The sequence below is a fragment of the Benincasa hispida genome, chromosome 2, assembly GCF_027475165.1.
Source record: "Benincasa hispida cultivar pf3 chromosome 2, pf3_genome.v1.1, whole genome shotgun sequence".
In the NCBI taxonomy this organism is placed as follows: Eukaryota; Viridiplantae; Streptophyta; class Magnoliopsida; order Cucurbitales; family Cucurbitaceae; genus Benincasa; species Benincasa hispida.
In genome coordinates, this window is record NC_143479.1 from 24,770,560 (window position 1) to 24,842,648 (window position 72,089).

At 34.2% G+C, this 72,089-nt stretch overlaps 1 protein-coding gene, 1 non-coding gene and 2 pseudogenes across 6 annotated transcripts; all 4 read right to left on the reverse strand.

Annotated features, from left to right (window-relative positions):
• Positions 1-13,536: 13,536 nt before the first annotated feature.
• On the reverse strand, positions 13,537-15,720 carry LOC150037758 (uncharacterized). The gene is made up of 5 exons (XM_090311335.1): positions 15,423-15,720; positions 15,229-15,349; positions 15,022-15,125; positions 13,820-13,951; positions 13,537-13,732 (listed from the first exon to the last, which is right to left on the reverse strand). The coding sequence occupies exons 1-5, from the start codon at positions 15,423-15,425 to the stop codon at positions 13,706-13,708; spliced, it is 387 nt and encodes a 128-aa protein (XP_090167461.1). The 5' UTR covers positions 15,426-15,720; the 3' UTR covers positions 13,537-13,705.
• On the reverse strand, positions 14,781-14,866 carry LOC150037759 (small nucleolar RNA snoR109). Its single transcript, XR_016528056.1, has one exon. It is a non-coding gene; the product is annotated as a small nucleolar RNA snoR109 (small nucleolar RNA).
• An 8,775-nt stretch (positions 15,721-24,495) lies between the features above and the next one.
• On the reverse strand, positions 24,496-27,060 carry LOC150037760 (chaperone protein dnaJ 49 pseudogene; annotated as a pseudogene). Of its 3 annotated transcripts, none has more exons than XR_016527767.1 (3): positions 26,825-27,060; positions 25,549-26,677; positions 24,496-24,803 (listed from the first exon to the last, which is right to left on the reverse strand). The product of XR_016527767.1 is annotated as a chaperone protein dnaJ 49 pseudogene, transcript variant X1 (transcript). The 3 variants fall into 3 exon arrangements; XR_016527769.1 differs by having other exon boundaries at positions 25,549-26,663; positions 26,825-27,014; XR_016527768.1 differs by having other exon boundaries at positions 25,549-26,710; positions 26,825-27,011.
• Positions 27,061-38,601: 11,541 nt separating this feature from the next.
• Positions 38,602-40,099, reverse strand: LOC120070788 (chaperone protein dnaJ 49-like; annotated as a pseudogene). Its single transcript, XR_016527994.1, has 2 exons — positions 39,960-40,099; positions 38,602-39,757 (listed from the first exon to the last, which is right to left on the reverse strand). The product of XR_016527994.1 is annotated as a chaperone protein dnaJ 49-like (transcript).
• Positions 40,100-72,089: the final 31,990 nt, after the last annotated feature.

Genomic DNA, 72,089 nt, shown 5'->3' on the forward strand with positions numbered 1-72,089 from the left:
CCACGAGTGTCCTTTATGAGATTCACTAAGTCTATTACCTTCAAATTATCCAGGGTCTTCATTTTCTCCCTTTTATTGAATCCATTATCCAACCCGTTTTACCTCTGATTACTCTCTTAATTAGAAGTTTATGTTGGGATTGGTGTCTTAATTCTCCCGGAGTCTCGTTGTTTGTAATGATATACATTGTTTTATAAATAAAATAACTGTTATTTCATTCTGGCATTTACTCATATCCAATAAACAAAGCTCCATGGTTATCTTATGTAAACTTAAGCATGTACATGAGATATACAAGTGGATCATACCTTAAGTGATAACCTAAATAGGTTTGTAGTATAAGGATTAAGGTGCGATACCTGATCCTGGTGACACTACGGATACGGCTCGCTTTGTAGAGGTTTGCACGTGTTGTAAACTACTACAGATAGTAGATCCTAACCATTCATATGGAGACATGCAAGCAGGGTGTCCTTTACAAAGAGTTTGTATAAGACCGGACCACGGGATGACTAGACTCTGTATATAACGTCATTGATATTGGAGACTTACATCTCACCTAAATGACCATGGGTGACACGATCTCAATCCTGAATGTTTTAGGAACTCCTACCTTTAAGGGTGCGCAGTCCTTTGATTAGTATGGGTAAGAGTGGTCATATTGCCAACTCAACATGCCTACCTTTTTGGGGACTTGTCTGATTTGGGAGCTGGGAACTCAATACACAAGATGGAATTCACTCCTTCCTCAAAGCAGGGGTAAGTAGAGAGATTGCTCCCTTAAGGGCTGATTTTAGGGCTTGAACATAGTGGCCACAGCTTCTCTTTAGAAAAGAGGACTCGGTTATAATAGAACTATGACTTATGCTCATTAGAAAATTTAATGGTACTTAAGGAGTTAGATGTAACTATAGGGGCATAATGGTTATTGGTCGAGTTGTACTTACGAGCGATCTGTGAAGAATTGTAGCACTGTTGATTGGTTAAGATGGACACATAATATATCTGCGGTAAGGAGAGTTCAGTTGTCAATCTTTAGTGGAGTGCCTGGTAGTTAACGGATAGTGGATCCTATGACTAAAGAGTTTAGTCAGTTATTTACGTACTGTTGGATCTTCAAGCTACAAGTCCATAAGATCCCCTTAGTAGCTCAATGAATTCAATTTGAGGATCAGTTCTTGGTGTTGATTTAAAATATTCAAATTGACAAGAGGTAATTCGATTATATATCATATAATCAGTATGGTGTATGACATACATCAAATGAAGGATTAATGTAAATGAGATTTATATTAAGTACTATTGAATAGAAAAAGAGCTATGGTTTATATGTTTCATGAAATGAAATATTAAAACTATAGATTATAAATATAGTATGATAAGTTGGTTATCATTTATATTTATAATAATATTAATTATTAGATAATTATATTTTTTCTCTAATAACCAATTGAGTGGGAGGTTATTGGTGTTTTCATGGTAACCGTGAGTTAAAAGGAAAAATGATTTCCTAATTTTAGTAAGATTTGTAAAAATGTGGTTTTGAGATTTCCAATCTCAGAAAATTCTCACAGGAAGTTGTCAAGTAAATAAGATTTACTAAGCGACAGCTTGAATGAGCTAAACGATCATGGAATGTTCTTAGGCGATGGACACTCAGCTAAGCGATGAGCTAAACAATCGCATAGCTTTTGCTAGGTGATCGCATAGCTTTTCCTAAACGATTGGGCATCGACCTATACGATATGTTTTTCCATCTCCCACTTGCTCAATCATTTACACGATTGTAGTTCCTCCATTTTCTGCCTCAATCCAAGTCCACACAAAGTCCACCCTCTGGATTCTCACACCGAGAATACCAAGGTAACATTCTTGGTGGTGTCATACTTAACTCGACACTGTCGAGGTTCTGTGGAGGTCGTTCATGGTGTTCGGGGTGTTCGTGACCAAGGCGATCGCTTAGTTCAAGTGTGCGGTGTTCGTGTTGTGTAGCAGTCATGTTGGACAAGCGTTCGGGTGTTGCTGTGTTGCTGTAATCGAGCGTTCGTGATCAATGAACTCGGAGATGAGTCTACAAAAGTGTATTGCTCTTGTCCTTGATCTTTTGTATAGAATGTTGTAATTTTTGTATTTTAGCATAACCGTATGTTTCCATTTGTGATTGTAATTGTAAAGTTCATATACGATTGTAATTTGGAATGATCCTTCTGCTGCTCATTGAAATCCTTGTGTTTGATTTCCTTCAATTGGTATCAGAGTTAGGATGTTCTGATATTCCAAATTTCAATTTTGTTTTGAACTTCTTTTACAGTCATGGTGAGTTTTCTGCATTTGTGTTTAATTGTTAAGTGTATTTATGGATAGAGTTGATGAATGTTTTCATGTTTAATTGTCTTTGTTTAAAGCTTTCTTCAATTACAAAGTGTTAATTTGTAAGGCCCCCTATGTTTTGGGCATAATTAACATGCTATCAAGTCTGTAATTCAAAGAGTTTGAGTTAGTCGAGTCGTTCGTGATGAAGTTTCGAAGCATGAAAATGCGGTTCTCAACAAGGAAGAAAACCAAGAGTTGGTAGCATCGTGTAGCCTAAGGTAAACGATCGTTGGGATTTATCTAAGCAATCATGTAGATTTTTCTATACGATCTTGTAGTATTTACTAAACCATGCTAAACGATGGGGTAAACCATTTACTTTATCGTGTAGCATTGGTTGCCTGATCGCAAAGGTGCTGGAGGTAGACGATTGTAGTGGGAGCATATGATGCTCATCATTTAGTAAAAGGTGTGCGCTAGACGATCGTTAGTTAGCTTGCTTCATCGCTTAGTTACTACCTACACGATCGCGCGGTATACGATACGAAGGCGCTCACTAAATGATCGTTTAAGCGATGGTGCTTTGTCGCATCGTAGTCGTTTAGACGATCGCGTAAGGCTGGCGTTGTGCGGAACGCGTTAGGCGATTGCGTACCTCGGGCTTCATCACTTAGTAAAAGGTACACGATCGTTTAGCTCTGGGAGCGTTGTTAAGCATTAGAGCGAAGTGTTTGTTCTTTCGTCTAGTTGGAGACGCGTTACTTCGCCCGAGCAATTCAAGACCCGGTTCGCCTATTTGAACCGGAGACTCCTTGTTTTTTTAATAGTTAGCTTTAATTTTGTGGTTTTAAGGCAATTTTACCCGGTTCATCAACATTTGTTTATTATACATGTGATGTATGGTGTTTATATGGCAAAGTGTTTGACATATAGTTTAAAACCCACCTTAGGTTGTGAAATTGTTCATGCATCATGTATTATAAATGTAATAATATTGCATGAAGAAATTACATGAAAGCATGTGCATGCATCATAAAATATAATAGTTATATTTTGCATGCAGTGAGCATATTCATGCATCATCCTTTTATTATAAGTGTTATAGTCTAAGTGTGAATGGAAGCATATTATGCTTGTTTCATTGCTTTTTTGTATAAGTGTTATATAAAAGAAGTAGCAATGAATGACCAATGCATTGAGCATGACACTTAGACTGTTTATAATCGTTATGAATGCTTTGCATGTCTTATCTTTGCATTGTGGTTTTGGTTGTTTCTGTTTATAAGTGTTATAAAGGAAATTAGAACTAAAATCAATAAGAAAGAAATTCATGCGGACTTAAGGTGAACTCAAGTTTTATAAAAGGGTTTTGAAATTGAATTGAGATAGACCTAAGTTCAAATGGTTATAAAGAGTTTAGTAACCTAGATTTAACTTTTAAAATTTGTTTAATAGGATTAAATTGATTGGTATAAAAGATTAAATTTGTTTTAAATCTATCAATAAGGGACTTTTTATCTAAGATGGGTTCTGACTAGGCTGGGATTCTTAAGCGGATGGAAACGGAACACCCCTACCTGAGAACCTATCTGGAAAGGTGGTCAAAGACTCCGTTAAAGAGTTTAATGGATGATGATTAAAAGTTGTTTAACTATCCAAGGTAAAAGTTACTCTTGGACAAACTAAAAGTCACTTCGTTAAAATCCTTAGCCATGCTTTTTCTAAGTAAACTAAACCCTAGGTTATAAAATACTCAGTAGGAGGAAGAGATGTATCTTATATGTTTATGATTCCACTCACGTTTATCTCTGAATGTTCACACTGTGAGATTCATGCTTGGCCTCGTGGTGCCCTGGGAGCATCCTCCTTCGGATGGTGTTTGCATGAGTCAATATCAAGGTGGATGGAGAGAGTGTTTATAGTAAGTGGGTGAAGGGTGTGTGTCAACACGTCCAATGGTCTCTGTCATTGGTTCACACCGTGAGATCATTCTATACTCCTTCGTGGCGCCCTGAGAGCGTCCCCCTTCGGATGGGTTTTGTACAGTCGTTCAAGATCAAGGTGAACTCCATAAATGGATAGGGTCGGTTTAGGTTTTGCCCCAATCGGATTTTTTCCCTTCGGATTGGCTGCTTGGGGCGGATCTCTAGGGCCTAAAATGGTAGGTCACACTTACGAAAGATTGTTAAGTAAGTTAATGATCTCCTGGCCAAATCAATGATGGTTAGTCGTTATAGGAGCAAAAGTTGTTTTGGTATTAATGACTGGTTGAGAACTTCTCAATTCAAAGGAAGGATAATTGGCCTCCCTTCGGCGGCTTTTGCCCTAAACCTTTGAAGCGTCATTGCGAAACTCAATGTCACATGGGATTCATATTAGTTTTGCTAAAACCTAATTTGATGTTTTTTGTTTTACAATGGGTATTTTCTTAAAACCTAATGTAGGTCAATGTGTTTTCTTTTCAGCAACTCGTTAGTATTTTTGTTTAATGCTTTTAATATGATCGTATACATACAGTGGAAAGAATCGTCTGAAACATATTTCGTGGTAAACGACCTCGAATTTTTCATGGTTGAGGAATGTCCTTAAGTCTCGATCCTTGATGCACCGCGAAGTGTTCATAATGCATATGAAATGTGGTTGGCTCGACTTCATATTTTGGCTAACATACCTGATATTTTGGCCAAAAGGGTTGAGAACATGGTCATTGCATGCGAGATCATGGACTCGTTGCAAGATTTGTTTGAACATCAGTTCTTAGTTTTCGAACATAAAGGGATGGATGACAAAACCAGTAGTGTCCGTTGTTCTGACACCTATCCCACTACTCTCTAAAAGAGGGGGAAAGACAGTAAATCTGATTTATTAATCTTGGAGACGTATTTGGTAGAGAATGATGATTCTGTCTGGATCTTAGATTCGGGTGCTACTAATCATGTCAGTTCCTCTTACCAAGGATTCAGTTCCTGGAAAACGTTGCCACAAGGAGAGATGACTTTATGAATCGGTACTGGTGAGGTTGTTTCAGCTGTTGCTGTAGGGAGGCTGAAGTTATTTGTTGACAAGAAACGTTATCTGTTACTGGATAATGTTTCTGTAGTTCTTCATATTAAGAGGAACTTAATCTCAATTTCTTGTCTCATTGAACAAGGGTACACCATCTCCTTTTTTTAGAATAAAGTGTTTATTTTCAAGAATGGAACAAAGATTGATTATGGTTCAATGGAAAGTAACTTATATATACTAAGGTCGTTAGTCATAAAAGCCTTGTTTAACACTAAAATGTTCAGTACGGCAACAACAGCTAAAAAACCAAAGGTTTCTCCTAAGGAAAACGTCCATCATTGGCATCTATAGTTAGGTCACATCAACTTCAATAGGATTGAGAAGTTGGTGAAAAGTGGACTTCTAAAGAGTTTAGAAGAAAACTCCTTGTCGGTATGTGAATCATGCCTCAAAGGCAAGATGACCAAACAACCTTTTACTGGAAAAGGTTACAAAGCCAAGGAAACCTTGGAGCTTGTACATTCAAACCTCTGTGGTCTGATGAATGTTAGGGCTTAGGGTGGGTATGAATATTTCATCTCTTTCATAGATGATTATTCAAGATACAGGTATCTCTACCTAATGCAACGTAAGTCTGAAGCCCTTGACAAGTTCAAGGAGTATAAGGCTGAAGTTGAAAACTTGTTGGGTAAGAAGATAAAAACACTACGATCTGATCGTGGTAGAGAGTGTATGGACCTCCAATTCCAGAACTATATTATAGAACATGGGATTGCGTCCCAACTCTCGGCCCCTGGTACACCTCAACAGAATGGTGTATTAGAAAGGAAAAACAGAACCTTGTTGGACATGGTTCGGTCTATGATGAGTTATGCTCATCTTCCAGACTCGTTTTGGGGTTTTGAATTGGAGATTGCATGCTATATTCTGAACAACGTTTCCTCGAAAAGTGTTTCTGAAACACCTTTGAGTTGTGAAGAGGCCAAAAAGGTAGTTTACGCCACTTCAAGATTTAGGACTGTCTAGCACATGTGGTCGTGACTAGCCCAAAGAAGTTAGAACCGGGTTCGAAGGTTTGCCTCTTTGTAGGCCACTCCAAGGAAACTAGAGGCTATGATCCAAGTAAGAACAAACTGTTTGTTTCTACAAATGCTATCTTCTTGGAAGAAGGCCACATTCGGGATCATAAGCCACGAAGTAAGCTCGTTTTGCGTGAGATTTCTAGTGGGATTGAGACTGCTAAGGGTTCAACAAGAGTTGTTGAACAGGCCGACAGATCAACAAGACTTGTTGAGGTCGGTACATCTAGCCAACCAACTCAAGAGTTGAGACTGTCTCGACGTAGTGGGAGGGTTATGAACCCACCAGATCGCTACATGGGTTTGACTGAAGCCCAAAACGTCATTTCGAATGATAGGGTTGAGGATCCGTTGTCTTTTAAGAAAGCAATGGAGGATGTTGACAAGGATGAATGGATTAAAGCCATGAACCAAGAAATGGAGTCTATGTACTTCAATAACGTCTGGGAGCTTGTTGATCCACCTGATGGGGTAAGACCTATTGGGTGTAAGCAGATCTATAAGTGAAAGAGAGGTGTGGATGGAAAGGTGCAAATCTTTAAGGCTCGACTCGTGGCAAAGGGTTATACCGAGGTTGATTGAGTTGACTATGAGGAAACTTTCTCACTTGTTGTCATGCTCAAGTCTATTAGGATTTTCCTATCCATAGCCACATTTTATGATTATGAAATATGGCAAATGGACGTCAAGACTGCCTTTCTTAATGGTAATCTTGAGAATACCATTTGTATGACTCAATCAGAGGGGTTCATAGTTCCAAATCAAGAGCAAAAATTTTGCAAGCTTAATAGGTCCATTTATGGGCTGAAATAAGCATCTAGATCTTGGAACATCATATTTGACACTACGGTCAAGTCGTTTGGCTTTGATCAAAACGTTGATGAGCCTTGTGTTTACAAGAAGATCATCAACAGCTTAGTAGCTTTCCTAGTACTGTATGTGGATGATATCTTACTCATTGGGAATGATGTAGGGTATCTGACTGACATTAAGAAATTGCTAGCTGCCTAATTTCAAATGAAAGATTTGGGTGAGGCACAGTATGTTCTAGAGATCCAAATCATTCAGGATCAAGAACAAACGGTTAGCCCTGTCTCAAGCATCATACATCGATCAAATGTTGATCAGGTATAGGATGCAAGATCCCAAGAAAGGTTTGTTACCCTTCAGGCATGGAATCGTTTTGTCTAAGGATCAATGTCCTAAGACACCTCAAGAAGTTGAGGAGATGAGACGGATTCCCTATGCTTCAGTTGTAGGAAGCTTGATGTATGCAATGTTGTGTACCATACCCGACATTTGTTATGCAGTAGGCATTGTCAGTCGATATCAGTTCAATCCAGGATTTGATGAGCCTTGTGTTTACAAGAAGATCATCAACAGCTTAGTAGCTTTCCTAGTACTGTATGTGGATGATATCTTACTCATTGGGAATGATGTAGGGTATCTGACTGACATTAAGAAATTGCTAGCTGCCTAATTTCAAATGAAAGATTTGGGTGAGGCACAGTATGTTCTAGAGATCCAAATCATTCAGGATCAAGAACAAACGGTTAGCCCTGTCTCAAGCATCATACATCGATCAAATGTTGATCAGGTATAGGATGCAAGATCCCAAGAAAGGTTTGTTACCCTTCAGGCATGGAATCGTTTTGTCTAAGGATCAATGTCCTAAGACACCTCAAGAAGTTGAGGAGATGAGACGGATTCCCTATGCTTCAGTTGTAGGAAGCTTGATGTATGCAATGTTGTGTACCATACCCGACATTTGTTATGCAGTAGGCATTGTCAGTCGATATCAGTTCAATCCAGGATTTGATCACTGGACGGCAGTCAAGACGATCCTCAAGTATCTTTGGAGCACGAGGGACTACATGCTCGTGTATGGAGATAAGGATCTGATGCTTATAGGATACACGAACTCTAACCTTTAGACCGATAGAGATTCTCGCAAATCGACATCGGGGTCAGTTTTCACTCTGAATGAAGAGGCTATAGTGTGGCAAAGCATCAAGCAAAGATGCATCGCAGACTCCACTATGGAAGTCGAATACGTAGCCACTTGTGAAGTAGCTAAGAAGGCTGTTTGGCTGACGAAATTCCTTTCAGATTTGGAAGTTGTTCCAAATATGGATTTGCCTATCACTCTTTATTGTGATAACAGCAGGGCTGTGGAAAATTTAAAAGAGCCTCAAAGTCATCGTCGGGGTAAGCATATAGAGCGAAAATACCACTTAATCAGGGAGATTGTGCATCACGGTGATGTGATAGTTACGAAGATCGCATCGAAGCACAACGTTGTTGATCCCTTTCCAAAGATTCTCACAGCTAAAGTGTTCGAGGGTCACCTGGAGAGTCTGGGTCTACGAGACATGTGGCACCTTGTCTAGGGCAAGTGGGACATGATACTGGGTAGGTCCTAGTTTATTGTATATTGTACATATTTATATTGTATTGTACATTAGTCTCCCGAGGCATTAGGACAAGTGGGAGATTGTTGAGATTGGTGTCCTAATTCTCCCGGAGTCTCGTTGCTTATAATGATACACATTGTTTTATGAATAAAATAACTGTTATGTCATTTTGGCATTTACTCATATCCAATAAACAAAGCTCCATGATTATCTTATGTAAACTTAATTAAGCATGTATATGAGATATACAAGTGGATCATGCCTTAAATGATAACCTAAATAGGTTTATAGTATAAGGATTAAGGTGGGATATCTGATCCTTTAACACTACGGATACAGCCCGCCTTGTAGAGGTTTGCAAGTGTTGTAAACGTCTACAGATGGTAGATCCTGACCATTTATGTGGAGATATGCGAACGGGAATGTCCTATACAAAGAGTTTGTATAAGACCGAACCACGAGATAACTAGACTCTATATATAACACCGTTGATACTAGAGACTTACATCTCACCTAAACAACCATAGGTGACACGATCTCAATCCTGAGTGTTTTGGGAACTCTTACTTTTGAGGGCGCGCGGTCCTTTGATTAGTATGAGTGAGAGTGGCCAGATTGTCAACTCAACATGCCTACCTTTTTGGGAACTTATCTGATTTGGGAGCTGGGAACTCAATACACTAGATGAAATTCACTTCTTCCCCAAAGCAGGGGTAAGTAGAGAGATTGCTCCTTTAAGGGCTGATTCTGAGGCTTGAACATAGTGGCCACAGCTTCTCCTTAGAAGAGAGAACTCAGTTATAGTAGGACTATGACTTATGTTCATTAGAGGATTCAATGGTACTTAAGGAGTTAGATGTAACTATAGGGGCATAACGGTTATTGGCCAAGCTATACTTACGAGCGATCTGTGAAGGGTTGTCGCACTGTTGATTGGTTAAGATGAACACATACTATATCTGTGGTAAGAAGAGTTCAATTGTCGATCTTTAGTGGAGTGCCTGGCAATTAACGGATGGTGGATCCCGTGACTAAAGAGTTTAGTCAGTTATTCACGTACCATTGGAGCTTCAAGCTATAGGTTCATAAGGTCCCCTTAGTAGTTCAATGGATTCAATTTGAGGATCAGTTCTTGGTGTTGATTTGAAATGTTCAAATTGACAAGAGGTAATTCGATTATATATGATATGATCAGTATGGTGTATGAGATACATGAAGTGAAGGATTAATGTAAATGAGATTTACATTAAGTACCATGGAATAAAAAAAGAACTATGGTTTATATGTTTCATGAGATGAAATATTAAAACTATAGGTTATAAATATAGTATGATAAGTTGGTTATCATCTATATTCATAATATTATTAATAATTGGATAATTATCTCTTTTTCTCTAATAACCAATTGAGTGGGAGGTTATTGGTATTTTCATGGTAACCGTGAGTTAAAAAAAAAATGTTTTCCTAATTTTAGTAAGATTTGTAAAAATGTGGTTTTGAGATTTCCAATCTCAGAAAATTCTCACGGGAAGTTGTCAAGTAAATAAGATTTACTAAGCGACAACGATCATTAAGTGTTATTAGGTGATAGATACTCAACTAAGCGATGAGCTAAACGATCGCATAGCTTTTGCTAGGCGATCGCATAGCTTTTCCTAAATGATTAGGCATCGACCTATACGATAGGTTTTTCCATCTCCCACTTGTTCAATCGTTTACACGATTGTAGTTCCTCCATTTTTTGCCTCAATCCAAGTCCACATAGAACCCACCCTCTGGATTCTCATACTGAGAATTCCAAGGTAACCTTCTTGGTGGTGTCATACTCAACTCGACATTATCGAGGTTCTATGGACGCCGTTCATGGTGTTCGGGGCATTCGTGACCTAGGTGATCTCTTTGTTCGAGTGCGCGGTGTTCGTGCTGTGTAGCGGTCATGTTGGACGAGCATTCGGGTGGATCTGTATTGCTGTGATCGAGCATTCGTGATCAAGGAACTCGAAGATGAGTCTACAAAAGTGTGTTACTCTTGTTCTTGATCTTTTGTATAGTATGTTGTAATTTCTGTATTTTAGCATAACCATATGTTTCCATTTGTGATTGTAATTGTAAAGTTCATATACGATTGTAATTTGGAATGATCCTTCCGCTGCTCATGGAAATCCTCGTGTTCAATTTCCTTCAGTTTAGACTTAGTCTAGAGTCTTTGAACACATTCTCAACTTGTGAATTTCCTTGATACACCCCCGAAAGGGAGTAAACTTAGGGAGCATAAACGAAATTCTGTAAAACAGTATTAGTTGTAACAAACAATTATTTTCCACTAATTGTTATGTCTATATAAAATTGCTCAATATGAAAGGTTGAATGGCTATTAGGCATCACAAAAGAGTGGTATCTGTTATTTTCATGCCATCTTTCGGGTGAATGAGGAAAAGTTCGGAAGGGGATGTGACACGAAAGCTAGTAGGGAATAAATTTTAAAAAACGGTGAAAATGAACATGTGATTAAGAAAGTAATTCCAACGAATTATTAATAATCAATTTTATCAAATACTTAAAAGTAGTTAAAGTAGATGGGTGGTGAACACAAAGGGGGCGTTTGGATTGAGGGAGTTGAGATGGGAATAAAGGTGGGAATGGGTAAGAAATACACATTTTTTGTTTGGTACAACTTTTGATGATTTGGGCATGGAAATAAGTTATTCTCATGTATTCCTTATACCCATGGATAATACCCATCAAAAAGTGTGGTTTTTTTAGTGCCCCTCATGAATTTATCCTTTTATTTTATATTATTAAAATTAATTAATATATGGATTTTATAATTTAGAAAATTATATTAAATTTTAAATTATAATATTTGAATTTAACTACTCCAGATTCATAAATTAATTAATTAATTATATAATAAACTGTAAAGAACCGATGCATTAATACTATTAATTCATTAGTAAATTATATGTATAGTTAATTATCATTATGATTAATATTTTATGAGATTATTTTTTAATAATTATAATTAGTTTATCATTGATTAATTATAATTCATTATTTTTTAATCACAAAATGTTATATTTATTTTTTAAACTGATTTTGATTGTTTAATTAATTAATACATCATATTTATATAAATTCACCAAATCGATACATCAAATTATGTAATCAAGTAACTTTAATTATAAATTACTCATTTTAAAAATATTTGTAATTAATAATTTTAATTAATATTATTATTTCATAGTTAAATAATTATTTTTTGCTCAAAATTTTGAATTGAATTTATTGTTAATCAATTAAATCTATCAAAAATTTATGGAGGTGTCCGTGATTAATTTTATAAATAAAATACAAAGTTAATTTGTTACCATAAAATATTTATAACATTCTCATGTACATCCAAACACAATCATCCTTATTTTCATATATACTTAATTCTTGGACATCTTTAAAATCTTAAACCAAACAATCTCAAAAGGATTCTCAGGGATGGACTAGAATTCTTCTACACTGGCTGTTTAATCTTGTCCTTGACAAGGATAATTTGTGTCCTTCAAGGTTTGTTGTTTGTTTTCCTTGAAAAACAAAATCATTAATGCTTATAGTTTCTTTAACCTCCCATTCACTTAGATTACATTAATTTCTAGATATTTCATCTTTCTACTATTAGATCAAATGGGAATCTTTAAAATATATCAAACAAATAAATGAAAATGATACATCGTCGGTTGCAATCATAGATTAAAATATCAAATATATCGTTCATGAACATAATTTAATTACCATAAAATATGTAATATCAAGTTGTTTTTACTTCTAAATTAAATTACAAATATTATTAATATTTATATACATTATTTTTTTATTTACAAATAATTCAAACTATAAATATTTTGATTGTTAACACATGACTATATAAATTTTATTTATATTCATATTAGAACTCATAGTTTTTTGTCTTACATGTATTTATTAAAAAATATATATATTAAAAATAATAATTAATCCTTAATATTGATATCGAATCCTCCCTTTTAAAGAATACACTGATTTGTCGACAAATATTTTAATTCTTAGTTGCAATGTCATGTCACGATATTGGAGTTTTCTTTTTTACTAATCCTCTTAGGAGGAGACATTCTTTCTATTCAAGAGTAGTGAGCTATTTTCAAATATAGAAAATAAATCAAAATATTTACAAAATATAAGAAAAGTTTAGAATATATCAATGATAGATATTAATAGATTCTGAAATTTTCTTATAATTTGTAAATATTTTTGGCCATGTGAAATAATTTTCCATTAAATTAAAAGAGTTAATTAGTATAGTGTTCCAAAAATATGTAGTATGTAATGTATACTAAACTATATGAAAATAATAAATATACATAAAAAAATCATAAATTAATTAATAATAACTTATATTCAACTTAATAATTAGTAAATCAACTAGTTTTATGCACATTTCAAACCGTCGTTTCATATCTAAAAATATGAAAATCAACACTCTTTTCAAGTTTCTATTTTCAAATTGTTTACCAAAACGACTTTTAGTGTCTATCCTTAACAAATCCACACCAAAGCAGATTGCGATAATGATAGACTCTCATTCATTCATATTCGTGGTTCGAAATACTTCTAAAAATCCAAATGATTTTGTCAAATATCTAACCAAATCTTACTAAAAGAAACAAAATGGCTAACTGATAAGTAACATCAAGATATGGCAATCGGAATGAAGGATCGTTATCATTTTTAAATAAATCGTATCTTTTGGAAAAGAAAACTGTAGTGTTTGTTACATATTCCTCCACTCATCAGTCAAAGCCTCTAAGGGAGCGACCACTATGAACCAAGAAGCCCATCATACCGAAATCACAATTGCCTACATCTTCAAATCAGGAGCTTCTCAATCGCATCCTAAATATCAAAAAGAACGGCCATAACATGTTACCAGGAGGGTCATTTAGAAAAGAAGGGAGAAATTTACTGGTGTCAATCAGTTACCTTGAGTTGTTGTATTTGCGACTTCAATTGGCTTCCTTCGTTTGTGGTCACAGAACAAGCTATAACAGGCCTTGTAACTCCACAAGCTCGGCCAAGTGCTTGCTTAGACGGGACAAACACATAGGGCACATTCTGCAAAATCAAATAGAACACTACTTCCATCGTTACTATGAAACAGCCATCAAATTGTTGAATGGGAACACCCAATAACCTGATTTTGACAGTCCTATTTTTATACTAAAAGTAGCATACTGAAGCAATGTTCAAAGTCAGTCTCCTGGCAGGAAACTAGGACTGGATAACCAATCAGAAGAAAGGCTAACTACTTCCAACTAAACTTCAATTGTGGGGAAAGTTTTCTTATCCCAATTCATTATGTATTAAAATAATTGAGGATAAAATGCCAAGTGAACCATTAAACAAAAACCAAAAAAAAAAAAAAGAATAGACATCTCTATTGATACATTTTTAAATTATAACCCACTTTTGTAAACACAAATTGGGAGGGGGTTGTAAGCTATACTGAGGAGTGGTCTTTGGCTTTTGGAGGTTGCAATGCAATTATTGGAATACTTGATAACATTTTTCATATATATATATATATATACGTACACCAAACACAAAAGATGAGAAGCTACCAAAAAATGAGCACCACTAAGAAGCTTCCAAATAAAAAGGCCTAGAGCAGTTTATTGGGGTATGTCAATTAGAGAGACTAGGGGAGGGCTGCGGATCACAGTTGAAGGAGTCAGTCAATCTACTGATCTACATCATGACAGATATGGACAACAGTAGATGCAAACTACTGAAAAACAAGTGCAGCTTGTCTGAAAGAAGACAAAAATTTCAGAAAAGGCAAACGTCCATGCAGTTATACTCTCCTCCCATTCTTGCAATGTTTCTTTAATTAGTCATTTAAAGGTAAATAAACATCTTTGATCTTATTAAGGAAAGGTAAGAAAAATGTAAGAAGTTCGGTAAGCAGATTTATTGACAGAGAACAACAACCGGCCAGTTAACTTCTCAAATCTGATTTAGCTACAGCCTCTTTGGCAGGTCAAGAACAAGGACATCAGTTAATTTTTCACACCCTTATCTTGGTACATGTAGCCTCAAAACCCAGAAAACAAAATCAAGCAGAACAAGCATAAAGATACAAAACAAAAACAAAATCTTCTCTCTTGAGGAGGATTGAAGAGTACCTTATCCTCTGCTAACAGAGGAAGATGGAGGAGGATTTCAAGGGGCTCGGTGTCTGCAGCCATTACAACGAACTCAGATATACCTCTGTTAAGCGTCTTGGTTGCTGGAAAAAATCACACAGAATACAGAATCATTTCACAGAACATACAGAATAGAAACAAATCTCATTCGTGTGTTATGGAACTGTAGAATGAAGAGAGGTCTACCTTCATTGGCACCCTTCTTGATTTGCTTGTAGTTAGTAGCTTGTTGAACAAGATCAAGAATGGTGATTGTAAGTTGGGCGTCAGCCAAAGGGTAGGCCTTCGGGTTTACTTTTTCTGCAGTCTGCCAATTTACATCACAAATACATAAAGTTGCACTCAATATCAAACAGAAAGAGAAGAGAAAGAGAGAGTACCATTTTTTGTACGAAGATTAAGGAAGCAGAGACGCAGGATTTTCAGGAATTTGGAGGAGGAGATGAGACTTTGGAATTAGGGCTTTAGATCGGCAACAGAGAGTTAGGGTTTTCTGTTTCAATCGGCGTCTTTATTTAATTGGATTCAAATTTTTAGTTTAAAATCCCTTTTTATACACTTCACAAAATTTAGGAATAGTATCCCATTTTGTTTTTTGATTCTAAACAGATCACAGACTTGTTTCTAAAATTATTTTTAGAATCCAATGTTTTTAGTGTTTTTCTTTTTTTATATATGTAAGTGTCTAAGGTGTCAAGTATATCTAGATTTTAAAATCTTTTAAAAAATTAAAATTTAATATGTATAAGTATAATATTCCGTGGGATTGACTTATTTCATTTTTCTTAAATTAAAACGTTTGTAACATCCCATGCATAGAGAAGTACTTTATAGCGCCTGTTTGAGAAAGGATATTGATGGCGAGTAGGAGATCACAAAACAATTCAACTTTATGTGTGACCTCTAGATCTAGATCTTTAGGAAGGGTAGTAGACATCCAATCCTTGTCCCTAGCCATTTGCAGCGACCAAAGGTGGCATGTCTTCTTATTCATGATGGGAGATGGAATGAGGAGATGATATATACTAGTTTCCTCAATGACGATGCAGAGACTATTAGTCAAATTACTCTATCGCAGTGTAGAGATATATACTAGTTTCCCCAAGGCTACGATATATTGTTGGAAAATATTTCGTCTTCTTCCTACTAAAGAGAGAAGAAATTTATATTGATCTGTGGTGTATTTTTCGTAGGAAACATGTAGAATCATCATCTCATTTGTTATGAAAATGTCAAGTTATAAGAGATATATGGTCTAAATTGCTCATTAATAACGTCGATATTCTTTGTGATGTTAGGACGGCATGGAGTAACCAAGACCATTGATATTGGATTTTAGAGAGATGCTCGATGCAAGAGATAAACAAAGTTATTATCATATCTTGGCAAATTTGAAAGGCCCAGAAGAAGTTGTTGTTTTAGGGACTTGTGATGAATTTTGAATCCACAAGCCTCAGTATTGACAAACATTAGCATGAGTATTTGGATATTGGTGTAGATGTTGGTGGAAATGCAGTTTCAAAGGTTTTTAGCTTCTAGTCCTTCAAATGAGTCCATTGACTAGATTCCTCCACTGAGACACATTTGGAAGTTGAATTCTTATGCCTCTGGAACCCCCACCACTCATTTTAAGGGTCTAGGATTGGTGTTCAAGATCACCTAGGGCGTGTCGTCTTGTTGGTTTGCAATACATTTCTATTTATAGAGAGGTCGAAGTTCTAAAGGTGCAGGCGATTTGTGATGGCTTGTTGAGGACCTAGTAGTAAATGTACCCCCAATTCAAGGCCTTCTCTATTGAAGAGATTAAAGACATGGCATAGGTTTTGGGGAATATTTCTCTTTTCCTGTTCATTAGTCTCACAACGTTCTAAGTCAGAGGCCCAGTGGCATTGATGGGCCTTGAACAAGTGAAATTTTCTTACATTGTTCTCCATTTATCTTGAGTGATTTATTTTGTTGGGATAAACACTATATTCTTCGGATCAATTATTCCATTCTTGTGTGAATCTAATATAATACTAATTAATTAGTAACAACAATAATAATCAAGTAAGGACATAGACAATTTTAACGTGGAAACCCCTCTCCCTCCCCCCCTCAATGTGAGGAGTAAAAAACCACGGACCGAAGTCAAAATCTCCACTATAATCAATAATGGGTTACAATGAGTTCTCTCTAATCACAACTAGAGGCATACACAATAAATATCTCAAGATAATAATCTTGGTAACAAAACAGTAACAAATTGAGAAGAATAAAATTAGAAACGTCTCACTTGAAGTGGCAACCAATTACCTACAGTATCTGACTGTAGGTAGCTCCAAATGAAATCTCCACTGTCCAAATTGAAGACCCTCGTGTCAAGAATACGCTGTCAAAATTTTAGCTCAATCGGACCACGGATCGATTCCCAAATGACTAAATAACGTTGCTGGTTGGAATGCCAAAAAATCTAATTTTCTTTTGTTATTTAAATTCTCGATTTGCGTAAAAAAACTCACATAAACGGCGGCTGGAAGGGTTATTAAGTTTTAAAAGAATTATTTGGCCCTAATGGTTCTTAGGCCTTAATTTGGGCTTTCACCAATAAAGGTGAAATAAATTCAATAAATCTCCCCCTATTTCACTTTGTGGAGGAACTTGTGATTCTCGCAGTGGAACAACAAAACTCAAGCTTCTCTCTTGGTAGATTCTTCGTCAACATATCAGATCCATTGTGATTAATATGTATCTTCTCAAGCTCAAACAATTCATCATTCAAAGAATCTCACATCCAGTGATACCTCACATATATATGCTTTGTTCTAGAATGAAATGTAGCATTCTTACCAAGATGAATAACACTTTGATTATCACATTATATCTCATATCTCTGTTTCTTGAAGCCAAGCTCCTGTATAAAACGCTTCATCCACAACATCTCTTTACAAGCCTCTGCTGCTGCAATATACTCTACTTCAGTTGTAGAAAGTACAACACACTTTTGCAACCTTGACTGCCAAGACACTGCACCACCTACAAATGTCATTAGGTAATCGGAAGTAGACTTTTTGTTATCTAGATCTCCTGCCATATCTAAATCAATGTACCCAGCTACAAGAACTGGCTTTCCACCTCCAAATGTGAGCTTCAAACTGGAAGTACTTCTCAAATATCTCGTGATGCACTTGATTGCCTCCCAATGTTGTTTTCCTGGATTGGACATAAAACGACTACCAACACCAACGGTGTGAGCAATATTAGGTCTAATACATACCATGGCATACATCAAGCTCCCAACTGCTAAAGCATAAGGGATTTTGCTCATATCTTCCTTCTCTTTATCTGTAGAAGGACTCTGTTTGCTACTTAGTTTGAAGTGACTAGATAAATGAAAACTGACCGGTTTCGCAATGCTCAAGCACCTTCTCCAAGTATTTCTCTTGTAACATAAACAACTTCTTGGAAGCTCTGTCTCAAACTATTTGAATTCCAAGAATTTTCTTTGTTGGCCCCAAATCCTTCATGGAAAAGGATTTGCTCAATTATTTCTTTAACCTATCAATTCTCGAAACATTCTTGTCAACAATCAAAATGTCATCAACATAAAGCAATAATACAAAAAAGATCATCATCAGAAAATTTCTAGACAAAAACACAATGATCAAAAGTAGTTTTTTTGTAGTCGTGCTCCCTTATAACTGACTCAAACTTCTTATACCACTACCTCGGTGCCTATTTCAACCCATAAAGATTTTTCTTCAATTTACACATCGAATGCTCTTTTCCTTTCTGCTCAAAACCCTCTGGTTGTTCCATGTAGATTTTTTTATCTAAGTCCCGATGGAGAAATGTAGTTTTAACATCCATCTACTCAACCTCTAAGTCAAGACTAGCTGCCAAACCCAAAACTACACGTATAGAAGACATCTTGACAACTTGAACAAAAATTTCATCAAAATCGACACCTTTCTTCTGACTGAAGCCTTTGACAACCAATCTCGCTTTGTAACGCAGATTTAAGGTATGTTCTTCCTGTTTCACTCTATAAATCCACTTATTTTGCAGTGCAATTTTTCCTTTAAGCAATTTCACAAGCTCAAAAGTGTGGTTTTCATGTAAAGACTTCATCTCATCTTTTATGGCATCAATCCACTCTCTTTTGTGCTCATCTTCTATGGCATCTTCATAACTCTCAGGCTCTCTCCCATCAGTCAATAACAAATATTCATTAGCTGAGTATCTTGTTGGCAGATGTCAATCTCTAATAGATCTCCTAAGTAAAACATCTGTAGAAACTTCTATTTCTGAAAACTATTCCTGAATACTATCATCTACCTCAACCTGTTCAGAACCCTCATCTGTTTCAACAATCTGATCATCCTAAACCTCATTTATTATCTGTGTAGAAGGTTGTGTCAAAGAAACTGAACTCAAATTAATCAGATCCTCATTATGCTCAGACTCTGTTTTATTTGTCTTCTCAATGTCTAGTATCATTTGGTTTTCAACAAACACAACATCTCGACTTCTTATGAGCTTACTCATCTTGGCCATAGCCAAGAAATACACATGGTCTAGTCTTTGCATCAAGCTTCGATCTCTCATCTTTAAGAACATGAACAAAAGCTTTACAACCAAAGACATGCAAGTGATCATAAGATATATCCTTATTTGACCATATTCTTTTTGGAACTTCTGATCTTAAAGGAACACTCGGTGTGAGATTCAAAATATGTACAATTGTATTCAATACTTCACCCCAAAACGATTGTGATAACTATGATTCTAAAAGCAAGCATCTCATTTTGTTAACTAGTGTTCTATTCATTCTCTCAGCTATGCCATTTAACTGGGGAGTCTTAGGAGGTGTCTTTTGATGTCGAATACCATGATTTTTGTTGTACTCATAAAAAAATCCACAATACTCACCTTTATTATCAGTCCTAATACACTTCAACCTTTTACCAGTTTGTCTCTCAACAAGGGCATGAAACTGTTTAAACACCTGTAATACCTGATCTTTAGTCTTCAAGGTATAAACTCATGTTTCCTTGAATGATCATCAATAAACGTCATAAAATATGATGCACCTTCAAGTGTTTTTATTTTCATAGGACCACACACATCAGAATATATCAAATCTAGTACATTTGGTTTTCTTGAATGCTAAGATAACTTAAAAGTAACTCTAGTCTACTTTCCTGCCAAACAATGAGGATACCTTTTTAAGGGTGCACTCTTTATATCAGGAAGATAATTTTCTCGACTAAAATCTTCAAACCCTTCTCACTCATGTGACTGAGTCTTTTATGCCAAAGCTCAACACTAACTTCTCATTCACTGTATTTATATCACAATTAGTGATTTTAGCCTCCATATAATATAGTGAGGAATATTTCTCTCCATTATCTATCACCATAGAGCCTTTAGTAAGCTTCCATTTACCATCATAGAAGGTATTGCAGAAACCTTCATCATCAAGCTTACCTGTAGAAATCAAATTCATGCGAATATCAGGAATGTGCTTCACATTCTTCAAAATCAGCTTAGAACCATTCTTGTTCTCCAAGTGTACATCTTCGGTGCCAACTGCTTTTGTTGATCCATCATTGCCCTCCTAACACTATCGAAATCACCAGGTGTATAGAATGCAAAGAAATCCCTCTTTGATGTAGCATGAATTGAGGCACCACTGTCAATCACCCAACTACTTTGTTATGTAGCAAGATTTATAACATCACCATCAAATGAGATGTAAAAATCTCCGGTGGCTACAGTAATTGTGTCTACATCATTGCCATCGTCATTCTTCTTTTCCTTGCTTTTATCATTTTTATTGTCCCTTTTAAGTTTTCGACAATGCTTCTTTATATGCCCTATCACATGATAATAATGGCACTCAACATTTGCAAACCGGCCATATTTACTTTTGCTTTTGTCTTTCTCTGTCAGACCTTTACTCTTACTCCTCCCCCCTTCTTTCAGTAACAAGAACATCTGATTGTAAAGAAGAGTCTTGTGACTTTCTTCTCATCTCCTCGTTCAATATGCTACTTTTTACTAAGTCTATACTTAGTACACCATTTGGGGTTGAGTTCAATAAGGAAGTTCTAAATGTCTCCCATGAGTCTGGCAATGTACCAAGGACCTATAACCCATGTATCTCATCCTTAAACTTGATATTCATCCTAGATAGCTGATTAATGATACCTTGGAATGTATTCAAGTGATCTAACATGAGTGTTCCATCTTGATACTTCAATGCCATCATTTGTTTGATCAGAAACATTTTATTATTACCAATTTTAGGGGCACATAGCGACTCAAGTTTGTTCCTCATAGTTAGTGCATGAGTTTCTTTACCAATATGGTTTAGAAAATTATCTTCTACCCATAGTCTCATAATCCCACACACTTTCTTATGACATAATTCCTATTCTTTTTCAGTTTTATCATCAGGCTTCTCTTCAGAAAAAACTAGAAGATGCAAATCATTCACATATAAAATATCTTCCATCTTTCTTTTCCAAACTTGATAATTTGATCCATTAAAGGTAACCATCTTAGCCGAACTAGTATCCATATTCAACACAAGGTAAACCCAATTAACTTAACCAATGCTCTGATACCACTTTGTTGGGATAAACACTATATTCTTCAGATCAATTATCTCACTCTTGTGTGAATCTAATAGAATACTAAGCAACAACAATAATAATCAAGTAAGGACACAGACAATTTTAACATGGAAAACCCCCCTTAATGTGAGGAGTAAAAAACCACGAACTGAAGTCAAAATCTCTACTATAATCGATAATGGGTTACAATGAGTTTTCCCTAGTCACAACTAGAGGCATACACAGTAAATATCTCAAGATAACAATCTTGGCAACAAAACAACAACAAATTGAGAACAATAAAATTAGAAACTTCTCACTTGAAGTGGCAACCAATTACCCACGGTATCTAACTGTAGGTTGCTCCAAACGAAATCTCCACCGTCCAGATTGAAGACCATCGTGTCAAGAACACGCTGTCAAAATTTCAGCTCAATCAAACCACGGATTGATCCCCAAATAGCTAAAAAACGCTGCTGGTCGGAATGCCAAAAAAATCTAATTTTCTTCTGCCGTTTAAAACTCTCGGTTTGCATAAAAAACTCAGACAGACGGTGGCTGCAAGGGTTATTAAGTTTTAAAAGAATTATTTGGCCCTAATGGCCCTTGATTTGGGCTTTCACCAAAAAAGGTGAAATAAACCCAACATATTTTGTTTATGTCTCGTGATGTAATTCTTTAGTTTCTTATAATGTATTTCTAGAAAAAAAAACGAAAAATTGTCAGAAATCGTACGTTGAAGTTTTCATCTTACAAAACTAGCACCATTTTTTTAAGATTCATTCAAACATTTTTCTCTATCCATCTGGGCAAGATTGACCATTTAGTTGTTAAAAAAAAATTAACTTTTTCTAACTTATCGATTGATTTGAGTATCTCGGGATATTAAACACTGAGGTTCTACTAATATTTTCAAATATTATGTAATCTATCAAAACCTTATACCAAAACTTATATATTTTCAAATTTTCTCCAACGGTTATCTTTACCAAATGTTATATCCAATTCTTATATATTTTTTTAAAAATTTGTAGCCCAATTTCTAATTTCCAAATCGATTATCAATTATCCAAATGAAATTTTTAGATAGATCTTGTATTTTGATTTTTTAATTTTGGAAAAATATTTTTTTAAAAAAAAAATAGGTAAGATATGAAAAATATATAAAATCTAAGTATTAATCTCGAGCAAATTAACACTAAAATTGATGAATTATTGGGTAGATTAATAATGAGATTATATATATTTTTCATATCACTTAATTATTTTTGCAAAATTTAATCTTTTCCAAAATTTATAATTAAAATGTAATCCTCCATTATAAACTCATTTAGAAATTTAGAAAATTAATATAATTGTGAAAACAGAAATTGGTCTAAAGTTTAGAAAAATCATATAAGAATTATATCACACCCCCTCCCAAGCTCACCTCTCGACCCCGAAAAGAGGCATGAAGATGGCAAATACCTCCCTTTTGTGATACCTACTACCCATCTCACTTTAACTCGCCTTAACTCAACTCAACCGCTCAGCCAAGTAAATGTAACAACACTTAGCCAATTTCAACATGCTTTCTCTATTACACCATGCATTAAACTCATCCAAAATTCTCCATCATCTCCTATGCTATGAATCCAACTCTTATTCTCATAACATAATTTAAACCCTTAGTCAATTTTCTACTCCAAACTACTATGCCTCCAACACTTGGAATTTTTATTCCTCCAAGCCATAGTCTAAGTACTTAATTTAACTCTTCCATTCCAAAACTTGATCTCCAAGCTCTTCTCTCCCTCTTAGGAAATCCTATGAGGGTTCGGGTGTTACATTTACTCCCTTTAAGCTATGTGTATTCAGCTCGGCAGCTTAAGAACAAGATCTGTGTGTTACAAATTGGATATAATATTTGGTAAAAATAATCGAATTTAAAAAAAAAAATTGAAAATATATAAGAGTTTGATAGGTTACACAATATTAAAAAAAAAAAAAGTAGAATCTAAAAGGTTTATTATGCCTCAATGTACCAAGAAAACCCAAAATAATTGATAAGTTGGAAAAAGTTAAAACTGATGGAAGGAATATTAAAAAAATGCTAGTTTTGTAGGATGAAAACTTCTAATCATTGTGTTTTTGTCATAGATTAATAAATAATCGTTGAGTGGTTAAATTATAAGTCTAGTTTTTAACTTTTAAAAATGTGTAATAAATTTCTGAGCTTTCAATTTTATGTCAAATAGTCCCGAATCTTGAAAGTGCCTAATAGATTTTTAACTTTTAATTATTCGTCCATTCACTTCCTAAACTTTTTCAAGTTTGTATCTAATACCTCTCTTGACATATTCGACATATTTTTCACAAAAAATCATATATCTATTAAACACAAAGTTAAAATTTCGGAAGACCTATTAGACGCTTGTGAAAGTTTAGAGATAAAAAGATACGAACTTAAATGTTCCAAGACCCAACTAAATTAATTGGTAATTTTTAAATACAAAATGATTACCAATCAAGAGCCTAAATTTTTAATTTTTGTGCACAATAAATTCATCTTTTGCCCACCGTGATGAAAGGAGATCATGTCAAGGACTTGGAGATCCCAATTTTCTAAAGATAACATGTGATTTTGCCCCATTTTCTAGTTGTAAGGCGTTGATCACCTCAGCGTTACAATGAAAAAGAACTTGCAACCAAATAGACACACAATAAAGAACTCATGGGATATCATAAAATAGTTCTAACTTTGTTATATACTACTTACTACATCTGAAAATTACTCATTTGAATGATTACTCGACGATGTTCTTCAGTTTTATTCCAACAATTTCCTTTCAATAATCCATGTGAACCACTCAAATAAACTGAAAATGAATAACATAGATCGATATATCAAAAGTTCAAAGTTGAGACAGTAAAAATTATATCACCACAACACGTTACTAGCATTAATTGATACTGTAAATTTTATCACACTATCTAAAGCATGGTTCAAGTATTACGCAACCATCTTAATCTGCAAGCTACGAGACACTGACATTTGATGGTAACTTCAGATGCAGAAGCAAAGATATTTGAAATAAAAGCCTCACTTTTTTACACATTGGTTGAGTCAATGGCAGAAAAAGCAATCTTGCCTTGTAGTTACAGCTTAGCAATAGAAGCTATCTGCAGAAGAGAGATATGTTGAGTGTCAAGACATATACAATAAGACTAACTAGTTTTCTCAACACCCAGTGGAGAAGAATTGTCATAGTTAAATTACACAAACTAGAGAACAACAAACATATATCTCAAATCTAAAGTTAACTAAGGAATTCCATGTTTAAATGAAAGAGCAATTCCCTGTAGAACAACTAAAAAAAAAAATGCAAATAAGACTTAGAAAGACAGAAACAAATTACCATTCATATCCATCAACCTCATTCATGATGACAATCAAAAGTATTTGCATGCATAAAGGTTGTTTAAGCCCGTTCTTAAAGGAATGTGTAACTCAGGAGAAACAACTTATTAGAAACGTTTGGAAAGTTCTACATTGCATGTGTTTCAGCTTCAATCAAAGAAAAGGCTACGACATAAAGTAAGATACACATTCAAACCGAATAATTAAAGCAGCTTACAACCATGGTATATAGAAAACTTCTGTTCCCATGTAGTCCAAATAAATCATTGAAAAGATATCCAGCCACATACAGATATTGATTATTAGGTCAAGTATTAGCATAAGATATAAATAATGTCACATAGCATATGGCTTTCAGATTCCAAACAAATGGAGAGGTACCAAGGAAGGAAAAGTTAATCGATTTTGATAATAGAAACTTGGTAAATATTCTCGAGCAATCATGATTATACATATATGACTGATTAAAAAAAAAAAAAAGAGCATAAACAGAGGGATGAAATGAACCTTTCGTTCATTCACGAAGCAGCTGACTGAAACTTCTGTAACATATCACAGTATGGAGTTTCCCTTATAAATCCCCACTGCCGACGCTGCATCTCAACACGACAATTCTGAGCAAGAATGTTAAAATAATCCCTCTCTATGTGCCGCTCAAGTGCCATACGATCCGGGCTATTAGGTGGATACTTTTCCTCAAAATTTGTTGATTTCACAAAAAAATTGACACCCTTTTGAGTGGTAAACTGGAATTCATAAGGGTAGGAATGGGAAAGAGCATAGATCGGTTCTGAGGATGGCAAGAAGTTCAAAAGCAATATTAACAGCACGGGAAGCAATTGAATCAGAGTTCTAAGGCCACCACCTGAGCCCTGATCAGCTGTCCTATGTCCCATTCCAGTGCCAAAATTGAAAGTACGAAAATGTGTGGTTGTAGGCGCCATTCCACCGAAGAAAAAGTTTCTAAATATCTCCTCTGCATCAACATCACCCTCATAAAACCCATTAAATCCATTGGCACCATGTCTTGTAGTCCGTCTCTCATAAACTGGCTCATCAGACCCAACAACATCATACTTTTTCCGACTCTCCTCGTTACTTAGACACTGAAACGCTTTCGATACAGCCTTAAATGCTTCTTCAGCACCAGGAGCATTGTTTTTATCTGGATGAACCTTTAAAGACAACTTCCTATATGCCTTTCGAACATCCTCAGTACTACAACTCTTCTCCAATCCCAAAATCTCGTAATAATCCTTCTGCTTTTTAATTTTCCTCACAACCTCAATCTGCTCCTCTGTATAAATTGCCGATGTTGAAGATTCAGAAGACCTCGATGCAGGAACTCTACGGCGAACCGAAGGCTGATCAGACGGTTTAGATGAAGAGGTATCAGACGACCTATTCCCAGATTTGCCAGTATCACCATCTAAATCTTCACTAGAAACATTCTGAATTTCCGATAAGAGATCGTCAACGGAGAGCGTCGGATCAAGACGACGAGCTTTATTCACAAATTTTAGGGCACGGGTCCGATTCCCAGCTTCCAAAGATTCTTTCCCGATTTTCAAACATTTCAAAGCATCGTCTTTGTTCCCGTCCATCAGAAATAACGCAAAGACCTAACCGCAATTCCCTTCAAGAAGAAGGGGGGGAAACAATTACATTCCTAATCGGAGATTATCGATTACGATTGGGGAAAAGAGATTACATACATAACTGATCTACAGTTTGAAATTGGATGAGTACAAGAATCTAATCTATTGTGAGGAATTGAACTTACAGATGGTGCTGAAGAAGACGATTGAAAAACTGTGAAGATGTCGTCAATGTAACCGCATGGATGGCTCCGGATTGAGAAATCTAGGGATTGCAATTCTTCATGGAAGATGAAAATTTTGGGAAATTGAGACCGCTATTTAAGTCGAAGGACGCGTTTGGAACTGATGTAAAGTGGCGTTTTATAGCCCAACTTTCAGCTGAGAGTATAGAATATAAACTCCTACACCTCATATCACCAAATAAAAATGTTCTTTTAACTTCGTATTTAATTAAAACATTTTAATCGAATTTGAATATCAAAACGACCCTAGTTCAATTGATATCTGAGTGTATTCATAATCTTTATCTTTTATCCGTTTGGTAATCATATGTTTTTTTTATTTTAATTTTTAAAAATTAAATCTATTTCATTTCAATTTCTTGTCTATCTTTTTTAAATACAATAATTAAACAAAAACAAATTTTTAAAAGTTATGTTTTTTAGTTTTCAAATTTTGGTTTAGTTTTTTAAATTATTGATAAAAAATAGATAACTAGAGAAGAAATTTGACGTTGAAAGTAATGTTTGTAGACTTAATTTTAAAAAATAAAAGCTCAAAAGCCAAATCGATGTGAATAATTTGATTTAATTTTCACTCTAAAAATACTTTTTGAGTTACACCTATATTTCGTTTATGCCTGCCTAATTGGCTCTTTTCCCTAATTTGTAAATTTTTGGAATTAAACTCTATATTTAGATAAGTATGGCAATCTTAGTATGACAATCTTACTTTACTTGGGTTGTCTTATTTTTCTATTTTGGCAGAAAAGGAAAAATTTTTGTTCATGGATTTGGAAGAATACGTTTGTTTGATTCTCAAGGTTTTAAAATATATCATTCTAGTTGAGAAATAGGCATAGTATTAAATTTTTATCGCAATCATATTTTCACATTTTCATGAGTTTGATACCGATATGAGGGGTGAATGAATATTTCGGCATTTCTATTATATTGTAGAAAGATTCACAAAACATAGAAAAATAAGCAACAAAATGTTACTAATGTAAATAGAATATAAATAATAGACATATTAACTTGTCTGAAAATGAGGTTTTTGCATATTTGGCAAAATAATTTTAAAAATTAGGCCCATAGCCCAAACTTATTACTTTTGAAAAAATGGCATAAAACAAGCCAAGCCACGTGCTACCCTAGATACTCTTGATATACTACTAATATACATTTGATACATTTGATACCCTTGGTACACTTGATACATTTGAACTACTAGTATACACCCGATACACTTAAGACACTACTGATACACACTTGATAGACTATTTAGACACTTGATGTACTATTGATACACGTTAAAAATGACGAGTTATTTAAGTGTTTTAAATTGAAGGCTATTTACGTAAATAAAGACTTATGACAATCATGAAGTTAAATAGATCTTCTTTAATTAGATCTACTTTATGTTGGAAAGGGGAGGGGCTGCCGCTCAGAGAGGAAAGAGAGGAGAGAGAGAATCGTCCACTACCCTAATGCAATACACACACGATGACATTTTTTCCTACCAACTCTCCACTGTCATTGATCACCTTCACCACCTCCTCACCATCACCACCTTGGCCCACAATTGTCTCGTTCAACCTCTCCTTACCGAAGCTCTCAAAGGGAGCTTACTAGAATGAAAATGGAAATCGACAAGCAGTGGTACAACGAATCAGGTAACGGTGATTGGTCGTATGACTTGGAGATGGAACGTGAGAGTCAAAGAGACGGAGATGGAACGTGAGGGTGAGAGAGAAAACTGAGAAGGATTCTGTTGTGAAGATAAAAAGTTGTCATATCTACAAATGGAAAAAGTGTGTGACACGTTTTACATATGATATTTCCAAATTGCCACCCACTACAATTTCACTTTAAAGATTATAAAAGAAAATTATTTATTAATTTAAATTTATTTTTTTAATTTTTTTTCATAATTTTTCTAATATTGAGAAATGTCCTAAAACTTGCAGTTTGTAATCTTTTAACAAATTCAATTTTACAATAAAGATGTTATTGAGATTTCTTTCAATGAAGGTGTTATTGAATTTTTAAATTGCATTTATAAATTCATAAATCCAATAAACTAATCCTTGGTTATAACATGAATACTTGAATTTTATGTAGAGACATAAAAGTGTATCGTAAGTTTTAGTATATAGCCTAAATGGTCTATAAGTATATGGATAAGGTTGGGTACCTTATCCTGAAGACACTATGAATACAACCTACTTTGTATATTGATACAAATGATGTGATCCCAAAGTCGTTCATGTGGAAACATGCGAGTGGGGACATCCTATGCAAAAGATGTTTGCATAAGACCAGACCACAAAATAGTCACTTTTCTTTATAACGACCGTTTACTGTTAAAGCTGACTATTTCAATTCGATGACCTAAGATAACTCGATCTCAATCCTGAGCTAACTATGAACTCTTGTTTATTCGGGATTATCATTTAATCTACATGGGTGAGAGTGGCTCAACATCGCAGTCCAATAAACCTCCCATTTTAGGGGAAAGATCGAATAGATAACTGGGACATAATCCTGCAAGATGGAACTCATTCCTACCTATTTTAGGTCCATTAGGTTTCTCTACTAACTCATAAAAGGATTAAACCTTATAATAACGTGTTAAGTGAATTTGAAATGTTCAAATACGATTTAGGGTTTGGATTGTTATATTTGATATAATTAAATGTTTAATTTACAAACTCAATGGGCATTAAACGGAATTGGAGAGTTGGAAATATTTAAATTTAATTTAAATATCAAGTACATGAATAATGATTCATGTGTGGATTAAGTATTTTGTTAATTTAATATTTGATATTAAATTAATTATTTAATTAAAATTGTTTAATTAATTATTTATTTATTTAAAATAAAGTTTTTTTAAAATAATTTTGAATTTGAAAATTTCAAATTAGGAAAATGGGTTTTTATATTTTTTTAATTTATTTTTATTTTAATGAAATTAATATTGAATTAAAAAAAACTAATTTTAAATTGGAAATGAGATTTTCCAATTTTTACCACCGAATCCACTAAATTAGTGGAGTTTCAACTTTCAAGTTTCAAGCTTCCCTTTAATGAAGTGTTGCATGATTTTATTGTATAAATAAAAAGCTAATCAAATAGGATTAGATTCATGCAACTGAAAATTCTGAAGAAACTATTGAAATTTTTCCTCTTCAAACCAACACTCAAAATTACACCAAAATTCTTCTCAATTTGAGTTTCACCACTCAATCAAGACACTTGTGGTGGTCTATTACTGAGATAGAAGAAGAATTTCGTGGTGAATTCGATCAATTTGGGAGAATCATCAAAGGTATTCACTTGAAACCCTAATATACTAACACCATGTACATACATGCTTATTAACTAAAATTGATATAATTAGAGTGCTTAGATCTTTTATTACTTCCGCATGTTGAATGTCAACTCTAACAACTAAAAATGTCTAGGAATATTTATCGGTATTTCCATAAAATTTAGACCTCGATATTTTTGTGAACATCAACATTTTAAGTCTTGAAAATAGATAGTAACATAACATTTATTGTTATTAAGATTGTTTTTAAATATAGGAAAATGAGTCTACAAATATAACAAGATGTCATAGTCTATCCATAATAAATATTGATATAACAAAATATCACTATCTGTTTGTTATATTTAAAAATATTTTCAACAATTTTGTCATTTAAAACAGTTATCATTATTAATTATTATTAATGCTAAGTTGAAGATTTAATAATTAAAACAATACAGATACTCTCTTCTTTAAAATATAATTAAAAAATATTATTGTCTCGTTCAATTTCTATTCAACTCGTCCACTAATTTTAACAAAGCTTGCTAATTTCAATGGAAGTCTTTAACAAAATTAAGCACAATCAAAACTCACATGGCTTTTTATTGAAGTTTTATCAATGTTGTAGCGAACCTATATAAGTCATTTAACACATGAATTTTTGCACTAATCATTAAAGTATGACTGTCTTTTAGTTGGTAAAAATTACACAGTTATTCAAATTTAAAGTAAAATAGGGCTATTTATGATAAAATTTGCACTGGTCATCAAAGCTCGAGGTTCAATTTGGTGAATGAAAAGATTGTTTATAAAAATCAATAAACAAATGCTTAAACTTATAATTTCAATAACAAATAACATTGCCTGAACAAGCAATACATTTAGACATTTATTATCTGCAAAATAGTATATTTAAATTCATTATATAAAAATAGACATATAACAATACATGTATTATAAATAATTTAACATATTTATTATCTCACGTTATCATGATATTTATACGACTATTTGATATATTTCAAATTTTGTATAACAATACCTGAAATTTCCTCGATTGAGAAAACATTGCAATACAAATCTTGTATTGTAACAAGTTTTTTCTGTTCTAAGAACTCTACAAATCATAAATCATCTTGTGTTATCATTTAAAGTTGGCTTGATCATAAATTATAGATTGAAGAAGGATTGCAATCCAATCTTGGTTTCAATGATTACATATATATCTTGCCAATCTTTCCCAATAGACAAAATGAGCATATTGTCAAGATTTGAATAACGAACAAGGTTCATTGATCCATGATAAAGCAAAAGTATTATTTGATCAGTACATCCAAACTCAAGCTCTAAAATTATTCAGAATCTACTCAATGACCTATAGCAACAAGTAAATCTGTAGTGAAAATGGAAAAATAAGCTCGAAACTAGAGCGACCTGGGGTAACTATTCAACTCCCATATTAGTTTCATGCAAACATTCTATGCAATTCTTTCCCAAAACGAGAAAAAAAAGGACCTGCAAAACAATTTCAAAGCTGTTTGGTTAGCAAATAGGTAGTTTTGAAGCATATGATTCAACCTTTTTCTTTACATCCAACTGGGAATTGTTGTAATCTAGTTACATGAGCAAAAGCAAGAACCAAGAATGATAAAGATAGTAATGTCAATGGAGTACTTAGGAATATTATTAGGTTATTGAGGGTATACTAGTAATTATTATCCTCCTATGAGTTTTCTTGGGTATAAACCAAACTCTAGTTTGTTTTAAATCGAATTGAATCTCTCCTCAAATGAGTGAGAGGTACTTTATTTATAGGGAAAATGTTTACACAAGAATAACAACTAACATGTAACTAACTATTTTTAAACTAACTCTTATTCTAACTTGCTTACAAATGTTCTCAATACACCATCCTCCAAATTGATCAAGTAGATCACTTATTCGAAGAATTGGAAAGTGGTATTTCACAATGATTCGATTGATGGCTCTACTATCCACGCACATCCTCCAACTACCATCTTTTTTAGGAGTAAGAAGGATTAGCACCACACATGTGCTAAGGCTTGATTGAATGTGCCTCTTTTCAATAATTCTTCAATATGTTGGTGGAGGATCTCATACTCCTTAAGACTCAACCTATAGTGATTGAGGAAGATGAGGGATTGTAGCACCCGAAACCATGTCAATATGGTGTTGAATGTCTTTGTTGTTTTTTGCATTTTGTCTTTTCAACAACTACAAGACCCAATAAATCTTTCTTTAACAAACATTTTGCAATGTATTTGAAGATTAAAATCTCCTTTGGGAGCAATCGACACCATTTGGAGAACACAAAACTCCTTATCACCTTCATCCGTGTCAATATAACTGGTTTCTTCCTCATTATCTTCATTGCATCCAGCCAACAAATTCTCTTCTTCATCTATATATCCTGCTGTTTTTTGTTGAGGATACTCATTAGACAAGTGCCCCACTTGGCCACACCTCAAACATTTTCCCAATGTAGGACAATTATAAAGATTTTGAACTTTCTATTTGTAAACAGCCTCCGTTTCCTTCTCTCCAACCTCTTCTTGCTTTTCTTTATCCTTTTCCATGAATGAAATTGGTGGAGTAGGATGGTCCAAGTTATTGTTTGCTCTTCTGCTTATAGAAGCATCCCAAAGCTTTTCTTGAAGTTTTCTTGGAGCGTAAATCATTCAACTCCTCTATTGTTTCAGCATAACAAATTGCATCATCCGAAAAGAAAGTGCTGTAATTTTACCTTTTCTTTGATGTCCACCCATAAGCCGCCAATGAATCTTGTAATTAGATGTTGTTCATTCTCCACCAAATTTGTTCTTGCTCCCAATCAGTGGAATTCTTCCACATAATTTGGCACTTGTCGAGGCCCTTGTCTACAATTTTGGTATCAATTGTAAAGGGTCTGCTCATAATTAGGAGGAAGGAATCTCTATTTCATCAACCGCTTCATTTTTTTCCACGTTCGAATTGGCCTCTTGCCTTGCCATTGCCGATTGATCTCCAATTGATCCAAACAAGTGGAAGCTCCCCCTTTCAACTTGAAGGCTACCAAACGTACCTTTTTGTGATATGGCGTATTCATATAATCGAAATTTTTTTTGGTGTTCTTGATCCATTCGAGGAATGTATCGATATCACGCTTCCCATTGAAAGTCGGCAAGTCAATCTTCATTTTGTAATCATATCTGTCTCTGTACCTCTCTTCTCATCGCCTCCTTGGAGCATATAACTTTTATTCTTGATCATACACATTCGAAGCATCCCAATCTTGGAATTTTTGCTGCCATTCTTGCCTATTCAAACGTCTTCTTGGATCTTCTTGGAGCTGCATCTTTCTTGATGAATTTTTTAGTTGCCCAGCACCACGCTGACCTCTTTTTTCACATTCTTGTACGAATGGTTGAGTGTTCTCCCGATTTTGAGGTGTTGCTACCAACATCTTAACCCTACGAGTAAGGGCTTCCATACTTTCTTGAATGCTAGTCACCGTCCCGGATTCTTGGAGTCCTCTGATTCCACTTTTGGTGTAAACCAAACTCTAGTTTTTTTTAATCAAATTGAATTTCTGCTCAAATGAGTGAGAAGTGTTTTATTTATAGGGAAAATGCTTACACATGTGCTGAATAACAGCTAACTAACATGTAACTAACTATTTTTAAACTACCTCTTATTCTAACTTGCTTACAAATGTTTCTCAATATACCAGATCCTATAGAGAGTTAATATCCTACAAATTTTCTTGGTAATCAGGGGCCAAGCGGGATGACCCTTGAGATCAGTCAAGGTGTGCGTATGCTTGTCTGGACACTCATCGATATCACAAATAATAATAATAATTCTATTCTATTCTATTCTATTCTATTCTATTCTAGTTATATGGGTTCTATTAGATTAGATGAATGGCAAATGCATCCATGTTTACTTACTATGCCAGCAGGTAGAGTTATCTGTTGGGGTTGATGCCCTAAAATCTCGTGTCCTGTAGTTTGTAAACAGTTTGTACGAACGCTTGTGATGTATAATATATGATATTTTACTTCACTTCTTGATTTTACTCAGTTGTTTGTTTTATTTGTTTCACAACAAACCAATAAACCTAAAATCCTTAATTATCTGTATGTAACTTAAGCATGTATGTGGTAACATACAAGTGGATCATGTCTTGAGTGATAACCAAAATGGTCTGTAATATATGTGGAAGCAGAAATTCAATTTGATTAAAAAAAACTAGAGTTTGGTTTACACCAAAAGTGGAATCAGAGGACTCCAAGAATCCGGGACGGTGACTAGCATTCAAGAAACCTTATCCTGGTAATGCTACAGATGTGGCCCGCTTTGTGGAATGGTCACAAGTGTTGTGACTTGTCACAGATGGTATGATCTGACCATTCGTATAAGGGACATGCGAGTGGGGGCATCCTATACAAAGAGTTTGTATAAGACCTGACCATGAAGTGTTAATGTCTCGTTAATAACACCATTCATGACAGAGACTTCACTTCACTAGGATGACCATAGGTAACATGACCTCAATTTTGAGTGAGTTGGGAACTCCTGCCATTGAGGGCGGTCCTTTGATTTGCATGGGTGCGAGTGGCCAGGTCGTCGACTCAAACCTACCATTTTGGGGATTCGTCTGATTTGGGAGCTGAGAACTGGAATTCACTCCTTCCCCGAAAGTAGATAGATAACTCCTTTAAGGGCTGATTCCAGGGCTTGAACGATGTGGCGTCACACACCTTCTTTTGGCCCGAGAGGTGTTCACACTTAGTTGGACTATATTGTATTGTTCATTAGAGGAATGAGTGAAATGTAACTACAGGGGTAAAACGGTAAATTGATCCAACTGTACTTACGAGCATCTGTGAAGGGTCATTGTACTCATGATTGATTATATCTGATGGACACAGAAATATATCTGTGGTAAGAAAAGTTTAGTTGTTGGTCTTTAGTGGAATGTCTGGCAGTTAACGAATGATGGATCTCGTGGCTAAAGAGTTTAGTCAGCTACTCATGTACCGTTGGAGCTTCGAGCCACAGGTCCATAAGGTCCCCTTGGTAGCTTGGATAAAGTTGAGAATCAGTTTTTGGGTCGGTTTGTAATGTTCAAATTGACAAGAGAAAGTTCGATTATATATGATATAATTGATCTGATTAATTATATATGATATAATTAACTAAATGTATGAGATACATTATTTTGGAGGAAATTAGATATAAATATGATTTATATCAAAAAGAGGAGAAATTACTATATTAGATATATGATATCAAACTATAGGTTAAGAATATAATATGATTATATTCATTATTTATTTAAATAGGTGGTTATGAGATAATTGACCAGGAATTTCTCCTAAATCGTGCGACAGTAGGAAGATTGATTTCGATAATTGTAAATAAAGAATAAAATGAAAATTGTTTTCATTTCGTATCAAGTTCGGAAAAATTTTCTCACGGTGTCAACTTCACAATCGCTTAGTTGAGAGCTTATACAATAGCACCCATCGCCTAAACGATCGTACACACGCGTACTAAACGATTGCACGCGATTTCTAAACGATCGCTTAGTGCGCCAAGCTGATCTAAACGATCGCTTACTCTTTACTAGACGATCACTTACTCTTTACTAGACGATCGCTTAGAAAAACCTGCACGATCGTGTACCTTTTCTTAAACGACAAGCACCCGACTAAACGATAGTCACCTACTATCTCCCACTTGCTTGTTCATTCTACATGATCGTCCTTCCTCCTTCCTCTACAAATTCCATCAAAGTCCACTCTTTGGATTCTCACTTCGAGAATACTAAGGGCTTCAAGTGGTGGTGTCTTCCCCGATTGCTACTTGTTGGCACGCTGCCGTTCGTGTAGATGATCATGGTGTGCTAAGCGACTATTTGCTGGGCGATAAGGACCGTAGAGGGGTTGCTTCCACTAGATTGAGTTCGAGTGAAGATAGTCTTCAACTAGTACGTTTACTCAATCTGTTGTATTTTAATTGTTAAAGCATGCCTATAATTAGTGTTACAATGCATATCTGTTTGTTAGAATATGTGTGTGGTAATTCGGTCACAATGAAATAGGAAAGATTCGAACCCGCTCATGGATACTCTTGTTTAAGAGTTCCTTCATTATCAACAAGATGAAATTCCATATTTTCAAAGGAAGTCTAAACAAACAATATCATGTCGTGTCATTTCAGAACACGTGAAAGCTAGGATTTGAAAATAAAAATCTATGAATGAATGTTTTTCATGTATAACTACAAAGTGCATCTGAGATCCAAAGGTAAAAATAAGAACCGAGATATCGGTGATAGGTCAGTATACAATCTCATTCTTTGTTAGTTTGAAGGCTCATTCGTCTCTTTCTTAGATGACTGATAGTTTTGGAACATTGGCATATACAACCCTTCACCACAAACTATATGGGCAATAGGTCCTATGTTTTGGACCACGACCGTCTATAGCTCCTCTTCCTGCTTATCAATTTGTTTCCTAAGTTGCATCCTTGGTTGTTAGCAAAACGTTTTTAGTTAGAGTTGAAAAATATGAATGGATAATAACCGAAGCAACCGAAATTCTCTACGGGAGAAACTTGAATATGGAAGAATTTCAAGAGGGGATAAGCCTTTTAAAAAAGGATTCATTTCGTCCATTTTTCATGAGAAAATCAGTAACTCTAATAAGCCTAATGTTAGGATCCTTCTTTCGTAAACAGAAAATCCCAACAAGAACACAAATATCCAATAAATCACAAGGTAAGCTAGCCTTTCAAGAGGGCTAGTCTCTCCTTAAATTTCCTAAAGTAAATCCCACAAAATTCTTCACCTCTAACCTACTATTTATAATTCCAAAAGACCTAACAAATTTCATGTCTAATTACTAGAATACCCCTTACTACTAATCCTACTGATGATCCTAATATTTTCCCGACTAGGAGTCATACCCCCAACTGCCCAAGTTTTTGTTTTTGTTTTTGTTTTTTTTTTTTTGAAAGAAACATTTCGTTGATGAATGAAGTATCCAAAGAGTACAATATAGCGAGTACACCAAATGAAAAAAGATGCCCAAAATGCAGGTAAAGATACAACAGAGAAAGATAAGAAGCAAATGAGATGAACTAAAGATGTACAACCAAATTGAGAAAAAAACAAAAATACAGGGGGGCCTCGATATAAAGCTACAAGGAACCATATGTTGGAATACAATAGACGATAGAAAGCCCAAAAATCAGGTCCCAAATCACCCAACTGCCCAAGTCGAGGCATTCTATGAAAACAATCACCTAACTAGACTCTGGGAAACTTGACCATAAACAAATTGAAAGATTCATTGAGATGTTTGAGAAAAATGAGCATAGTTTGACATCTATTTTTTCTCACCCCCAAATTGTTGTATTTCAAGGAGAGATTTTTAGAAGGTGAACAAGTCTTTAAAAAATTACAACTTCTATAAACCGAACTTGTAGTGCTAACAATGACAATTACCAAATTACTCCCTTCTTTCTTAGTCTCCATTTGGTGGGCATTTTTGTAGCAATAAAGTGGATAATTTTTCCCTCTTTTGTATATTTGATCTCAACCAATAAAAGGGTCTCCCCCCACCAACATACTGAAAGTATCTTCCTGTTAATATTCAAGCCAAAAGGACCCCAAGGGCATACAAAAGGTCCCAACAAATTATAGAGTATTGGGTATTCTCTCGCTCACCCACACTGAATTCTGAAGTTCCTACACAAAAGCAAGATCTTTCACTTATAGTCTCTTCCCCATAGTATATACCTGACCAGAATTATTATTTCCGCACCATAAATGATGAAATCAACATGGGCTAGAAAATCTCATTGATTTGAAATGTCAAACTTTTTTGATTCAACATCCTGCCACCACGCATAGAGAAAGTTTATACTCCGTTCCCATAAAAGAACAATTTTATTTTTTACAAAAAATCAAATGACTTTGTATTATCAAATATATTCTGTTGTAGATCAAATATTAGCAAAATAAATGAACGTCAAGGGAAAATAGTTTGAACACATAACAATCTACAGCATTGAGGGGGAACAACTTTCCTTTATCCTTCTTATGGTTTTGGTGGACTAATACACTATTAGGATACCTCCTAACAAGAATACACAAGAACACAAATAAAAAAACAAAAGAACACTGAAAGATAGATTTATATTGCAATATCAATAAAGAAACTACAATTACCAGAGTCTTTCGAGAGGGTTATTCTCTACCAATATTTCCCACAAGAAATCACTACAAAATTTTTCACTCCCTTGCTCCCAACCCACTTCTTCTATTTATGACTAAAACCCTAACAAACTTGCTATCTAATTACTAATATACCCATTCTAATAACCATACTAATATTTTACTAATAATCCTATTATCTTCATAACTACGGGTCTTATATACGTAATCATGCTGCTAGACTACACATTATGAAGAACTCATAAAGATAAATTGCTTAGGAATCAAATTTGCAAACAATCCAAAAATGCCAAAATGATAACGGAGATAGAGTTGAAATAGACCTTTATTCAACATATCACAATGCGGAGTTTCACGAATGAATCCCCACTAGCGTCATTGCACTTTAAGTCGAAAATTCTCTGCAAGAATATTGACGTATTCCCTATCTACCCTTTGCTCAAGTACCAGACGATCCCGACTGCTAGAAGGAAAATCTTGTTCAAAGTTTTTCGATTTCACATAATAATTGACACCCTTCTGAGTTGTAAATCGGTGTTCATAAGGATATGAACGGGAAAGAGAATATATAGGTTTTGAGGATGGCATGAAGTTCAAAAGCAATATCACCAGTACAGGAATCAATTGAATCAGTGTCCGAAGGCCACCACCAGAGCCATGATCCCCTGTTCTAGGTGCCATTCTAGGGCCAAAATTGAAACTACAGAAATGAGTAGTCGTTGGTGGCATTCCACCAAAGAAGAAGTTTCTAAATATCTCTTCTGCATCAACATCACCTTCATAAAACCCATTAAATCCATTTGCACCATGTTTTGCAGGCCTTTGATACAACCTTAAATGCTTCTTCAGCTCTAGGAGCATTATTCTTATCTGGATGGACCTTTGAAGATAGCTTTCTATATGCCTTCCAAACATCCTCAATAGTGCAACTCTTCTCCAATCCCAAAATCTCATAGTAATCCTTCTTCTTCTTGATCTACCTTACAATCTCTACATGGTCCTCAGTAAAAGTCGCCGACGTTGAAGATTCAGAAGACCCAGATGCCGGAACTCTACAGCGAACAGAAGGCTATTTAGGGGACTGGGATGAAGAGGACCCAAATGACCCATTGCCAGTTTCACATGCATCACCACCCAACTGATCACCAGAAACATTTTTAAGTTCCGGTAAGAGGTCGTCGACGGGAAGCGTCGGATCAAGACGACGAGCTTTGTTGACAAATTGTAGGGCTTGGACTAAATTCCCAGTTTCCAAAGCCTCTTTTCCAATTCTCAAGCATTTCAACGCATCATCCTTGTTTCCATCCATCCTAATTACCGCAAAAAATCCTCTATCAAAATAATTTGGGGATTTTAGTAAGGGAAAATAGGAACGAAGTTGGTAAACTTGAAACTAACAACAACCCCATATATAACCCATTCAAATTCCCATTAAGGTTTAATAGATATAGATTTGGGGATTTAGAAATGGGAAGAAGCCAATTGAACCAAAATGGAATAACAGAGGAAAACATAAGTTAGGGTTGGGCTTACCAATGGATCTGAAGGAGACGATGCTAAATTGGTTGAACAATCCTAGAAGAGATCTATGGAAAGAAGAAGTTGAGATTGAGTGTCCTGAGAATTGGAATCGAAAAGCGAGACGGGACTTTGTGTGACTGTCATGAGGTGGGGACGTATCGGGAAACTATCAGGTCAAGCCTACTTCATCTTAAAAACTCATTACCAATAATAGGGAACATTTTTTTTTTGGATTTAAATCCTATTTTATTATAACTTTGAATCTTCTTCTTAAACTTTTAAAATTTTCGTTTTAGTCCTTAAATTTTTTTAAAAAAGATATTTATTTAGTCCCTATTATTAAAATTATGTTAACTCTTTCGACATAAATGTGAGAGAGTTTATATTTTTTAATGATTAGGCTCTGATGTATTAAATAAGATGAAATTGAAGTAAAATGTTAATAACCAACGCACCAAAATTTTGAACTAAAAATTTCTTTTAAATTCTCTCGTTTTCCCACTTATTCAAAATCGAAACTCTAAGACCTCATTTGGTAACCATTTCATTTTTTGTTTTTGATTCTTGAAAATTAAACATATTTCCTCCCCATTTCCTACCATGATTTACATCTTTCTTAAGTATCATGATTGAATTCTTAGTCAAATTTTAAAAACAAAAATAATTGTTTAAAAGCTAATTTTTTTAGTTTTCAAATTTTGGTTTGGTTTTTTAAATAATTGGTAAAATGTAGATAACAAATGAAGAAATCTGAAGGTGAAAGTAATGTCTATATACTTAATTAATTTTCAAAAATAAAAATTAAAACCAAATAATTGTCAAATGGGGCCTAAATTTCAAAAATGATTTGTTAACTTATTTGGTAGTCTAATCATCTAAAAATACAAATCACTATGCCATTTTGTTGAAGAGTAAACAAAATCTTAATATAACAAGGACCAAAATAAGCAATTTTAAAAAAAATTAGGAACTAAAATGAGCAATATTAAAAGTTTAAGAATCAAAATAAAACAATATTTAAAATTTAAAGACTAAAATAGATATTTTTAAAAGTTTAGGGACCAAGATAGAATGTTATTCAAAGAAATAAGATCCAAACCATTTTTTTTTTAAATTATAATCTACAATATATATGAAAGGCTAGATGAAGCGAAATTTTTTGTACCACTTTTGCCCTTCCATTTATATACTTTTATATTATTATGTTGATGGCAAATTTGTACTTTTACACTATTATAGTGTTGGCAATTAAGGCAGATTGATTTTTCCAATGTACATGGTTGGCAATAAAGAAAGAAAGAAGAAAAGAAAATCGGTTTTTTATTATAAATATTATGATAATAGATATCATTAAATGTTCATATTTAGTGTTTATTGATCTTGTGTCATGCCTTTATTAAGTGTTGATCATGTGCCCTCAATATTATACATTATTCGTGTCCATGTAATTCACCTCCTACTTGTCAAATTATCGCGGTATTTGGTGGGTTTTGGAAGAGACACATATTAGGCAAATTCCATAAAAATTGGAGAAAGTGGAGATTTTAGAGAAATTCCTTAGTTCATATTTTGTTAATTTATTTTATTTTGCTTTTTTATATATTATGTTTAATTTATTCTAATATTAATTTAATTTATTCTTAATTATATTATATTTATTTTAATATTATATTTTATTGGTATCCATATTCCGTTGTACTTCTCAAGTTCACAACACGTTATCAACATGAGCTCCTATCATTTTTCTCTCTAAATGTAGGTCCTAAAGGTATGTCGGTCTTTCTCTCTCTGTTACAATTAATAAATTAAATATTGTTTTACATATTTGATACATATTAAATTTCTAATATACATATAATATTTTATAGGTGTTACTATGAAAAATATTATAAAAAATAGAATTTGTAGCATTTGATGTTAATGATGATAATTATCTGTCATTAGTGTTTGATGCCAAAATATACCTGGATGCCATAAAAATGTGATCATCAGAAAATAATTTTTTTTTCTTAAAGCTTGTCATAAATAGATGCACTTGAGGCTCCAAAATTTTAAATCGATATGTTAGAGAAGACATTTTTCTACATTTCGGATGAGCTCCCATAGTAGCAATATGGAGAGAAATAATTTTAAAGTATTGTACATTCATCTGATATCTTCTCGTGGCTAAACGAAATAATGAGTTATTGATTAAAAAAATATATATATGAATCTCAGCCAACTAGAGCAACAACACTCCCTAAAGTGAATATTATAAATGTTAATAATTGTTGATGAAAAATCATAATCTTAACCAACTGGAACAACACCATTCCCTAAAGTGAATGTTGTGAATGTTAATAATCATGGTCGAGGTTGTGGTTGCAGTCAAGGTTATAATCGTGATAGAGGAAGAAATAATTATTATTTTCTTGGTGTTCGTTCTAATCATTCAAATTTCAAAAGAAGTACACAAAATGATGATCACAAAGAAAAGAAAAACTCCATAAGATAATAATTCTTGAAAATGAATGCTTCCGATGCGGAATTACTGGGTATTGGTCATGTATTTATCGTACATCAAAGTACTTAGTTGATCTCTATCAAGCATCTCTGAAGGAAAAGAAAAAAATGTGGAAACAAATTTTGCATACTAGGATAATGACATATTTAACCCATCCCACATGACAAATTTGGATATGACGGATTTCTTTGAATCTTCTAAAGAAAAAATCAGCAGAATTGATAGAACATCAAGTGTTTCCTTTGACTTTGAAAATATCTAGATTTAATGTTGTTTTTCTTATTGTAATTATTTTCTTTTAATGAAGAAACCTGGATCATTTTCATATGTTGGGTGACCAAAAAATGAGTAAAGAAGATATTTTTCCAAACTGTCTGGCAAACAGTGCAACTACACATACGATACTTACAAGTAGAAAATATTTTTCCAAACTGACAATGCTGGAAGTAAAAAGTTAATACAATATCAAGTTCTGCAAACCTGATTGAAGATTTGAAAAAGAAAATATTATTTTTTCAAGAGGAACATAATTTACAATTGACAATGCATTGTTCTCTAGTAATCAAAGAGAAATTTACTTAGTTTTAAAGATATACGTTGCAATGATTATCATATTTAGACTGATAGAAAGAATAATATGGAGTATCTTTATATCATATCTATTCATATGAAAAATGTATACTAGAAGAGTGTTTTATCTTTTGGATTATATTATACTCACATACGAGTAATTGAAACATATGCAACAATGAACTTGAAGTTCATGAATCCAAACATATTTACAATTTGACAGGTCGATTAGGTCATCTAAGGTCTATAATGATGAGGATAATTATTGAGAATTCAAATGGACATCCATTGAAGAGCCAAAAGATTCTTCAATCTAATGAATTATCATGTGATGCTTACTCTCAAGGCAAATTAATCATTAGACCATCACTAGTTAAAGTGGGGACTGAATTATCTTCATTTTTAGAACGAATTTATGATGATATATGTGGACCTATTAACCCACTAAGTGAACCATTTAGATATTTTATGGTACTAATAGACGCATCCAGCAGATGGTCACACGTGTGCTTATTATCGAGTTGAAATCTTGCATTTGCAAGATTACATGCTCAAATAATTAAGTTAAGAGCACAATTTCCTGATTATACAATTAAGACCATTCGTTTTGATAGTGCTGGTGAATTAGCTTTTGATAATTATTATATGTTAATTGAGATAAGTGTTGAACATCCTGTAAGTCATATTCATACACCAAATGGTTTAACAAAATCGTTCATAAAACGTTTGCAATTAATTGTAAGACCATTACTTATGAGAGTTAAGCTTCCTACATATGTATGGAGACATGCTATTTTGCATGCGGTGTCACTTACACGCATTAAGTTAGTATCTTATCATAAGTACTAGCCATTACAATTAGCTTATGGCTATGAGCCAAATATTTTCCATCTAAGAATTTTTGGATGTGAAATATATGTTCCAATTGCACCACCACAACGTTTTACGATGGGTCCTCAAAGGAGGTTAGGAATCTATGTTGGATATGATTTCCCCATCACTTATCAAATATCTTGAATCCCTAGCAGGTGATATATTTACTGTACAATTTTCTGATTGTCATTTTAATGAGACAAATTTTCCAACATTAGAGGGAGAAATTAAGAAGTTGGAAAAAGAATTTACATGGAATGCATCGTTATTGTCTCATTTAGATCCTCATACAGATTAATATGCACTTGAAGTTCATAAGATAATTCATTTTCAAAATATAGCAAATCAGTTACCAAATGCATTTGTAGATGCAAAAGAAGTAAGTCACATATACCAGCTACAAATGTTTCATCGAAAATTGATATCCCAACACAGCAAGTTATCACTAATGAGTCTAAAATATGGCAGAAGTTTGGTAGACCAGTGGGTTTCAAAGATAAAAATCCTCCAAAAAAAAAAAAATAATTAGTATTTAAGAAGACTTGGTTGAAGATGTAAATACCCATGAAGAAATTCATGACATGACTAGTGAGGAAAGTGAAATACCTAAAGATAATAATGAGATTTCAATACAAGAAAAAGATGGAACCGAACTTATGTAGTTATTGACAACATTTTTGCATATAATGTTTCTCTTGATATTATATCACAAGCGCGGGAACCATATAGAGCAGAAGTATCATCTCATTTGAAAGATTGTGCATCGAAGGGACATGATCGTCACGTAGATAACTTTGGAGCACAATGTTGCTAATCCATTTACAAAGGCTCTCATAGCTAAGGTGTTTGAGGGTCACCTATGGAGTATGGGTCTATAGGACATGCCACGTTTAGACTAGGGCCAGTGGGAGATTTATATCGGGCGTGTTATGCTCTAGTTTATTGTTTTGTGTACTTTGTATATTAGTTTGACTTTTATATTGTACTCCACTAGCTTTAGATCAAGTGGAAGAATGTTGGGGTTGATGCCCTAAATCTAGGGTTCTATAGTTTGTAATTTTATTGTACAACCATTTTATTTATTTAATAAAATATGTGATGTTTTATTTGACAGTCAGTTATATTAATCCACAAACTAATAAACTAACGTTGTATTAATCCACAAACCAATAAACTAACATTCAAGGTTATCTTGTAGCTTAAACATGTATGTAGAAACATAGGGGTGGATCATGTTTAAGTGATAACTTAAACGGTCTATAGTAGATGGATAAGGTTTGATACTTTATCCTGGTGACACTACGAGTACGACCCGTTTTGTAGATGTTACAACTGTTGTAAAGTGCTACGAGTGATGTGATACTGATCATTCATGTGGAGACATGTGAGCAGGGGTATTCTACACAAAAGAGTTTGTATAAGATTGGACCATGAAATGACTAGTTTCATTATATAACACCGTTCATAATAGAGACTTACATTTCACTAGGATGACCATAGGTAACACAACCTAATTCCTGAGTGGGTTGTGAACTTCTGCCTATAAAGGCGATCATTTGATTTGTATGGGTGAAAGTGGTTAGGTCACTGACTCAATAAGCCTACCATTTTAACAATTCGTTTGATTGGGGAGTTGGGAACACAGCTACACAAGAATGAATTCACTCCTTTCCAACGTCAGGGTAAATAGATAAATTGCTTCCTTAAAGACCAATTCCGAGACTTGAACAATGTGGCGTCACACTCTCTCTTGGATCGAGAGGGGTTTGGTCATAGTTGGACTATAATTTATTATTCCTTGGAGGGATCAATGGTACTTAAGGGGTAAGATGTAGCTACAGAAGCACGTTAATTTTGGCCTAGTTGTACTTACGAGCAATTTATGAAAGGTCATCGTACTGTTGATAGGTTATATTTAATGAACACAGAAATATATCTATAGTGCGAAGAGTGCAGTTTTCCGTCTTTAATGGAGTGTCCGATAGTTAACGAATGGTAAATAATTAATTAAATAATTTAACTAAAGAAGTTGAATTAATTATTCACGTATCGATGGAGCTTCAAGCTACAGGTCCATAAGGTCCCCTCTGTAGCTCAACAGGAATTAATGAGAATCAACCTTTTTGAATTAATTTGAATTATTCAAATTAATTGAGGAAATTAATTATATGTGATATAATTAATTTAATTTAATTATATATGATATAATTACTATAATGTATTTGATACATTATAAAATTTATTTGAGAGAAAATAAATATTTGAATATGATTCAAAGATTAATTATGTAAATTGGATTCATATAATTAAATTTATTATAAATGGGATTTATATTAAATTTTGTTGTTGAGAGAATGAAACTATGGGTTATATTCTATTGGATACAATATTAACCTATAGGTTATATGTCCGTAATTTGATTCACCTATTTCGAACCGGATGACTATTAATTTGTAATACTTAGTTTCTTTCCTTTTTTTTTTTTTTTTTAGGTATCCAATCCCGATCCATTAAATGCTTTTAAATTATACATGTGATGTATGATTTAAAATTTATTATTATATGCCATAATGTATGTCATATAGTATAAAATCCCACCATAGGTTATGCATTTAATTTCATGCATTATTTATATTATAAATGTTATAATATATGTTCAATTGTATAATTTATTTTTTTATAGCATGCTCATACATCATATAGTATAAGTGTTATAATATATGTATGCATGCATTAATAACATATACATGCATCATTTATATTATAATAGTTATAAAATATAGTATGATGGTATGTTTGAAATATGTTATTAACTATTTCATTACCTTATTATATAAGTGTTATATATGTTAGTAATGAAATAAAATTGCATGAAGTATGACATTACCTTAGGTAATTTATAATTGTTATAATTTATTAAGTATGTCAATGGATGCAATGTATGATTTTAATTTATTTCATTTGCTTATAATTGTTATAACAAAATGAAATTAGATATTAAAATCGATAAATCAGAATTGCATGTAAACCATAGGGTTAAATTCATTTTTTAAAATAGTTTTAAAATTTGAATCATATAGACCTAAGATCACATTTCTAATGAGATTAAAAATTTAGTTTAATCTTTTTAATCAGTTTAATATGATCAAATTGTTTTAATTAAAAGATTAACATGTAACAAATGTATTTATAAGAGACTTTTTGTCTAAGGCTAGTTCTGTCTAGGCTGGGGTATTTAAGTTGACGGAAACGTAACACCCCTACCTAGGAACTGGCCTAGAAAAGTGAATTAGATAGATTTGTTACAAGCATGCAATTATTGGTTAGTTGAAGTGTTTAATGAACCTTAATAAAAAAAATTTAACTATCCAAATCAAATGTTGTTTTTGGGTAAATTAAACAATCACTTAGTTAAAATCATTAGTCTAATTTTCCTAAGTTAATTAACCCTAGGTAAAATGCTCAGTGGAAGGAAAATGAGATATATGATACTTCATTTTATCCTCTTCACATTTCTCCCTAAAAGCTCACACCATGAGATCTATACTCGATCTCGAGGTACCTTGAGTGTCTCCCTACAGATGGTGTTTGTATAATTCAATATCAAGGTGAATGGAGAGAGTGTTTATAGTAAGTGGGAGCGGGATGTGTGACAACACATCTCTCGATCTCTCTCATTAGTTTGAAGTAAAGTCTCATGCACGACCTTGTTGCACCTTGAGTGTCCCTCTGTGGATAACATTTTTGCATGACGTTTTATTCAAACTCCAGAAATATATAAGGGTTACTTTAGTTTTTTTCCCAATTGATTTTTCCCTATGGTTGACTCATTGGGGCAGAACTCTAGAATCTAAAATGAAGGGTTACACTTACAAGAAATGTTAAGCGAGTTTAACAATTTCTGGACCGAACAATGGTGACTGATAGTTACAGTAACAAGGAGTTGTTCTGTCTATTGGTTGAGATAGTCTCATTTCAGTGAAGGGGTATTGGTCACCTTATGGTGGCTTTTGTCCTGTCTTACTGAAGCATCATTGCAAAATAGATGTTACTTAGGTTACATTAGATTATTTTGCTAAATTTGATCGGTTTTTCTTTTCTTTTTTCCCTTATTCCTTCCGTGATAGTCGGTTCAGTTTTATAGATTTTGAGATTAACCAAAAACCAATCAAACCAATGATTTTACAAAGAAAGGATCCAAACCAATGTCCAATAAAGAATCAAACCAATAAATTGATTTTTATTTGGTTCGATTTATTATCAATTTAGTTTTCGGTATTTTCTTTTTTCTTTCAAATTTTTATTTTTATTTCAAGTTTTGAATTGGTTTTTTTTCATAATTTTAAATTAAAATTGGATCTATTTATTTTTTTCTTGGTACTTTTTTAAATAGAAAAACATACTAGCATCATAATAATGGATTTTTTCTTCTAAACAAGAAATTTATATATACCATAATAACTAAAATACTAAAAGATGCTTAATGTTAGAGCTTGTTTTAAGTGGATATACATACAGTCAGTTCAGTTCGGTTTTGATTGGTTGTTCAATTTAAAAAAAATCCAAATCAACATTTGTTTGTTCTCTCCAAATACAAATCAATATGTCTAATTTTATACTAAAAAACCAAATCAAACAATTAGATCAATTTAGATTGGTTTTGTTTTTGGATTTTTGGATTTTTTGTTGCACTCCTACTCCTACTCCCCACCACCCCCTTTCTCTTTCACTATCTCACTATTCAAACTCCCCCTCTTTAGATGATAATAGTTGAGATGAAGATCAAGGCGAAAGAGCACAAACATTCTTCTTCATTGCTTGGAATTGAGACAAAAGAGATAAGGCTAAAAATTCGAACCATCAACATCAACGGGCTACCTTTGGATTTCAACTCAAACTCAAACTTTTGTTAATCTCCTTCAAAGTTTTAGGATTTTTGTTGAAAATAGTTGATAAGATGACATGCCAAATGTGGTGTAATCCAATATCCATATTTGTTCTACACTCTTTCTTGCATTCACTAGTTCAACATGGCCATGGGATCTTCATTTTGATTAATTAAATAATTCTTTTAGATTTATTTATTTGATTTGTTTAGGATTTTTATATTATTCTCTTTATTATGTTTTCATAATTTTATATTTTATAATTTAATGTAGGAAAATTATTTCAAAGGTAAAACTGCTGAAAATATTTACAAAATATAACAAAATTTTATAACTATGAGTGATAGACATTGATACACTAATAGACTTCTATCAGTGTCTAACAATGTCACCGACGTCTATCATTGATAGTTCTAAAATTTTACTATGTTTTGTAAATATTTTTATTCATTTTCTATATTTAAAAACATCCTTAAATGTATGATACTTTTGTTAAATTTTGAGATCCGAGTAAATGTATATATTATAATTTTGTTAAATATTGTTAAATTATTAAAAAAAAACATTTTTATTTATAAATTTTTGTATTATATCATTTAATTAAAATATGCAATAAAATAAACATTAATTGCACGACCTTTCATGGGCATCATAATTTTTGTTGTTGGTTTATTTCATTAAAAAAATACACTCTATAAATTTACCTTTAATTATATTCAATAGTAAAATTTCAAATGATTCAACCTTTCAAATTACAAACAAGTTTACTGTTTGTATGGAATTATATAAATTAATTGTTACAATAGTATGTTATTTAATTTAATAACAATTGCTCCTAAGTTTAATTTTAATAATTGTCAAATAATATGAAAAAGTCATTTATTATTTCCTGTAGAGTTTATTTTCAAGTACATACCAAAATAAAATAGTGATATAACAGTTTAACTGTCATTTAAATCTCTCACCAACTTATTCCATCTACGGTTTCTCTTTCACAATCCCTCACATACAAAAGTATCACAGATGTCATATAAAAGTTTAAGGATTATATATGCACTTGTAATTATAACTAATAATCAAGTTTGACAAGCTTTGAAATTGAAATAATTAAATAATTTTAAAAATATTTAAAGAATGTATTGAATCTATAATTTAAATGTATCTGTTCACAATCAGACTATAAAAAAAAAAATATGACAACTTCAAAACTATTTATAATATGAGTAACTAAAACAAACCAGAACTTTGCTTGGGGTCCCTAAAAACATTTATAAAAAAAAATAACAATTAAAACTTTAAATTTTCGGTCAAACATTATACATGCCGATTAATCTCGGATCGTTGGAGCCCATGATTTGTAGGTCCATTAGGTCCCTTACTAGCTCACAAACGGATTAAATCTTATTAGAATAGTGTGATGAGTAAATTTGGAGCGTTCAAATTCGAATTAAGGAAATCAATAATTATTTACGATACGATTATACGTTTAACTATCAAATTAAACGAAATTGGAGAATTGGATAATATTTAAATTTGATTTTAAATATTAATTACATGAATAGGGTTTCATGTTAGGAATTAGTGTTTAATTAATTTAATATTTGATACTAAATTAATATAATTAAATAAATATTTGATATTAAATTAATATAATTAATTATTAAGGATTAATTTTATTTGGAATTAATTATTGAACTATTTTTTGTATAAAATTAATGAAATTTTATATAATATTATTGAATTAACATATAAAATTATAATTTCATATTAATTTTAAAATTTAGATTTCAGAATTTAAAATTAAATTTTGAATTCAATTTAAAATTATGAAAATTTCATTAAGTGGGTTATTCCCACTTTGAACACCAAATATTCCATTTAGCCTAAATATTTGAGGTGTCATCATGTTAGGTAAAGGTATTACTTGATGGATTTGAACAAAACCTCACTCCAATTTGTTGAAAGAAGGGGATGCAAAATAAAATTTTCTGAAATTTTGGTTGAGGAAGTGTTCTTCAACCTTGGAACCAAGAACCGATATTTCTTTTAAAATATTCCCTTTAATTCCAACTCATTTTGGGTTTCACCACCCAAACTAAGATCCTAGAGGATAGTATGAAAGATTAAGTGGTGGTCTACTAACATTTGGAGTAAAGATTCAAGCTGTATTTGAAGATTGAAGTTCTTCAAAGGTATATCTTCAAAACCCTATTTTTTAGTTTATAAACTTGCATGCATCTATGCTAAAATTGATGGAATTAGAGTGCTTAAGATCCTAATTGCTTCCACATATTGAATGCCAACACCATCAAAATACTCTTATGTTTGGTTAAGAAAATTATTTTTATTTATTAAATTACTATAAAGCACGACCAATAATAGCTATGAATTAATCTCTATCTCTATATTAAAAGGAGTTATGAGAGAAGAATTTTTAACTCTTTTTTGTCCTTAAATTCTATCTAATATTGTCCATGATATATCATACTGAAGGAATCGAATCCCAATGCGAAAGCGAGTGACCGTCTTTGTGTCAACGAATTTGTTTAAGGAAAGTAACTTAAAAATAGAGGAATTACATAACGATGAGGATAAACATCTAAATTCTAAGCATGCTTTCCAAATTGATTACACATAAAGGAAGGGAAAGAGTATACACTTACCCTTGAAGAAATCATTCTTCACGTGCTCCTCTCCTAAAGTCACGAACAGAGATCTTCTTCACGAACACAACAAGACCAAAGAACTTTTCTTGGACACCACCACCAAAGCCTTCCTGGGCTATTCTCAAGGTAAGAATCAAGACGGAGTTGTGGGCTCGTCTACTTAATTTTGGTGAGAGATTTGGAAGAAATTCTTGAGAGAGTTCTTGAGAGAAGGAGAAATGCTCAAATCTTCACACACTATGTTTCATGTATATACCAAAACTTCTCTGTGTTCCTGTATATGAGAGAATGAGTGGAGTTATTTTTATAACTCCCTTCATCACATAGAATAACTCCCATATATAAAAGAATAATATAATCAATTAAATTTTGTATAATATCTCATATAATATAACCTATAGTTTATATTCTCTCATATATAATATAATATAACTTTATATTCTCTCATATAACCTATAGTTTTAATATAAATCACATTCATATTAATTTTAACCTATAGTTTTATATGAATCTCATTCATATAATTAATATTTAAATCATATTAAAAAATTTATCTCTTTCATTAAACTTTATATTATAGTGTATTCATATACATTATATTAATTGCATCTCATACAATTATTTTTCTTTAATTAATTTGAACAATTCAAATTAATCCAAAATTAATTGATTCTTATTTAACCTTATTGAGCTAGCAAAGGGACCTTATGGACCTACAAATTAGAAATTTCAATGATACAAGATTGATTAATTAAACTCTTTAATTAAATTAATAAACATTCATTAACTGCTGATCACTCTACTAAAGACCGATAATTGCACTCTTCACACTGTAGATATATTCTGTGTCCATGGATATAACCAATCAATAGTAAATTGATCTTTCACAAATTGCTCGTAACTACACCTGGGTAAATTACTGTTTTACCCCTATAGTTACATATAACTTCTTCAGTATCACTAATCTCTCTAATAAACAATTAGTTGTAGTTCAACTATAAACTAGACCCCTCTCTGGCCAGTGAGAGGGTAAGATACCTCATTGTTCAAGATTCGGAACTATCCATTAAAAGAGCAATTCATCTACTTACCTTATGACTGGGAATGAACGAATTTCGTTTTGTGCAGCTGCATTTCCAGCTCCCCACTAGGACCCCCAAAATGGTAGGCATATTGAGTCGACGAATTTGGCCACTTTCACCCATGGAAATTAAAATACCACCCTCATACGCAAGAGTTCATAACTCACTTAGGATTAAGGTCAAGTTACCTATGATCATTCTAGTGAAATGTAAGTCTCTTCAAGTAACGGAGTTATAAAGAGAGACTAATCATTTCGTGGTCCGGTCTTATATAAACTTTTTGTATAGGATGCATCTTCTCATAGGTCTCCACGTGAATGATCAGGATCAGATCATTTATGATATTTTACAACAATTGTAACAATTACAAAGTGGGTCGTATCCGCAGTGTCACAAGGATAAGGTACCTTACCTTATTTATATACTACAGACCATTTAGGTTATTACTTAAACATAATCCACTTGTATGTCAACCACATACATGTTTAAGCTACATTAAATAACCTCAAATCTTAGTTTATTGGATTTGGGTTAATGCAAACTAAATGTCAAATAAAATAACATTTTATTTTATTAAATAAATAATTCGTGTCTAAATAATTTACAAACTACAAAATCCACGAGATTTTGGGCATCAACCCTAACACATACATGTCAATCAAGTAAAATAAAAATAGAAAATAATTTTCAAAAACTATGGCCTCATTTGGTAACCATTTGGTTTTTTGTTTTTGTTTTTGAAAATTAAGTTTATTTCATCCATATTTTTTTACAATAATTTGCATATTTCTTAAATACAATGATTTAGTTCTTAGCCAAATTCCAAAAACAAAAATAATTTTTTGAAAGCTATTTTTTCTAGTTCTCAAAATTTGGCTTGTTTTTTAAACCATTGGTGAAAGGTAGATAAAAAAAAAAAAAAAAAAAAAAAGAAGAAACTTGGAGGTGGAAATAGTGTCCATATGCTTAATTTTCAAAAACAAAAATTAAATGGTTACTAAACGGGGCCTATATTATTCCAAGTTTAGGAAATGAATATTATAAAATAAAAACATAAAATAATTTTCACTCTGTGGGCAGAAGAGGAAAGAGTGGTTATAGAATTGTAGTTGGAGGTTTGTTTTGATGGTCACTTCACGGAGGTACATATTTTGCTACATTTAATTTTGTATTCCTCTTTTTCATAAAATTTTCAACTATTCTTATTTTGTCATTCATATATTCTCATACTTCTTTTTACTTCTACTTTTTTCCTTTCCCTTTATGGAGCCTTTTTTTTCTTTTTTTGTTCATAAGTGATTAACCATTTTTGTTCAATTTGTTAGGGCACAGTAACGATCCAACCTTCTATGATACTTCTAAGGATGCTACTACATGCATGTATAGGCTTGTCAATATATTTCTCGAGGAAAGATTAAATAAAAGAGATAAAAATTTTATTTGATTAAATCAAGCTCTAAAATAATAACATCCTAAAAACACAGTTTGGGGTATCCCTGACTCTAATTTAGAATAAATTAGGTAAATAAACAAAATTAATCAAATGAATAAATGGATCAACCAAAAGTTTTTAATGCTAGACTCCTAAACCAAATCATGTTTATTTGAGAAAAAAATGAGTGCGGAGGCGATACAAGTCCCAATGCTGGATCATGGATCCCTTTGGTCATTCGCCAGTCTATCTTTACCTTTACCTGGAAAAAAAAAATAGAAAGAAAAAAGAATGAGTATAATCATACCAAGTAAGCGACTTACTACTAAGCCCAATAGGTAAACTGTTAGCCTTCCTATCGGGACTCAAGTATACATTACACATCGTAGGTATAAATGTAGACATAAGAGGTGCGTTCGAAGGCACGCTTTCATTAGTAGTGATCTTGGAAGATCACAGTCATGAGCATAAGTGGTGATCCTAAAGGAACATCACCTTAACATAGGCGTAAGATGTGAACTCGAAGGCTTACAACACGCGATGTACCTAGTCCAATAAGAACCCTAATAGCCATTAACAGTCTAGCATAGTCATAAGCATACAGTCATGAACTTAGAACATGCTTAAGGGTCTCCAGAATGGTCCCAACCATCCATCCATCAAACAAACATAACAACATTCAAACAAATAACATGTTTTTCGTAGTACAAACATATATCTCCATAACACTCCCAACAGTCCAACATAGTAAGTCATAACAGTTTGATTTACATACAGAATCATGCATTTAATGCAATCACATACTTAACACCAACTTGGATTCGAGGACGAATCGATAATAAATCGCTTACCTTGATTTATGCCCAAATATTTCTTACCAAGCAATCAATCAATAATGAAAACTCAAATCAAAACCTACAACAAAAATCTAAATTTTAATTCAACCTTTAGGGTCCAATTCCATCAATTCAAGCAATCAACCCCAAAATAGTTTATCGAAGGTGTGGCTTGGTTCAAGACCACAATTCTTACAAAAACTTACTACAATCGAACTCCAACCACGCTGGATAGCAACATAAATTCCTCCAAGAACTCCTAAACAACCTTTCCATGCCAAGAAGGACAAAACATTAAATAAAAAACTTGTTAAGCAAATAAGAACCGAAACCGAAGTGAACCTGAAACGAGCAACAACTTACAAAAACTGAGATTCCGTTGATGTTTGGCTGTCAGACGGTGCTATTGAACAGCTCGGCGGCAGATCTGGTTTAGCACGTGTCCGGTGATGGCTGAACGGCAGGAATCAATGACGGCGATGAGCTTTGTGATGGTAGACAAATGGAAAAACACCCACAACCAGAGAGAGATGAACGGAGAAGGATCTGACAGGGAAAGGCGTTGTTAGGTTTTTAAAGGATATATATTTTCTATGTTAATTCCCAAAATCATGTTGACTATTTACTTTTAATGCTAATTTTGTAGGCAAAATGGTCCTCGAGGCGTTTAGGAGTCATTTTGAGAAAATTGAGTCAAAAAGATAAAAAATGACCAAGAAAATCAACGAATTGAAGAGAATCAGAAAATTACCAAAATGCCATAGAGTATCGAGTAACATCATTGAGTTTCAGTGTCACGACTATAGAAGAAGGTCGAGCAACGTTTGAAGACATAATGCATCTATTTGTTGCAAAACAGGGCAACGTTGCAACGTTCCGAATTTTGATGCGATTCATCCCGTGCGCCCCTTGCACAACCAAACGTCAATGCAACATTGCAATATTAGCCCAACGCTTCCTATCTTTTCTACAATTTAGCATTCAATGTTGGCTGGTATAAATTTTGTTGTTTTATTTTTCAACGAAAAAAAAGGAAGAAAAACTTAAACTTTTAGAGAGAGATTTCAAATTTATAGAGCTATTATTGTAATTTTTTTAGAGATTCAATCAATTTGTATTCAATCCTTGTACCAATTATGCAACTATTAATGGATTTCTTGAAGAATTTCATCATCCATGCGTAGGTAATCATTTTCCTTGGGGAATTATGTAGATTGACACTTTCTTGAGACTTTTCCTTGAAATTTCTTTCATGTAATTGCTTTCTTTTGAATGTTCTTGCTGAGATTTAGAATAAAATTGATTAAGATTGAATTGACAACTCAAGATTAATCAATTTTTGTATAAAAAATTACATAGTTCTATAACAAAATTGTAATTAGGGTTGCAAGAATTAGTAGTCTTGATAGAAAATGTGGACTTCTTTTTCTCTTTTCTTTAAAGAACCTATTAATTCAAAACGTTCATGCAATCAATCTTGAATTTTCAGTCTTTTGATTCAAGATTGGAATAGTTAAGAAAACCCATGAGTTTAATGCAATTTAGGGATTAATTCTAAAATGTCTTTAGAAGAAATCAGGACCTAGATTATGGTTAATTTTCAAATTAACTAATTATGACATTAGGAATTTATTCTCAATGAACTATTGAATAATCTAATTGCATGATTCTTTGTTAAGTCAATGATAGAATTGTCTAGTTTACATAAAATCCCCAAGATTTCATTTTCAATTGAATCTTTATCTCATAATCTCTTTCTCTCATTAATAAATTTCTTATATCAATTCTTGCTTTTTCACTTAGTTAGTCCCCCCACCCCCCAGATTTAATCTTTTGCATTTTGGAATTCAATTAGTTTATTTTAGGCCAATTAATAGAGGTTCTCTTGGGATCGACCTCTTACTCTACTATTGCTACGTGCTAGTTCTAGTTGTAGTTAGAGTATTATAAATTTCATTTGTTTCGGGTAAGATAGAATTTACAACACCTATTTAGTCCAAACAAATTGGCACTATTATCGGAGAACCGTACAATTGACCTTTAAAAATCTTTGAATTCCTTTCTTTTCGAAAAAGAAATAAAAAAAATAAAACAACAAAAAAATAGTTAGTTTGATTGAACTATCTTTTTGTGCATGACCTGCTCCTCCCGGAATATTCTTTGTAATTTTTTTGTAGATATCGACTGTGAGGAGGAGAGACTACAAAAAGAAAAAATAAGAAGAGAAGAAGGAGAATTTGAAGAATTAAGTCAAGAAGAGGAACCAATACAAACAAACACTATGGGTGAAGTAAGGAAGCAAACTCTAAGAGAGCTTGCCAAACCGGATTACACTCAACAACCGTTATGTATAGTATATCTAGAGATTACAGTACCATTTAAATTGAATCCCGATTTAGTTCATCTCTTACCCACTTTTTGAGGTAATTTAACTGAGGACCCATATAAAAAAACGAAAGAATTCCATTTGGTATGTGACGGTATGCGCCCACATGAGGTAATGCAATAACAACTTAATCTTAGGGCCTTTCCTTTCTCCTTGGAGGACGTGACTAAGGATTGGTTGTACTACTTGCCGACCGGATTGATTACTACGTGGAATGGTATTAAGAAAAGGTTTTTAGAAAAAATTTTCTCTACATCTAAGGCTAATAATATTAGAAAAGAAATATATAATATAAAGCAATTGGTAGGAAGCTTATATGAGTATTGGGAAAGGTATAAGCAACTTTGTACTTCCTTACCTCATCATCATATTTCTGACCAATATCTTATTTAGTATTTCTATTTAGGATTGCTTACATCTGACAGAAGCAACATTGATGCAGCCATCAGTGGAGCTTTAGCTGGCAAAATGCCCATTGAAGCTAGTTAACTAATGTCAACCATGGCGGAGAAATCACAGTACTTTAGATTAAGGACTCTAGAATATGATGTTGTTCAAGCTAAAGAGGTAAGTGAGTTGAAACTCAAGTATCTAATATAGTTTTCCTTTTCACTCAGGTTGCTCAATGAGGACTCCCCCAAATCAAAACATGTGGAGCATGTGGAGTGGTTGGACATGCTTCGGAAGCTTAGCCACAAGGTCAACCTCAAGTTAATATAATAGAAGGTTTCTAAAGGAAGTATGGCCCCCATGGGCAAATTTATAACCAAGGGTGGCAAGATCACCCGTGGGGTACCCAAGGGCAATTTGAGAACTGAAACCAATCTTTTTCAAGCTCCTCAGGTATGTCTCTCGAGGATGTAGTTAAATCTCTTGCTGACCATTCGTTAAAATTTCAACAAGAACTACACAATTTGCAAAAGGACAATATACAACTTCAACAAGAAACAAAACAATTTTAACAAGACACAAAATCTTTTCAACAAGAAACCCGACAAGGCTTTTCAAACTTGGACACACAAATCACGCAACTATGGTAAGAAAGCTTAAGAGTAAGTCATCAAGAAAGCTCCCTACTCAATCAGAGCATGCAAATGTAAGCGCAATCACTCTAAGAAGTGGTAAAGAAATTCCTTCTTCTTCCCAAGTAGCTAGCCCAGTTCAGCCAACTCCCAAGAAGCCTGAAAAGGTAATTGATCATGATAACAAGATTAATGAATCTGAGGAATCTCCCATCTTCCTTGAGGTACGTAATTACTCTCCCCCTAATGTCGAGCCATATGTACCTAAGGCCCCCTTCCCTAGTAGACTAGCAAAACCTAAGGTAGAAGATATTGACCATGAGCTAATTGAAATGTTTAAAAGGTACAAATTAATATTCCTTTGCTTAATGCAATACAACAAATATCTAGGTATGCTAAATTCTTAAAAGACTTATGTAATAAGAAAATAAAAGGGAGAGAAGATGATAGAGTAATTGTTTGCAAAAATGTATCCGCTTTGTTAAAAAAGGACATGCCTTAGAAATATAGAGATCCTGAAATGTTTAATCTACCTTGTAAGATAGGAGATAGAATTATCACTCATGCCATGCTAGACCTTGGCGCATCAATAAATTGTTAGGATTAGTGTCCTAATTCTCCCAGAGTCTCGTTGTTTGTAATGATACACATTGTTTGATGAATAAAATAATTGTTATTTCATTATGGTATTTACTCATATCCAATAAACAAAACTTCATGGTTATCTTATGTAAACTTAAGCATGTATATGTGATATACAAGTGGATCATGCCTTAAGTGATAACCTAAATAGGTCTGTAGTATAAGGATTAAGGTGGGATACCTGATCCTAGTGACATTACGGATACGACCTGCTTTGTAGAGGTTTGCAAGTGTTGTAAACTACTACAGATGGTAGATCTTGACTATTCATGTGGAGACGTACAAGCGGGGGTGTCCTATACAAAGAGTTTGTATAAGATTAGACCACGAGATGACTAGACTCTGTATATAACGCGGTTGATACTAAAGACTTACATCTCACCTAAATGACCATAGGTGACACAACCTCAATCCTGGGTGTTTTGGGAACTCTTGCCTTTGAGGGCGGTCCTTTGATTAGTATGGGCGAGAGTGGCCAAATTGTCAACTCAACATGTCTATCTTTTTTAGGACTTGTCTGATCTGGGAGCTGGGAACTCAATCCATAAGATGAAATTCACTTCTTTCTCGAAGCAGGGATAAGTAGAGAGATTGCTCCCTTAAGGGCTGATTCGGGGCTTGAACATACTGGCCACAACTTCTCTTTGGAAGAGAGGACTCAGTCATAGTAGGACTATGACTTATGTTCATTAGAGGGATTAGTGGTACTTGAGTTAGATGTAACTATAGGGACATAAGGTTATTGGTCGAACTGTACTTACGAGCGATCTGTGAAGGGTTGTCGCATTGCTGATTGGTTAAGATGGACACATAATATATCTTTGGTAAGGAGAGTTCGACTGTCAGTCTTTAGTGGAGTGCCTGGTAGTTAATGGATGGTGGATCCCGTGACTAAAGTGTTTAGTCAAGTATTCACGTACCGTTGGAACTTCGAGTTACAGGTCCATTAGGTCCCCTTGGTAGCTCAATGGATTCATGTTGAGGATCAGTTCTAGGTGTTGATTTAAAATGTTCAAATTGACAAGAAGTATTTCGATTGTATATGATATGATCAGTATGATGTATGAGATATATCTAGTGGAGGATTAATGTAAATGAGATTTACATTAAATACCATGGAATAGAAAAAGAGTTATGGTTTATATGTTTCATGAGATGAAATATTAAAACTATAGGTTATAAATATAATATGATAAGTTAGTTATCATTTATATTTATAATAATATTAATTATTGGATAATTAACTATTTTTCTCTAATAACCAATTGAATGGGAGGTTATTGGTGGTTTCATGGTAACCGTGAGATAAAAAGAAAAAATATTTTTCTAATTTTAGTAAGAAAAGAAAAGGAAAAGATTTTTTTTTCCTCTCTCGGAATTACTCATGGAAGTTGTCAAGTAAATAGGATTTACTAAGCAATAACTTGGATAAGGTGAACGATTGTGGAGTGTTTGTAGGCGAAAGACACTTAGTTAAGCGATGAGTTAAATGATTGTATAGCTTTTGCTAGACGATCGCTTAGCTTTCGCTAAACGATTGGGCATTGACCTATACGATAGGTTCTGCCTTCTCCCACTTGCTCAATTGTTTACACAATTGTTATTTCCTCCATCTTCTGCCTCAAACCAAATCCACACATAGCCCACCCTCTGGATTCGCATATCGAGAATACCAAGATAGCCTTCTTGGTGGTGTCATACTTAACTCGACACTGTCGAGGTTCTGTGGAGGCCGTTCGTGTTTGGGGTGTTCGTGACCGAGGCGATCGTTGAGTTTGAGTGCACGGTGTTTATGCAATGTATCGATCGTGTTGGATGGACATTCGTGGTTGTTGTGTTCCTGTGTTCGGACGTTCGTGATCAAGGAGCTTGGCGATGAGTCTATAAATGTATGTTACTCTTGTCCTTGATCATTTGTAGTATCATGCTGTAATTTCTATAATTAATACATAACCGTATGTCTCTGTTTATGACTATAATTGTAAAGTTCATATATGATTATAATTTGGAATGATCTTTCCGCTAATCATGGAAATCCTCGTGTTCAATTTTCTTCATAAATGTCATGCCTTTTCATGTCTATGAAGTTCTTAAACTGAATGGCTTACAAAAAAACGAATGTTTGCATACAACTAGCAGATAGATCATATATTCAACCCCTAGGCATTGTAGAAGATGTTTTGTTGAGAGTTGGATAATTAATCTTTCCTGTTGATTTTTACATTTTAAAATTGGATGAACAATACTCTACTTCTTCCTCTAACATTCTACTTGATAGACCCTTCATGAAAATTGCAAAAACTATAATTGATGTAGATAAAGGGTCTTTGTTAGTAAAATTTGACGAAGAGTTAAAATCCTTCAACATTTATGGCGCCATGAGATTTTTGGAGGAATATTATTCTCTTTGCTCCATAGACACATATGATGAAATTGATCACATTATTGATTCCATGTTATACAAAACTTCTCATTGTTTGGAAGCCCCTTCCATTCATTATGGTTTTAATTTGACTCTTGATGATTTTCTCATGTATCTCTTAACTTTTTTGATCATTATAATTCAAATAAAAAGCATCTTTCTAATTCTTCACTTCATTTTTCTGAAAAGAATGAATCTTCTTTAAAAGATGATAGTCTGAATTTTTTCAACAACAAATTTTGCCAAAATGTAAATACTTCGAAAGAAGATCCAAATTTTCAAAACAAAATTTGTTTAAATGAAAAACCTTCAATTGATAATTCAAATTCAAAATATGTTTGTAATAACAAAGACAAAAACAAAGTTTCTAAACTTTGCTCCGTTTTTAAAATGCAGGTAAAAGAGATTGAGCCCAAGGCTCTCTCTGGGAAATTGTTTCAAAAACCCCAAGAAGCAAAAACCTAAAAAGAACAAAAATTTTGATGTTCCCTGAAAAACAGGAAAAATCTTCAAGGTGAACAGGCATAGACTCAAATCTACAATGAAGGGCATGTAAACCAAGTCGAATTGGGATTGCGTTTAGCTAATCCCTCATATACTTGACACCCTTCTTCACCAATGTTGAGCAAACGATGCTAAAAATTTGCAACAGGACAAATTTTTCTTTTTCTTTCTTTTCTCATTTTTCATTTTTTTTCTTTCTTTCTTAGTTTTAGCATTTCAAACAAATAGAATAATTGATTCTTTTCTTTCTTTTTTTTAGGAGATTTACTCAATAAAAAGAAGAAAAAAGAGCTCTCAAGAATTAAAAAAGAAAAAAGAAAATAAAAGCAAAGAAATTCTCTCTCAAGCAAAGATTGAGTAAAGAAATTGAGAGAGAATTTCTTATTGATGAAATTTTGATGACGTACTCTTTCTAGTAAGGACAACCGTATTTAGAGATATCCATGGGGGCGAATGGGACCAAGGATAGCTTCCTAGCTCCTTGTCCCCACTTCCATATCATTTTCCATCTCCACAAAATTCCCACAACGAACGGGGTGAGGATTCCCCATGAGAATTTTTTTTCTCAGTTTGTTCTTTTTTAAAAAAAAAAAAAAATCAATTAATTTAAAGTATTACTAGGAAAATTTTTTAATTAAATAGTTAAATTACTCGCTAAATATTTTTATATGATTTGTTTCACATGGACAATTTGAATTCGAATAGAAATTACCCTAATTTTCAAGCAAAAGGAAATACTTTCCAATCAAATTATGCATATATATAATCTAAATTTAAATTCAATTCAAAATTATTCTATATTTTTACCATCAAACAATAAAAATTTAAATTTAAATATAATGTTTATATAATATAATAAATAACTTTAAATTATTATAATAAATAAAAAAGGTTAGCGATGCGGGGATAGGGAATGAAGTGGACGCGAGTGTGGAGACGGGGAATGTCACCATCCCTGTTTAACTTACAAATCTTTTTTTCCCACTCCCTCCCCCATCCCTTGCCTAATGAGGGAATCCTACCTCGTTAGAGGCAAATCCCCGTGGGCAAAATGATCTGTACAGCAATTCTTTCCCCTTATGAAAAAAAAATCCCTACATCCCAAAATAAGAAAAACTAATTATATCTATATTATTAATTTCTTGTCTACATGCTAACATTTTCATCAACATTTTCACATATCTTTAGGTTTGACATTAATATGAGGGTGAACCAAAGTAGGAAAAATTCATTAAACAAAAAAGATAAGGAACAAGATGTCACTAAATGACCAAAGTATACATAACTCAACTGACATATAGATATATTGATTAAGAAGTTCATGATTCGAATCCCCATATACTTATTATATTAAAAATAAAGTTTGATTAAAAAGATACAAAATATTATTTTATCAATTTAAATAATTTAAAAATTTTCTTTGTTTTTATAAATTTTTCACAAATATTCAATCGTATTATATATATTACAAATTAAGTGTAAAATAGATACCCTTTCTTAGTGTCAAAGGCCAAATATCACTCCCTCTATACCCCATGTATGTTGTCATGTATCTTGTAATACTCACTCTTAGTGCCCAAATAAACCATCTCCTACTTGTCATTTTACCTACGAATAGAGACATTTGTTGGAGCTTGAAAAACACACATACATTGGTAAAATCTCAAAGAAAGTTGGAGAAATGGAAGATTTTGGAGAATTTTCTAATTTCATATTTTTCTTGTATTTCATTTATTTATATATTATATTTTATTTATTTTAATATTATATTTTATTGGTATCTGTGTTTCTATTGTGTTTCTCAAGTTCACGAAATGTTATCAGCCTGAGCTCCTATCGTTTTCCCCTACTGAAGGTAGGTTAGTTTTTTTTTTCTCTTTATTATAATAATAAATTTAATATTATTTTGCATTTTAATATCTATTAAATTTCTAATATAAATATAATGTTTTGTGATAGTGTTGCTATGACAAACCTCACGAAATTAGAATTCACAACCATTGACATTAATGACAATAACTATTTGTCATGGGTGCTTGATGCCACAATCCACCTGAATGCTATGAACTTAGGGGAAACAATTAAAGAAGAAAATACGACATCCAGTCAGGACAAAGGAAAAGCTATGATTTTCTTTCGTCATCATCTCCACGGGGGATTGAAAATTGAGTATCTTACAGTAAAAGATCCCTATCTTATGGAAAAAATTGAAAGAGGGGTACGATCATAAAGAACAGTTATTCTTCCTAAAGCTCGTTTTGAATGGATGCATTTAAGGCTACAATATTTTAAATCAATAAGAGAGGCGTTTGATGCGCGATAAAATCAGAGAGTTGAATTGAGTTAACTTGATAATTATTATCTGGAGAGTTACTGGTACGCAGAATTTGATGTTGTCTAAATAAGCATATGGATAGTGATGACTTGGGATGCAAATGGAATGTGGATGTTGTGTTATGCTTATTCATTCTTTATGCGATACTACTTCTAGATATATGCGTTATTAATGGAATGCTTATAGTATGCTATGCGTTGTCACAAGTTTCCTTGCACTGAAACCAAGTATAATTCCAATGCAAGTTTCTCGGAGTGATCCGAGGTCGAACACAGGGATTGTTGTCGTTAATACGTTACGTTTGTAATATATGCGATCGGTTTTTACAATTAATGAAAGATTGGTTTGTACATGAATTTAAATTGCGATAAAGTAAAATTGTCCAGTAAAATAAAGTTACGATAATAAGATAAAAGTGCATAAAAGTAAACCCAAGCTATTATGATACAAGATACATGATACATGATACTGAGTTTGAGACTGGCTGTGAAGTTTATACAAAGGGTTGTAGTATGCGATGGCACGTCTTTATGTATGAAACAGAAATAGAAAAGATAACTAATATAAACATCGCAAGTTATTAATTGCGTTAAAGATATAACTACGGTTCCGCTTTCCCTTGACGTACACCTCTCGATGATCGGCCGTGTTCCCACATCTATATGGTGAAACAGGGATGAACGTAATGAACGCAAGATTGCTTCCATCTCTAGAAGCACTTCTCGCTTTAGTTAGCGCATTCTTCCGACCTTCTCTCGACAGGAGGAATGACATCTTCATTTCTGCTATCACAGGTGAAGATGCCGTCTAGCATGCTTTAGCTAAATATATTTATTTCCTTAGCACAGATTAATTTACTTGTTAGATTCATGCTAATTACCAGGGGATTAAGAAAACATCATGGAGAAAACGATTCATGGAGGAACGAAAATAGACAGAAAGATGGTGATGGAAATAATCATGACATTCAATACTAATATTTAGCGTCTGATACATGGTGTGAATGATAGACTAAGAAAACAAATACAATTGATGATAAAGAGATAGAAACAAATACAGAAGAGTGCCAACGTCTTGACACAGATCTAGACAGTGGATTTTGCTTGCCGGCGTGGAATGGATGAAAAGAAAAGCTTCCTTCTTAGGCTTGCTTGTCCGGTAGAAGTGACCTTGGTACAGAGCTTCAACGGCAGGGATTGAAAGGATTTGCCATGAGACTCACCTCTCGGCCTTGTCTTTTAAATCTTCCCGGATCTTCTCCAATTAGGCTCTTCAGACCAGTCTCTCTCTCAATATACAAATATTAAAATATGCCCGTATCTAGTATCTCTTCTCAGTGGAATGGCCGAAACTATTTATAGGCTCAGCTTTGACTCTCTGACTTATGGATCCCACTGTATTGTTAAGGCAGTTCCGGAAATGGTGGAGTAAATATTCCTTCTGTTACGCAATCAATCCCTTCAGAAATACACAACGGTCAGCTATGCAAGCGTCAAAATCCTCTGCAATTGTGTTGCTCTTTACATCTTCGATCGTTTGCCCGCATGCGGTGTTATTTTTGATTACCGCATGCGGTTGAGATTATGTTGATCGCTTAGCTCTTGATCGATTGTCGCATGTGCCGTCATTGTGTTGATCGTCTATTCATTTCTAAATGATTGGCGTAATGCGACGTAGATGCGTTGTTCTTTTTATCTTGAGCCATGAACGCATGCGGTGACTTGATTTCCTGCAAAACAGACTTGAAATATTATTTTCTACTATCGCAATAGTGTCGGTGGGTGTATTGACGATAATTTATAATTCTTGCAGTCCTTAGCTAATTTCTATATAATTGACGCAACTTTCCTTTCTTTTGGCCGCAATATTTAAATAAAACAATATAAATAACTTGTATTTCTACAAGTTATCACACCTCTAAATTTAGATATATGCTTGTCCTCAAACATATCTTCTACTAAGGCAATATTGCTCAATTCCTATCCTAAATTTTGCATCGATTGGTTGCTCCGAATGCTCCACCTAGGCGATATTACTTAACACCGCAATTTCTTTCTATCCTTGAAAGTTCATAACAAAGCCCAACTTTATTCTTCTATACTACAAATTTCTACTCAAAAATGCTTTTCTAATTTTTAAAAAGAATGTTTACCTCTTCTTGTCAAAACAAATTGATGCGTCTGGATGCGGTGGTCAAACTTTGCATCATTATGGTGACCCCCTTCGTTTCTGCTTGTTCCCACGGGTGTCATGCGAACATCCAATTACGGTTGTGTGCCAATCAACTTTAACTCATGAATTTCAGAGTTATCTGTTGTATCTTTTATTTTCTTTCTCATTTTTCTCTTTTCATATTGCGTTATTCTTGGAAACCTACTTTCGTTTTGGCTTGCTCCCTCGGGTGTCATGCGAACATCCAACTACGAGTAAGCTCCTTTCACAACTTAACTCTTATCAGGTTAGGATTGTTTTTGAGGTTTCCCTTGCGCTGACATTGGAGTTTATATGATTTTTTTTTAGATGATGAACACATTTTTCTTAATGATCACATCACTTGATCTCATCTTTTCAGGCCTTCCCCCCCAAATTTAGAGATGCGCAAGGTTCTCATTGCGTTGTTTGGATAGAATAGACAAACACTTAGACAAAAATTTCAAAAAGAAGGTTTGAGCAGAATTTTAAAGGATAAAAGGTAAAGTATTGCTATAGCTACGAATTAACTAAGTGTTAGTCAGAAAATACGAAGTGAAATGTTATTAAGTGTATGCATATTATACATCATGGCAGCGCAATGAATAACGCAAAAGGAAAGATTAAGAATATCGCAAAGTTGACAAAGGATGATAAAGAAGAGGAAGGCATATGGATAGAATTGTTACTTAGTTGTATTGAAAATTAACTAAGTATATAAGGAACTACAATTAATGCAATACAAAAATTTTTGCATGTACAAAGAATCAAAGAATTGGCGTCTATACATAGAAAAATAATAAATGAAGTTATAAATAAAATAATGACCGCAATAATAAAAAAAAAATGTAAAGTTATTGAGGAGGAAGAGGTTCTGGTGGAAGATTTTGGTGAGGTACACGATGAGCTTCTTCAAAGTGTAAATGCTGCTGGAGATGTGGAGGCACCGTGGGACCATGAAGATACGCTGTCAAGAAGTTGAAGTACTCATGGTTGCGCTTCATTAGTTGCCTCTGGTTCAGGTGGATCGTATAGATGTTGCATTGAATATTGATCATCACCTTCCTTGTCATGGCAATACTGCGTCGTATACCGCATTTATTCTCTGGCAGAAGAAAGCCTGTTGTTGGGAGAAAAGTTTTTGTTGTTGGGCAAGAAGGGTTCGCATATCTGTTAGTTCAGCAGCTAAGGAGGCAATGGTAGGTTGTGCCTGCGATGTCTCGCCATCAACGTTTTGGGGTTGGGCAGAGGTGCCTTCACCCAAATTACATGGGTCATCAACATGCGGTGGTGGTAGGGGAAGTTGCAGTGATGAAGCTGAAGATGAGGATGGAGCTACTGGATATGCGGTTGGAGAATCAGGGGCAAGGAGAAGGTTGGTGAAGTGCTTGGGAAGGGAATAAGAAGGTTGTGTGGGAGGGCTTGGAAGGCGAATTATCAAAGGCAAAGGGTCCAAGGGTACTGATTCTTGCGTTGATGAGTCTTGGACTTTCCTTTTTCCTTTATCATCTTTGCGTTGTTTCTTTGGCTTGGGTTGCTGTGGCGCATTCAAAATAATGACGGGCATCTTCAATGAGAGCTCGGGACAGTGTGGGAAATCATTGAGGAGCAACCTCAAAATCTTGACGTTTATGAGGCCATGAACTTCAGGCATGGGTTCTTCATCAATGCCTACACCCATTGATAAGCATAAACTTGAGACAGTCCATGGGAAGAAATACTGACCTCTTATGTGCCCCACAAAACCTCAAATTTGTCTTGCGATCAACTGGCCCATATCGATTGGAATGTCGTGCACGATGCAATATGCGGCCATGACTCGATCCCTCGAAATTGTTTTATCATGGAAAGTCGGGATGAGTCGCCGTTTTACCAAATATACCCAAAGCCGCGCCTCAGGAAGCAGCGTCTTAGACGCCAGAGTTCTGATGCCTTTTAATGAAACTGTCCACTTAGTGCCTGGTTGCGTCAATGTTTGCAACGCATCTTCCATCTGCTTTTCAATAAGATCATCAATGATTTTATTACCCAGTGCATCTGGATTGCTCTTCATTAGGAATAATTCATTGATGTCCTTTACGTTGAAAGACACCATTTACCCTTTTATGGTCATCACATCTTTGGTGCCATGTAGCCGTCTATTGTAGAAGTTGTGCACTACCTTTGGAGTGACAATTGCTGGGCACTAACAAAATGTTTCCCATCCGTGCTCCAATATAACGCTTGTGATCAGGTCTGGTAATGGCGTTGGCGTGGGGAAAAATCCCATCTTCATCAGCATATCATCGTTTTCTCTCTTCCTCGATGGACGCTCCTTAGCCAATGCGGGCTCGCTACTTTTTACAACTGCTTTGCCTTTTTCTTTAGTTAACACAAGGCGGGATTCTTGTCTTTGTTTCCTTTCCCTTACCTTGCGCTATTCCTTCTTCCCCCGTGAAGGAAGTTCTTTGCCCTTCTTTTCTTTGATGTGTTGAACATTTGCTCGGCGCTTCCTCTCTTTCTCCCCTTTCTTCTTCCTTTCTTCTTCTTCTTCAATTTCTTTTTCAAACTGCTTGGAGGCTAGGAAAATGCGCTATTCCTCTTCGAACCTTTTCCTTTCTTCTTCTGTCGTAATCTCATTGTTGCGGCACACCTTCTCATCTTGTAATTTTCTTCTTCAATTACCTTCTGTAATGATGAGTTTTGCTCGCAACATTTTCTCCTGCTTCTCTTCCTCCTCCTTTCTTTTCCTCTTCTGCTCTTCTAACGCATCTATCAAAATTGGAGGGTCGACTGTTGACCCTTGCGACGCATTCTCCTTGCGACGCCGTGTCAAGGGGGTGACATCTACATCTTCTCCTTCATCAATCAAAATCGTTTGCGGTGTTTCATGTTGCGTTGATTCTCTTAGTTGTGTTGATTCCCTTTTGTCCCCCCTCACGGAAGTGGATTCTCTATTCAACTCTAGGCTCTCAGCCTTCTTTCTCCTCTCTTCCTTCTTCTTCAATGCCTTTCCTTCTGCCTGCTTTCTTTTCTTCCACTCATTTCTTTCTTCTTCTTCAACTTGGCCTCCTCATCTTCTTCATCCTCATTCTTTTTTATTTTCTTCTCTGCTTTGCTTTGATGGCCTTGCTCATCTCTTTCATCCCTATTTTCTTTGTTGTTGTTGTTCTTCTTCTCTTCAGCCCCTTCAAGCTGCTTCTCCGTTGCCACTTCCTCCAAAGCGACCCTGATGGGTCCCTCATAAGATTTTGCATTAACAGTTTCCTTAGGATCCAATATGGCTAGAGCGCTTCTCCTTGACTTTTCCTCCATCGCCTCCTCCGAAGGCAGTGGTTGGTTCACAACCCCAGCTTCGAGCAGTCCTCGTCCTTTCTCCAAGTTGCTGAGAATGCTCCCAAACACCTCCTTATCATCCTGTCTCTTCTTTTCACTCTTAGAGAAGAATGTTGGGAGTGGGGTGCTTTTAGAACTCTACCCCTTTTTGAACTGGAGTGGCCTGGCTGCTAAGAGATTTTGTCGGGGTCTTCCTGCGACTCGAGGGATGGTGTGTGGCTGGGCGGCGAGACGACGGCTAGATGCAAGGAATGCCGCCTCTCACATAGAGAGTTGGGCTTTCGAGGGTGTTGAGGGTGAAGAAGATGGCTGGGAAGATTGGTTTGCCATGGATGCCAGAGTAAAAGAAAATTGGAATTCTTTAGGGTTTTAGGAAGAGGGAAACAATCTGGTATGCAGCGTGCTCTAAGGTTTCCGTTTGCAAATGAGATCAAATAGACTCACAGACGGAGGAGATGGAATTTATAGGTTGGGCCTAGATGGGCCCAACGCAAATTCTGTGGTGGCAGGCCTCGAGCTACTAAAAAAGTTTGCTGTTTGCACTCCTCACATTTATGAAGTGCCAGAGAAGGACGTCCTTTCACCTGCTAAATCATCATTTTCTTGGAAGACGAAACGATTGGACTTCGTAGTTTGCAAAAAGAATTATCTTTAGTGTTTTATTCGAATAAGCACAAGGTGAAGAATTAACGCAATGAGTTCATCAATGCAAATGCATCTTTGCAGAGGACGGGCAACAACGCATGTATCCCCGCAACACACCCCTTAACTCAACGCATTTTTGAAGGACGGGCACATGATATTTCTACCAGTGTAACACTACCTCAACATAGTGCATTTTTGCTAAGGATGGGCAAAGAACACATACGAGCGCAACACAACCCCTCAACGCAATGCATTTGAGTTGGATGAACGCAAAGTGTATCTTGTGGGTACAAGATGCACCCATCATCCCAATGCATACCGGGTGTCGATTGTTTTATTATTAATTTTTTTGCATCAACGCAAGTCACACAGACATTGCGGTAATAATTTTCTTCTTATTAATCAATCATTCACCAACATTTAAGAATAACGCATTTATGTCGGAAAAGTAAGGAATACAGAGAACACGGAAATAAACGCAAGAGAATTAAATGAAGCATAAATTCACAAAGTCATAAAAACAAATTAAATGAAGCGATAATGGCAAAGTTCATAAAGCAATAAATTCAAAAAGTAAGTAAACATAGGATTGAGATATGGACCGGAAGACAATTTTCTCCTGATGAATGCAATCCACACCTTCGCAGGCGGTCTAGCTTGCCTGCCCAATGTCTTTAGGGACATAGCTCCTTCCCATGAGATCCAGGGGCTTTAGAATTGTTTGGCAACGTTCCAAGTCTTCTATTTTGAAGTTCGGATGCCAACTGCCCCATTTGAATCTTCAAACTTCTAATTGAAGATGCCTGCGCCTGCATCACCCCATCATTTTTATCTATGTATTGCTTGAGCAAGGTCTCCAATGAATTTCTAGAGGTGTTTGAAGATGAGGAAGGTTGATTGCGCGACTGTCTTTGTTGACCCTGATTCGGATTGTGGTGAAAAGGTAGAGGGTTCCTTTGATTCCCTGAGTTGCTATTCTGATGGTTACTTGGCCCACTTGGTTCTGATTCCCTCCCCAACCAAAGTTAGGGTGACTCCTCCAACCAGGATTATACGTGTTGTTGTAGGGGTTGTTTTGAATTGCATATACTTGCTGCATGTTTGATGGACACATTTTCGCTGCATGGCCTCCTCCACAATTAATGCAACTGATTGCGGCTACTTGTGCCGGCATATTGGGTTGCACTGATCCTTGGAAGAGGGCACCTTGATTAAGCGCCATCGATTGGAGGATAGAGGTTACCGCGGCCATTTGTGCGACCAAAGTAGTCATTGTCTCCGCAGGGACAATGACAGTTTCATTTCTTCTTCGTTCAGAGCTTCTTCCTCCGTATCCATCATCAACCCAATCATCCATTCCGCTAGATGCGATCAAGGATGACCTTGGCCTTAGTGTATGTTTTATCCATAAAACCTTTTGCCGTAGAGGCATCAGCAACAGCCTGCGTTGATTTGTTTAGGCCATTATAAAAGGTCTCCATCAGGATGCAATCAGGTATCCCGATATACGAACAATTCTTCACCAATCTTTTGAATCGCACCCTGGTGGTGCTAAGGGTCTCATTATCCATCTGTTTAAAGTTCAGCACGTCTTTCTTTTGCCTTGCGTTGACGACCAGAGGAAAGAACTTCTTCATAAATCGTTTAACCAACTGATCCCATGAAGTAATCTCATTTGGCTCCAATGAATGAGCCCACCTCTTGGCCTCATCCCTCAAGGTGTAAGGGAAGAGATATAGTCTGATACCTTCTTGGGTAACGGCAGGTATAGAGAAGTTGCCGCACATCTCAACGAAACTGGTTAGATGGGCATGTAGATTCTCACATTGCAGA

Excerpts from the sequence above, each read along its gene's own strand:
- LOC150037758 (XM_090311335.1), bottom strand. Across the intron at positions 13,952-15,021 it reads CTCTGTTAGCAGAGGATAAG|AATGTGCCCTATGTGTTTGT; the intron begins GTACTCTTCAAT and ends TTGATTTTGCAG. Across the intron at positions 13,733-13,819 it reads CGCAAATACAACAACTCAAG|GATGCGATTGAGAAGCTCCT; the intron begins GTAACTGATTGA and ends TTTGATATTTAG.